This window comes from Miniopterus natalensis, chromosome 2 (assembly GCF_054644295.1).
Source record: "Miniopterus natalensis isolate mMinNat1 chromosome 2, mMinNat1.hap1, whole genome shotgun sequence".
NCBI classification, from domain to species: domain Eukaryota; kingdom Metazoa; phylum Chordata; class Mammalia; order Chiroptera; family Miniopteridae; genus Miniopterus; species Miniopterus natalensis.
In genome coordinates this window covers 181132619-181194033 of record NC_142082.1, presented here as the reverse complement: position 1 = coordinate 181194033, position 61415 = coordinate 181132619, and the positions used below count along the sequence as shown (strand labels likewise).

Below are 61415 nucleotides of genomic sequence, written 5' to 3'. Positions count from 1 at the left end.
CCTTGTAGTCTTGAAATTCTTAGTATTTTGTCTTTCAACTTGTGTTTTGTGAGCTGAAGTCCAATTCAGCAAAGAAGCACGTGTGTGAGCTGAGACGATACACCAGGTGGCAGCAAGCAGGCTCCAGCCAGCAGGAGCGGCGGGCAGTGGGCAGCATGGGTGCTGAGCAGCTGGCCTAGCCACCCGGCGCGCACCCACATGGCTGGGCAGTCCGGGACGCCATGGGGCCAGGATCTGTGCCCAGAATGGCAGCAGCAGAAGATGGCTGCAGTCCACCAAGGCCGCGGTGAGAGAAGAGTCTGTCCTGTAGCATCTATACAAAATAAGCTCTACAGCCTAAGTCTGGGGCAGGAACTGTCACGCAATAAACTGTCAGTAAGTTATTACAAAACCAGAGCATACACGTGGACGTGGCAATAAAGCATATCAGAGTTAGAGTTCTTCAGGGTCTAGCATCTCTGATTTTGAAAACTGCTGCAACATTGCAAAGCAAATAAATAGTCACAGGCTTTGAAATAAAAATTAAAGATCACATTCTACAGAAAAAATTTTATCTTTATGTGAAGTTTTGTTATTAATAAGGAAAACAATTTTTAAATTAAGTTTTCTGCCCTATCTGGTTTTGCTCAGTGGTTAGAGCATCAGCCTGTGGACTGAAGGGTCCCAGGTTCGATTCCTGCCAAAGGCACATACCAATCAATGTGTCTCTCTCACATTGATTTTTTTTTTCCTCTCTCTCCCTTCCACTCTCTCTATAAAGCAATGAAAAAAATATCCTCAGATGAGGATTAAAAAAACAAAAACAAAATTAAGTTTCCTTGTAATAAAAGATATAGCAATCAAATGTATAAAGAGGTTATTAATTTTATATACAATTCATGAAGTCACTTTCAGTTTCTTGTACAACCTCCACAAGTTACAGAAAATGTTAGAGGAAATGTTAAAGTGTCACCATATACATTTACATACAAAATTAAATTCAGACATATGAAATTGATTTGTATGGATAGTTAAATCTTTTTAGAAAAATTATACCACAAGAATCACCAGCTAAAATTTATATTTTGAAATAATTTATCAGAAATTTCTCCTAATGTGACAGCCTATGAAATATTCTTAACAACTCCAATAACAGTTGCATCTGCAGAAAGATCCTTTCCCAGACAAAAAATTATAAAAAATTATTTGTCATCTTGCATTTGTCAGGAATGCCTGTTGTAGCTTTCAGTTACAGGCGTGCTTCTGAGTGGGTTTGGTTCCAGGCCACTGTAATAAAGTGACTGTTGCAATAAAGCGAGTCATAATCTTTTCACTGGTAAGGGTCTTGCCTTTAGTTTATTAAAAAAAACCAACATCTGTGAAGCTCAACAAAGGAAGTGCCACAAAACGAGGTCGCCTGTATGTCCACTGAAATGAAGTTGGCAAAGTATACATTTTGATCACCTAATAAATGAATTTGCAGAAAAATCTAATGATCAATCAGATATCATATTAATAAATTATTTATTTTATATAAAATTAGGACAAAATATAGTCATTTTAAGTTTATGATATTACTCATGCATCACTATTACCCCATTACACTGTATAAGTAATAAAATATTTTGAAAGGAAAAGGCTTTGTATTTTAGCACCTTTAACTACAGTATTTTTTATTTTATTTATTTATTTTTTTACTGCTTTTTTAATATGAGGCGCTGCATTTTCCTTTGGAACTAGGCCCTGCAAATTATGTAGAGCCCTGATTCTGAAAACCAGTATTTCTTTGAAAGGATTTTCATATTTCCCCAAATTTTCCTGACTCTATTAAAACCCTTTTCAGTTTTTAATGACTTCTCTCCAGTCCAATGAATGACAATCATGTTATAACTTTTTAAAACCCACATCACAGTGGGACAGCTGGTCCTCTTGGAGGCTGACACTCTCGTTGTGCTGAGACTCATTCTCTTTTCTTTTTAAAAATATTTTTAAAATTGATTTTAGAGAGAGAGGAAGGGAGAGAGAGAAACATCACATCAATTGACTGGCTGCCTTCTGCCTGCCCCCTACTGGGGATCGAGCCCGAAACCCTGGCCTGCACCCTGACTAGGGGTCAAACCAGTGACCTCTTGGTGCCTGGGACAACTGAGCCGCACAGGCCAGGGCTGAGACCAGTTCTTCTGAATTGCCCCAACCCACCCCCACCCCCACCCCCATCCCAACCCACCCCCACCCCCACCCCCATCCCAACCCACCCCCACCCCCACCCCCATCCCAACCCACCCCCACCCACCCCCACCCCCACCGGTAGCGGATCCTAGTCCTTCCGATGTTGATGTCAAATTTTGAAGTCCGTTTTAGAGGTGATATATGTGACAAGTGCTCTGGTAAGTGTAAAGAGCAGAGGAAGTGATGAGGGAGACAGAAAGTGCACTTGGAGGGCCCCGTGGCTATTGAGTGACCACAATTCCATTCATCTTCTGGAAGATGGGGGGGGGGGGCTGTTGCAGTCGAGGCTCAGGCCCAGCAGCGTGCGGGGCTTGGCTGGGCGTGGGATCCCAGCCCCGCCGCGTCCGGGGTTCTTCCTCAGGTGGCAGCAGCCTCGGGGGTGGGCCTCCTAAAGGGGGGAGGGCTCTGGGCCGTAAGCCGCTGCAGCCCTCAGGCCCCCCTAAAGCAAAGCAGGTAGCACCTGGGTAGACGGGAACTCGCCACGAGCACTTTCCCTCTGAACCCTCAGCTCCTCTGGAGTCTCCGCCTTCCTCCCCAATTGACCAATCCCTCCGCCCCATCGTGGAAGGAAGCAATCCGATTGGCCCAATCACGGGGGCCCTTGGAACTAAGACACTGGGACCTGTGAGCCTATGAAAGAGAGGCCGGTGGATCAGGTGTTCGCCTCTGTCCAATCAGAGGCCTGCTGGCGCTTCCCACGCAGGGCTGAAAGCGGGGCTTGCAGGTGAACTGGGACACGGACACGTCCGGCACCATGACTGACAGGCCCACGCAGGCCAGACTCACCTGCTCCCCCCTCCTATGTGGGAGTGCTCACACCGGCCTCACCCCCTCTACTCAGTCCACCAGGTACTGACGGGCTACTTCCTCAAATACACCTCGGCGGCTGCTCTCCCCGTCGCCATGGCGACCTTCCTTCCCGTCTGAACAATGGGCAGGAACCTCTTGACAGCCACCGGCCCACTGGAGGGGTCTTGTGAAGGCTCGCTCACCCTTCCGCGGGTTCCGCAGCACGTGGTACGCCCCAGGCCTCCCGCAGTGCTCTCTGCCCACCCCTCGGCGTCTCCTCCCGCCAAGCTCCTCCCGGCCAGGGGGCGGTGTTTGTACCTCTCTCCAGGACGCCCGTCAGCCTCGCCGCGGAGCCCTGCTCACCCTGGAGCTCAGGCGCTGGGGCACCTGCCGGGAGGGGCTGCATCCGCACCGAGACTCCGCATCCGCACCGGGACTCCTCATCCGCGCCGGGACTCCGCATCCGCGCCGGGACTCCGCTTCCGCGCCGGGACTCCGCATCCGCGCCGGGACTCCGCTTCCGCGCCGGGACTCCTCATCCGCGCCGGGACTCCGCATCCGCGCCGGGACTCCTCATCCGCGCCGGGACTCCGCATCCGCGCCGGGACTCCTCATCCGCGCCGGGACTCCGCATCCGCGCCGGGACTCCGCTTCCGCGCCGGGACTCCTCATCCGCGCCGGGACTCCGCATCCGCGCCGGGACTCCTCATCCGCGCCGGGACTCCGCATCCGCGCCGGGACTCCGCTTCCGCGCCGGGACTCCTCATCCGCGCCGGGACTCCGCATCCGCGCCGGGACTCCTCATCCGCGCCGGGACTCCGCATCCGCACCGGGACTCCGCATCCGCGCCGGGACTCCGCATCCGCGCCGGGACTCCGCTTCCGCACCGACTCCGCACCTGCGGACGCGCGCTCAGCATTGACGCAACTTGCATGTCCACTTGTATGTGGGTTTACCGTTCGCCTCCCCGGCTAAAAGCGTCTCTGCGAGGGCAAGGCTGCCTGCCTCGTTCAGTGCTGAACTCCTAGGGCCCAGCGCAGTGTCTGGCACTTTAGAGGGTCTGGGGGCCACTAACTTTAAAATCAGCGACCTGCCCAGCCAGGCATGGATCAGCGATTGGGCATCGACCTAGGATCCAGGAGATTGCAGTTCAATTCCAGGTCAGGGCACATGCCCGGGTTGCCGACTCCATCCCCAGTCAGGGGCGCGCAGGAGGCAGCGGATCAATGACTCTCTCAGCATTGATGTTTCTATCTCTCTCTCCCTTCCTCTCTCTGAAATCAATAAAGATGTATTTACAATAAAATGAAATAATAAAATAAAAAGTGTCCTGCAATCATATGCAAACGTAGAAGTACAGGAATGGTCTGGAAGGGACCAGGATACGGTATGGTGATGTGTGTGCACCTGTATGTGGGGAGGTGGGGGTGGGGGGACAGACGCCAGCTTTCACTGTAATGATTTTACTTTTTACTAAACAAAGATGAACGAAGCATGTATGTCCCAGGTCAGGGGAGATGGCCGGTGAGCAAACCCAAGCCACACTCTCTAACAACAAAAACACACCGTCACACGCTGCAGTCCACTAGTGGGTTTTGAGTCTTCACTTTATTACTGTCACCAGAAGTCACCACCTTCACTTGGTTCACCACAAATAGACAGATGTCATAAAGGGGGGGTGCCATGGGGCCACTGGATTCACTCTTGAGAGACTTAACCAGGTGGTGGGGGAGTCCAGAGCGGGGGCCCAGGATGGGGACCACCATTCACTGCACACACGCACACACACATATATTTGTGGAGCCTTATATTATACATCTTATATATAGAAAATATATGTATTTATACTATACACAGGCAGTAACGCTGCGGGAGGGGCCGGACACCCAGACAAGGACTTGGGCACCAGGGACGGGGAGTGTCACATCAAGGCGCAGCGCTGGGAGACGGCTGGACCAGCCCATCCTCCTACCCCCCTTCGTGCTCCTCAGAGAATCAAAAGGGGTCTTGGGCCAAGGTTGGGGGGCCCCCATGGGTAACAAGTGGGGGCTCTTGGTTATAGGGGGGAAGCCTGGGACCCCAAAAGTCTTTGAAGATCAAGACTCACCAGGGAGGGTTGGAGGGGGGAATAAATGCCTGTCTCCTGGGAATTAGTCCCTCAATTGTTATACCCTGGGGGAGACCCAGAGCCACAACCAGACAGGTGGCCTGTGACTGCGAAGGATGTGTCAACTCAGAGGCAGGAGGCCTGGATCCTGAACCTCTTGACTTTGGACAAGTCACTATCTTCCTGGCCCAGAGTCTTCTGCCTCCAGGGTCCTTGCAACTCTCAGCCTGCATGAAACCCAGTTTTCCTGGGCTGCCTCTTGTGCTTGATGGGAGGAGGAAACCCAAGCTATGCAGGGTCAGGATGCTGGGGGGCCCTTCTCCAAGGATAGGCTTAGAAGCAGGGGAGAGGTGGGGTGGGGGAAGGGCAGCAGGGAGGGAAAGGGGGATACCGTTGGCCTAAGAGCACACACTTTCGGCTTGGGCTCCCCAGTGTCCTTAGCAACAGAAAGAATAGGGCTTCCCCACCAACTTCCCAGCAGGGTTCAGGAGCCTTGGGTCTTCTCTACACCCTGCTCTCCGACATCTCTCACCCTTTTTTGCAGCTCTACCGTGGGCTGGCTTCTACCTGGTGGTGGGGTGTCTGGGCTGTCCCCCAGGATGAGTGAGGAATGCTGAACAAGATGGTTCAGCAACCCCCACTCCTGGCAGGGGTCTTGTAAACTTTCTCACTCCAGAGTGGCAGGGAGTCTGCAGAAAACACCCAGGGCCTGGGTGAAGCTTAAATGTGCCCTGCCCTCTAGCCCAGCATCACCAGTGCTGGGTAACCCTCAGGGAGAACAGCTGGGTAGCACCCGGGGTCTCCTAGTGCCTACCTGCAGGGGAGGTTTTTGGTGGCGAGAAGGCAAAGGGAAGGACTTCTCACAGCCTCCTGCGGGCATAGAACTTCTGCGAGAAACACATCCACAGTCACCCACCCCTTTACCTGCTGCAAGACCTCTGGTCTGGTACAGCTGGGCAGGACCATGACCCTATTCTGTGGCCACCCGGGCCACCCAGGGGAGATAACCCTTCCTCAGATGTGGAAAACTGGGCAGCAACAACCAGCTGTTGCTCGCCCGTGTGGGGTCCTCTCCCCCCACTCCTGCCTCTTGGGAAGACTTGAACAGATCTGAGTTTGAATCCATGCCCCACAGCTAACTCACACTCTAAGTCTCAGTTTCTCCTTCTGTTAAGTTCCTTCTCCCTCCCTCACCACTGTGCTGATTCCTCCATCCTCGGGACCCTCCTGGGGAGCCTCAGCCCATCGTGCACCCTGGTCCAGTTGTAGCCTTAGCGCTCACCTGGACTGTCAGCTCCTGATCCCCAGCACAGGTGCCCCATAACTGTGAATAATACCTGCCTCTTCGGGTTGTGTGTGGGAATGGGGTGTTAGTGGTAAGAACACCCAGCACCTTGGCGACCCAGTCCCCTTGCCTGCTCCCTGAGGCACTGGGTCCACACCTCTCTCCACTGTTCAAGGCCTCCCTGTCCCTTAAGGCTCAGCCGAGTGCACCTTGTGCAACACTCTCCTCAATCTTCCTTGTATCTTGGGGACACCTGCTACCCTCTCCTCTACAGCCTGTGGCCTCCTGGAGCCTACCATGCACCAGGGGCCCTCAACAGTTATCTTGGCACAGTCTGTACCTCAGCAGCCAATGCAGGCCATGCAGGATGGCATGCAGCGTCCACAGTCCTTGTCCTCTCTACTCAGCCTCCCACAGGAGACTGCCCCTCGGTGGGCCTTCTGGAAGGCCAGGGAAGGACCCTCCATTCTTTTGGCGATCAGAGCCCCTAGCCCCCTGGCTGACCCCAGAGGAAAGAAAGATGAGACAATGTGCCAGACCAGTTGTTTCCTGGGAGGTCACAAGGGCAAGGAATTGAGACACCTGCTGGGCGGCTGCGGCCAAGAAACCCAGGCAGCAAGCCCAGCTCTGCCACTCACCCACTGTGACCTTGGGCCAGCTGCTCCCCCTCTGGGCCTCCTTACCCCCAACTGTGGGCAGGGTCGTAGTGAGCCTGTCCTAGCGGCAAGGACAGTGATCAGTCCTTTGGGAGGTCACAAAAAAGGTGCTGAGTTCCTAGTGGGACACACAGTGGAATGCAGGGGACCTCCCACCTTGGGAGGGGCCAGTGGGGATGTGGGGAGAGGGCCTAGGGGCACGGCTGTCCAGGCGAGGAACAGTAGGGCAGAAAAGGCCCTTAGCCTGCAGCAGAATCAGGGTGTCTTATGGGCTGAGATTCCCAAGGCCTCCCAGAATAATGGGAGCACCAAGCAGTGGAGCCCCAGGCTGGGGGAAGGGGGAAAGCAGGGAAAGGGGACAGCAGTGCTCTGTAGTCAGGCAGCCTAGGCTTGGCCCCACCTCCATCACTGGCTGCCTGAGTGACCCTGGACTAGTGACCGTGACTTCTCCAGGCCTCAGTTTCCACTACCATAAAATGGAGACAGCTGCAACACTCCTAGCAGGGCTGTTGTGTCACTCCTGGCAGGTGACAGCCCCCCCAGGGTCCTGCAGGTGTTCAATTACCCTGCAGACAAACCTTCCCAGCATCACCCATCTGTCTTTCCCACCATTCTACCTCTGGCACCAACAGGGCCTCCTCCACACCTGTCTTCCCCCTTCCCAAAGACCATTTCTCTTTTACACCCATGCCAAGTGTGGGCTAAACTCACAGTAGGTGCTCAATGAATGCTTGATGACATAATGAATGAATGCAAACACCCGAGGCTCCTGCTGGACACACTTGCACACACAGGTAGACATCCCCCCGGAACGGAACTCCTTACTGCCCTGTCCCACCCGGAGCTGCCCTGGGCCTCAGTGGAACAGCTGGGAGGCTGATGAAGTGCTGGGCAGGGCAGCCTGGGAGGGAGCAGAGGGCCGGGTGTGGAGGGAGGGGGCAGGGGGCAGTTAGGGCTGGGGCAGGCGGGGAAAGGGGGGGAGGAGGAGGTGGTCACGGCGGCTCAGTAGCCCTGCGACTGGTAGCCCTGGGGCTCGGTGTCGAAGGCGTTGGCTGGCTGCTGGTAGGTGCCACCCATGCCGGTAGGATCTGGCCCGGCGCTGGGCTCCACGTAGGGGGCGTAAGGCATGCTGGAGTCCTGGCTGGGGTCCATGTAGTCCTGGGAGAAGAGGGCCGAGTCGGCGCCAATCTGGTACCGCTGGAAGGCCAGCACAGCCTGGCCTGCCTGGGGACGAGGGCCGGTGGGCCAAGGACAGGTGGGAGGGGATGGTTAGGGGAGAGACAGACAAGAGCACCGGGTTAGTGGCGGTTAGTTCACCAGACACAGGCAACAGAGGGTTAAATATCCTCAAAGCACCAAAGACAAACCAAGCTGACTGGTGGGGAGGAAAGGGGTCCTTGCAGCCAGCCCTTGAGAGGCCCAGAACCACATCGTCCAGCCAGAAAGAGCTTCAGAAGTCACCTGCCCCATGTCACCAACCCAGAAGTCACTCTGGGCCACCAAAAATTCTAGTCTCCACACTGGAATGTTAAAGTGGCCCCAAAGGCCCACTTTCTTTTCAAACTGCTCTCAGCAGTGTTGTGTGGAATGGGGAAAAGAAAGTCTCTTGGTGGGACAGAGAACTGTTGTCATCTCCTAAAACTGTTGTTTCTCTTGCAGCTCAAGATGCAGTCATGTAACTAAGTTCTGTCCAATAGATCACCCCAAGTTCTTTGTTCACCCTTTCACCTGATGCTTAGAACACAGATGTGATAGCTGGAGCTCTAGTTGCTATGATGGACCATGAGCTCCAGGAGCCAAACCGTAGGGATGAAAGAGGCCTGAGTCACTAGACTTCTGGAGCCACTATGCCAGCCTTGGACTGTCTTCCCAGACTTGGACTTTGTTTAAACAACGGTTACTTGCGGTTTCTGTCATTTGCTGCTGAATCTAATTCTAACTCAAACAACTTGGTCTAACAAGTTTGGGAAACTGAGTTAAACAGAGTGAGACAAGTTTCAGGACCACAGGACTTGTCAGAGCCTTGACCATTTAATGTATGCTGGGATCCCCAAGGGGGAAACTACAAGACACATTCACCAACCTTATCTGACCACTGAAGCCTTTTTTTTCAGTTGGAAAACTCTTGTCTCCAGCATCCATGTATAGTTGGGAAATGCTTTTTTGGTGAAAGCAACTATATTGTTATTAAGGACAACGACAATGACTGCACCAAGCTAGGGAGTAAGTTAAATGTCACTATACAAATAGTTTACAGGTTTACATTGAAAGCTCTCCAGAGATCTCTCCAATCCAGGTAAACTGTTCGTGATGGAAACATGCTAATGCCCTACATATCTGTTTTTGAGCTGGAAAGACTGAGGCCTAGGGAAGGGAGACCTCAAGGCAGAGTTAGTGCCAGAACCCAGACCTCCCTAGACCAGGGCCCTCCCCACCTCCTTCCCTTTGATTAGCCCCCTGACAAGGCACCAAATCAACCAGGAACTCAAAAGGGCCATCAGGTCTGGTGTTTAATTCCAGAAAGTTCCAGAAGCCCAGTGACTAGGCAGTAACTTCCAATCTGTGTCAACAGAGAAAGTTCTGAGGGGCAGCCCTTCCTGGGAAGTGGCTGTTTAGAGCAAAGTGCCAGGGGCCTGGGGAAGGCGGGCCTAAAGGAGCTGGCTGAGGAAATCAGGTGGGGCCCTCTTGTATCTTCTGCTATGTTGGTATGAGATCCTGGCTGCTGGAGGTTCAGATGCAGGAGCCTGGAGAAGCAGGGAAGGAAAAGGCGCCCCTGGGGTAGCGGCCTGGTCTTCAGCACCCCAAGTCATCAGCAAGCCCACAAGAGCACATGGGGAATGAATGAGTCCCTGAGAGAAACATCTGCAGACCTGGATCTCCCGGAGATCCTGGATCTATCTAGGGTCTACTGTCCAGGCTGGTGTCCTGCAGGAAGACAGAGGTCTGGAGCAGATGACCCCCGAGGACCCTTGCAGGGAGGGGCCTCTGACTACAGGCACCTAGTGTGGACTGTGGGTTCTCCTCTGCCCTCACTGAGTCAAGGCCTCCCTTAGCATCCAGCTCAAGGAGCAAAGGGGGGACATGGGCCCCTGCTGGACTGGGGTGCAGAGGGGAGGCTGGGAGCTCTGCTCAGAGCCCAGGAACCTGGTGGTCCACCTGCCCTGCTTCTTCAGATCAGGTATTCTCTTGAGCCCCTCCTCGAGACTCTCCACGTGCCGTAAGCAGCCTGTATTTGTATGCCTCCAGTGTCAGGAAGCTTGCTCTGTGTGCTCTGCTCTGGGGCCTGCCTGTGCTCCATTACCACCTCAACTCCTGCAGAGAGTGGAGGGGAAGGTGGGTTCCTGCCCAGGCAGTTGAGGGCCCCAAGGAGGGAACCCGTGCTGAACTGGAGGCGAAAGTCCTTTGGAAGAACAAGGACTCGCCACGTGAGACTCACCCCAAAGTCGAGATTGTGGAAGTGTCCCTGACTCCTTGGACAAAATGAGTAAATGAATGATCAAGTAAATGAATGAGCGAATAATGAATGAGGGAGTAAATGAATGAGCAAGTAAATGAATGAGTGAATAATGAATGAGTGAATAAATGAAAGAACAAAAGAGCCTACATTTATTGAGCATCTCTGTGCCAGCCTTTGTCTCATCCATATAATAGCCGAGAGGTTGGTCCATTATCACTCCTCAATCCAGGGAATTAGACTGAGGCTCAGAGAGGTGCAGGGGTTTGCCCAGGGTCACACAGCACGAGAGCAGGGCCAGGCCAGGAGTCCTCTGATGTCCTCGGCCAGGCCTCCCTTGGCAGCGAGCCTCCATTGGGACTATAAAATGAGCCTTCCTTCCCCAGCCGTGGGACAGGATCTCACACGGTGTCCATGGCTCAGCACCCCGAAGCCCACATGTGGAGCCCCCTCCAGCCCTCTAACGGCCCATGGAAGTCCATTTGAGGGAGATTTCATTTGTCTGTCCTCCCTTCCCAGCCTATGGGCTGCTGGGGCCAGGGACCCTGTCTGATTCATCACTAGGCACAAATCAGCTGCTCAATAAATGTTTACTGAATGAATGAACACATGAAGAATGAACAAAAGAGGCAATGACTAAGTGGCAGGTCTTAACTGGCCTCTCAAGCCAGCCCTCTGCTGCCCTGGATGCCCTGGCATCCTGGCCGTTCCAGGCAGTGGGCTGCCCCCACATCCTCGCCATGGGGGAGGACACAGGGCTCCCTGCCCCTGGAAGCCGGGCAGGCCTACGGCTGTGCCGAGGCGGGGAACAGCGTGTTGTATTCCTCCTGGAAGGTAAGGTCCTTGAATCTGCGCACGGCCAGGGCTGCAGTCAGGCTCTGCCAGGAGAGAGCAGGGGTGAGGCCAGCAGGGAAGAGCTAGGAAGCGCAGAGGTGCCAGCAGGGAGGCAGGCTTCAGTGGGCGGGGGGCGGGGGGGCACCTATAGCCCTCCTCTGTGAAAGTCCTAGTGTCCAATTACCTACTCCTTCTCTGTGAGCCCCACCCCATCTCAGGGCTTGCTGCTCCCAAACTCCTCCCTGTAGGACTGGACGGGCCCCACTTCCAGGAGACCTTCACTGGTCTGAGATACCCTGGGGCCACCTGGTTTTTCCCCCCATCCTGAGGACACAGAGATGTGGAGGGACCATGGCTGGCCTGCTGGCCCTGAACCGCAGGTCTCTTCCAAACTCTAGCTCCCAATATTGTATTAGGGCGAGGAGTTCCACAAGAAAATGGATATTCAGGGGCCCTCCAAAAGAGAAAGAAGTCTCCCTGGGGCAGACCCAGGAGGTGGGGGCACAGGGGCGCCCCCTTGCAGAAGGCTAGGCCAAGGGCTGCTCGAAGGCCTGGAAGAGGGGGTTGTGGCAGCAGAGGGAAAGCTCTTGGGAGGAGAGTCGGTGTGACTCCAGGTATCTGCAGGAGGGAGATGAGGAGAGAAGGGATAAACTGGGATGACCTGAAGCCTCAATTCCAGGCGCAGTCTTGCTGTCCCGCTGGTGGGTGCTCAAGACCACTGGGTTCATAGCCCACAAAGAGCTGCTCTCTGGCCAGCCCGGCACAGAGACACGCTCTCCTTGATCCACATGGTATATTTTTTTTTAACGTGAATAAATTGCTAACACATAAAGATCAGATTTCACATAAAAATTCATACTTCTGGCTTCTCTGGAAAATGGAAGACCTGGCCTCTGCAGGTCCGCATTCCTGCTTCAGAACAGGGGGGAGGAGAGGGTGCCCTTTAGGACAGATACGGAGTGCCACCTGGCCTGCCCACACCTGCTCACGTCTTGCCTGCCAGGTGGGCAGCTAAGTTTTTGATACCCGATTTTATAGATGGGAAGACAGAGGCCTGGAAAATTAGAGGCAGCTTCAAGGTGTGGCCCAGGTCTCCTGATTGCTAGGCCTGGGCTCCTGCCCAGCCTAAGACCTCAAAGCCTCATCAGCCCAGGTGGCCTCCGCGTTCTCACCTGTCAGAGTGGAGAGAGAATACCTGCCACCCAGCTACGGTGGTGGGCGCCCTGCACCAAGCAAGGGTCCGCCATCACTACGTGACTGTCCTCTCTGGCAATGGCAACAGTCCGCTTCCTCGGGGGCAGCCCCGCCGTGGGCATGGAGGACAGGAGCAGGGTGGAGTCCCCGGCTGTGCGAAGGCCACAGCCCCGGAGCCAGAGGCGGCTGGGCGGGCGGTGTACTCACCCACGTGAAGATGGAGAAGAAGGAGAAGGCGATGGCGGCCCGGGCCGCGTCCGTCCCCTCGTTAAGTGGGTTGTCCTTGGGCTTGGAGACCTGCCACTGGTTGGCCAGGTAGCAGAAGCCCACAAACCAGAGGAAGGCCCAGAAGGCTGGTGCGTCCACCAGGGCCAGGCAGAATGGTCCACGTGTGGGGAGAGGGGGCAAGTTGGGAGGAAAGGGGACCAGGGAGAGGTTCAAGAGCTCATCTCCCTCACTCCCCAAGCCCCAGAGGGGGGCAGAGAGGGGAGCACAGGGAAGGTGAGGTGAGAGCAGAGAGGTCAGCAGATGTACAGCCAGAGAGAGATCACGGAAAGGAGCCAGCCAAGGCCCAGGGAGAGCCAGGGGTGGTGGGGGAAGTGGAGGGAGGAGGGGAGGGAGAGAGGGAGGGACAGACAGAAAGAAAATCAATCAGCCTGGGCCAGCCTTTCTCTGACCTCAGCCAAACATAGATTTCCCAACTGTCCTTGACTGGCCAGCCGTCCACCCCGAGGCCTGCAGCTTTCTGGAGGAGTGCCCCGACCCCCCCGACCTCCAACTGCAACCTCCCAAAGAACTGGGCAGGGGGAAGTTGAGGGGACTATGACAAGAATCTGGCTCAACCCCAGCGGGTCTAAGCCTCAGCCTCGAATGTGCTTGCAGCCTCACAAAGTCCCTGAGGTCAGCAAGGGGCACTTTGGGAGCCAAGGTCTGGGGAGCTCTGCAGTGGGAGCCCTGCAGTAACAAGACTTGCAGTGCCCAGGGTCTATCCAGAGAGGCCTAGAGCTGCTCAGAGCATACATGTGCCCAGTGGATGGGTATCTAGAGCCCAGACCCTCCCAGAGGCACTGCTGCGGAACCCTGGGGCTCTGTGGAACACAGTTTGAGAACCATTAATTTTGTTCTAGTTCCTTCAAGACTAAGAGACCCTAGACCTTGCTGCCAGGCTCATCCTGAGTGTCCCAAGCCTGGAAATGGGGGGAGGTCCCTGCCACAGACCCTAAACCATGGCCTTAGGCTAGTGAGGCGAAGTCTTACTGAGTCTTAACCTAAGACTCCCTGAGTCAGATTCTTCAAACTCATGGGATGGAGGTCAGGGCATCTCTGCCAAGGCTGTTTCTGAAGGGCAAGGGCATCAGGTTACCTAGGCTCCCAGCTCCAGGGTCTGACCCTCCCCAGGGCCTTCAGTCACCAGGCTGGTTAGTTCTCAGGGGGCCCACCAGGGAGGTGGCCACCAAATGGAGAGGGCTCCCCTGGATGCTGCACTCCCCTCCCCTCCCTGCCACGGAGCTGTGGCTATGCTGGGGTTGCAGGCCAGCACTGGTCCCACCCTTCCCTGTTCCCAGCCATGTGACCCCAAGCCTGTCCCTTCACCTGCCTGCTTCATAGGTGTGTGTGAGGATTAACAGGCCCAGGCCTGGGACAACCCTCTGCAGACGCTGCTGTGAGGAGGGGGTGCCCTCTGGGGCAGGGGGCTCACCCGAGACACCGATGTCGGATAGGACAGCCTTCTTGCGGTCCTTCACGCTGCTGATCTGCGGGAAGTAGACGTCCAGGGCCAGGTAGAGCAGGCAGGTGATAAAGGCGAGCACGCCCACGGTCACGCCGTAGCTGCAGGCGTTGGGGTTGCGGTTGTAGATGCAGAACTCCTCGCCCTCCGCGGGGGTGTTGAGGTAGCCCTCGTTCACGATGGAGCCAAACACCACGATGGAGAACACCTGAAGAGGGCAGGGAGGGGCAGGGGAAGGCATGAGGCCCAGGCAGGCCCCACACAGTACCAGCCCGGTATGGTGGGGTTGCCCACCAACACCTCTCAGCTTGCTGCCTGCCTTTCTGTGAGCCCTCATCACCCCAAATAGCAGGCATTTCAGAGGGAGGCCCAGAGAGAGAGGGCAACTTGCTTGGGGTCACACAGCACAGGGCAGGGTCAACTGCTTCTATCCTCAGGCCCAGGCACTGAGGACCCTCTCTACAGAGGGTCACCCCCTGCCAGCCAGGTCCTGAGAGGTCTTCTTTCACCGACACCAGGGTTCCTCTAGGACTAGACCCAGCCTCCCAGAACCAGTGGTCTCATGCCCTCCTGGGCAGGGAATCTGCTAAGCCTCTACCCCCATCTTGTGTACCCACCCCTTCCAGCCACAGAGCCATGGGCTGTTCTGGGGTCTCAGGCTCCACCCTTCTGTCCTTGGTACCACCCTTCCCTGTTGTCCAGGCCCTGACAAGTAGAAGGAATGATGAATGAAAAAAATAACACCAGGCACAATCCTGCCAATTACTGGGCCACCTGCACCACCCTGAGAGAATTACACGTGGTACCTCATTTAATGCCCCCAAAAGGTCTATTTCAGTTCAGTTGGCAGCCAACTAAGGTGGCCCCATGACCTCCTGGTATTCACACCCTGGACTGTGGGCTGGGCCTAGTGATTTGCTACAGAATATGGCAAAGAGTGATGGGATATCACTTCTGTAAGGAAGTTACAGACTCTGGCTCTTGGCCCCTCTTGCCTGCTCACTCTGATGGAAGCAGCTGCCATGTTTTGAGCTGCCTCACGGAGAGGCCTACCTGGCAAGGAACTGAGCGATGCCTCTGGTCAACAGTCATAAGGGACCTGAACCCCTCAGTCCAACAGCCCACAAAGAAGCAAGTCCTGACAGCATCACGTAAGTGAACTTGAAAATGGATCCACCCTCAGCCATCAGATGAGCCCTCAGCCCTGGCTGACACCGCAATTATAGCCTGTGGCAGACCCTGAGGCAGTGGCACCTAGCTAAGCAGATTCCTGACCACAGAAACCGTGAGATAACAAATGTTTGTTGTTTTAAGCCACTACATTTTAGGGCAATTTGTTATGCAGCAATAGCTAATTGATACAAAATCAGTATCACTGGCATTTTGCAGATGAGGCCGTTAAGACGCAGGTATTGGTAAATGTGCCCAGTGCCACACAGTGATGTTTGGTCAGTGGCAGAGCTGGCTTCAAACCCAGGGACCTAACTCTAAAGTTCATGCTTTTTCCTCCTGCCTCTCACGGGCCCTGAAACTGTGTGAGGATGTGGAGGCCCAGAGCCGCGGACACACATTCAAGAAGGCAGAGCCTCGGCCGGAGGGATTTTTATTGTGCGCTTTCCACTTTCTCTTTGATTTCCAATTGTTGTACAAAAAACTACAACTTCAATATAAGCCAGACATAGTTTCATACTCAGCTGACACATAGTGACTCCGGGGCAGGTGTGTGAAAAAATATGAGCAGCAGTATTTTTTTTTTAATCTTTTTAAGATGTCTACACTTTACATGGGTTTTTATAATGTACTGAATATATTAGTGTGGTTGTAATACATAAAAAACAAATAAGTCTACATTTAAGGGGCGGGTTGATTTGACAATTTTTCCTGAAGGAGTGCAGACCACTGGTTCATGACTCCCTGTATTCAGAGGATTCTGACCCAAATGTCCAATGGATGAATGGAGAAGCAAGTGACAGCACATCCATGCAATAGGGTATTATTCAGCCATAAAGAGGACCACAGTTCTGATACGTGCCACAAACAAATGAACCTTAAAACAAGTGAAGGAAGCCAGACACAAGAAATCAATATTATATGCTCTCTTTTATGTACTATATCCATAACAGAGACAGAAAGCGGACTAGAGGTTACCAGGCTCCGGAGGGGGGGGGGGGTAATTACTTAATACGGTACAGGGTATTTCATGGGGCGAGGAGAAAGTTTCGACACTACAGAGAGGTAGTGGTTATGCAACGCTGTAAATGCACTAAATGCCACTGAACTGTACATTTTATTTTATTATTTTTTTTAATCCTCACCCGAGGGTATTTTTTCCACTGCTTTTCAGAGAGGGTGGAAGGGAGAGAGAGAGAGAAACATCGGTGAGAGAGACACATCGATTGGTTGCCTCTCACATGCGCCCAGACCAGGGTCCGGGATTGAGCCTGCAACTGAGATACATGCCCTTGGCCGGAATCAAACCCGGGACCCTTCAGTCCGAGGGCCGATGCTCTAACCACAGAGCAAAACCAGCTAGGGCTGAGCTGTACACTTTAAAATGGTTTACTGTATGTTATTTGAGTTTTTCTGCAACTAGAAAAAGGGGAAAGGATTGTGGGGCTGTGTCCTGGTTCAGCCACAGCACAGAGGTGGGCTGTGAGCCACACGTCTGCCAGTCCTGATTTGGGAAGGTACACAACCCAGTCCTTAAGCCCCATGCAGTCATCCTGGCTCACAGCTCTGCTCTGTGACATGGAGGGCAATTTGCACTGCCCCTAATTTATAGATTAAAAAACTGCGGTTCAGAAAGAGGTGACACTGTTGTAAGCAGTACAGGCTGAACTTGAACCCAGGTCTCCTGACACTCAGGTCTCCTGTGCTCTTTCCCACCTGACCAAGCTCTCAGCCTCAGGAGGTGGGTCCTGAAGGAATGGTCTTTCCTAAGACCTGAGAGGTCAGCAAGTAAGCACCCGTGTGATTGGATCAGGCAGTATGACTGGATCAGACAGTGTCACTCGATCCGGTAGTGTGACTGAATCCCGCAGCGGACTGGATCTGGCAGTGAGACTGGATCCTGTAGTATGACTGGATCCCACGGTGGACTGGATCCCACAGTGTGACTGGATCCTGCAGGGTACTGAGACTGGATCATGCAGTGTGACTGGACCATGCAGTGTGACTGGATCAGGCAGTGTGACTGGAGTGCCAAGTCTCGTGCTCAGGGACACAGGAGGGGAGAGACAAGAAGTCCTGACTTCAAAGCACTTCCTGACAGACACAATCCCTGAGGGCTGCTGCCCGAGGTGGGAACAAGGGTGGACCCCCTTCTGAGAGAACAACAGAGGAGATTTGAGGAAAAGAAAGAAGGCACAAGCCCTCTGAGGACAGCAGAAGAGGAACCATTAACATGGGGCCCCCCTGGGGGAGAGAAGCAGGAGGAAAGTGCTGGAGATCATGTGTCCCCATGTGTCCCCAAGAGGGTAAGGAGCAGAAGGCGGAGGCTTCACACTAGCTCCCTGCTATCTGCCCTCAGGCCCCGGGGCGCCCGGGGCCCCCAGCCCTCCTCTCCACCCCAGGGTCCTCTGGCAGAGGAGGGAGGTGGTCAGGGAATGGTACCTGAGGCAGTGGTTTCTGAGCTGAGCTGGGAAGGAGCCAGCCCTGCGTGTTTCAGGCAGAGAAACAGAAAGGGTAGAGCCCAAACATGGGAGGAGGAGCATGGTCAGAGTGTGACCAGGGAGCTGGGACTGGAGAGGTACGAAGGGGAGGAGGGACAAGGCCTGGTAGGTCACAGTGGGGACACTGAATTTAAATGCAGTGAGAAGTTACAGGGGAGGGTGACAAGATCTGGCTCTGTGGATTGCAGACACCCCTCTCCCTGCCCCCATGTGGCACAAAGGTCATGTAAGTGGTTCCCCACTGCCTTCTGGATACAATCCAAGCTTCTAGGGGTGGTGGTCAAGGCCTTGCCTCCCTACACTTCCCACCAACCACCTGCTCCCCCACCTTCTCCGGAAGCTGGTTTCCACCCACAGGTCCTGAGCTGGAACTAACTTTTCTGTTTATGTTCCTGGAGGTGGAGTGAGCTGCCAGGTGACGCCTCTGCTGGGCATGTGCTATCTGACCTGACTGCTTTGTACCCACAGGGTCTCCTGCATCCGGGGCCTGGGAGGTCACATCCTGGAGGCCAGAGAACTGGGGCTTGTCACCAGTTGTTCATTCATTTGACAATATTTCCTGAGCACCTAGTATGTGCCAGGCCCTGTACAAGAGGCTGAGGAGGTGGCAAGGTCCCTGTTCTCACCAAGGGAGACAAATGCTAGGCTGACAAATATGTAGGTAAGTCCTGAAAAAGCATAAAGCAGGGCAAGAGGAGACGAACTGGGGGGGGGCCTCTCTGATGAAGTGACCTTTGAGTAGAAGACCAATATTCCAAAGAGAAGCAAGTACAAGTGCAAAGGCCCTGGGGCACGAATAAGCTTGGCTGTAGCAGGCCAGTGTAGCTGGAGCATAGTCAGTGAAGTAGGCAGGGGTTGGCCCCCAGTGCCTTCAGGGGCAGGGGGAATTCAGGAGCCACTTCGGGCTCAAGAGCAGGCAAGTAACTTGCTCTGACAGGTTTAAAAAGGATCACCCTGGCTGAGATGGAGAAAAAAAGACTAGGGCCAAAGGTGAAAGTGCCCAGGCAAGGGATGAGGGGCAGGGCTGGTGAGGGCAGTGAGGTGGTGAGAAGTGGTGGGGTGCTGAATGTATTTGGAAAGTAAAGCCACCAGAACCTGCTGCCAGGTCTGCTACAGAGAGAGAGAGGAGGAGCAGAGTAGGCTGGAGAGAGGTTGACAGTTAGGAACAGAGGTGTACATGTCAGGTCCTCTGCAGGCTGCAGGCCTGGCCAGGAACAGGAGCCTCACCTGGACTGGGCCTGACAAGTCTACAGATGGAGAAACTGAGGCTTGGAGAAGGGAAGAAATGTTGCCAAGGGCACATGGCCAGCCCCTTGCAGTCTCCCAAACTCCCTCCGGGATCTTAAGTCCCGTTTAACTTCTCCACTTAGCTGCCATCTCCCCACCCCGAGTGGGAGGGAGCACCCAGGGGCAGAGCATGCACCTCGGTTTCTGTCCCTCGGCTGCTTACGGCCCAAGGCAAGATAAACGGGGATCCCTCGGGACCCACTCTGTGACTCTCGACTAACTCCACGTGGCCCACGTCCTTATTCCCATTTTACAGCTGTTTCCAGGGACCTGCCTCGCTCACACACCTGGTCAGGGTGGATCCAGTCTCTAACCCGAGTCTAAATCCAAGTGGGCGCCCTGTGGCCTCCAGGGTGACCTGCTCCGGTCAATCTGCAGGGACAGCAAGGAGCACACAGAGCACACAGGGTAACCGGAAATTAAGCCAACGAAATTCTACGCTGTGCGGCAGAGGCGAGGGGAGCTCATCCTAACAAGCGGGTCTGCTGCAGGGACCGAAGGCAGGTCTGCGGAAGCCGGAGGGGATGCAGGGCGGGTACCTGGGGAGGATCTAGAAGGGCAGCTGGTCACCGGCAGGCACAAGAAAACAATCTTCCTTTGTACTACAGAAAAATGCTAAAAAACAAACAATCCAAAACCAAAAACCCACCAAAGTAAACAGGCCAGGGCTCTTTTTTTCTTTCTTTTTTTTTGCCATCTTTATAATCCAATCCTGGGTCTTTTAAAAATGGATTCCAGTTGGCACCTGGAGCAGAGCTGTGTCAATCTCAGAAAAACAGAAATTCTCGAAAGGAATTTCAGAATTTCAGAATTCAGGATCTTGGACTATTAGATTCAGCTACCAACAGAAACAGAGAACTGCCAGACCCCGCCCTGGCCTCCCCCCTCCCGCCCCCACTCAGCCATCCCAGGGGGCAGGGGCTGGCACAGTTTAGTAATTTTGTGCCTGCTGTTCCCACTTCCCCAAATGCCCTTCCCCACCTTTTTCATCTTTCAAACAGGAGCAAACTCCTTCTCACCCTCCAAAACCCTATGGGGGTTGGTGACTCCCTGTCGCCTTCTGGGACACGCTCTTTCCCAGTCACTCTCCCCAACCCTGACCCTGCACACACTCCTACTTGAGGCTCTGTTACCGGTCTGTCTCCCCAATGGCACCCTGAGACAGCCCACACCCTCCCTCCACAGGGGCCTTGCCTCAATGGGAGTGCCTGACGACAGCCATCTCATTTAACCCTAACCCAAACCTCTAAAGATAAAATAAACCTAAACACCCCCCCACAAAACAGGCCTACTTAGTCCATTTCATAGAGAGGAAGGCTGAGGCTCAGAGAGGTCTGGGTGTTGGCCTCCTGCCCAGGCCTGCCCCTCAGCCCCATCCTGAATGGAGGCCAAGTCTCTGAAGGAGTGAATTCCAAGTTCCAAGCTCTAGGATCGGCATGAGATCCAGGAGGGGTCACCTGCTGGCCTGCGCCATGTCACCAGCCCACAGTGTGGGAGGAGCCAGGCCCACTTTACTCCCATGTGCACACAGAGCCACAGGCTGTGTGGGGTCACCACTGGGCATCGGGCTAACCCAGGCTCCGGGGCGAGGTGGGCCCAGCCAGCATGGGGGGTGCAGAGGCCTCTGCTGTTCTCCCAGAACTTCCCAGAGGCCTGGCTTTAAATATCTTCGGGCATATGCTGAGTTTTCCCCCAGAGAAGCTGTAGAGAGATGAAAGCTGGATCCCATAGCCCTGTGGGCCTGCCAGCTCCAAATGGCACCATCTATCTCACCCTGCACAGGGACATCTGTTCCGAAGCCAAATGGCTGGAAGGAGTTCCTGGTCCTTGCCCCATGCTACAGGCAACAGCTAGATGACCTGCTCACTGGCTCTCCACTTTGTAGTCTCAAGAGCTGCCCGCTTCCCAGAGGCAATGTTGCTCGCCTAACCCAGGACAGGCTCTTCTCTGGTGTCCTTATCTCCCCCAAGTCGACTCCAGCGCAGTAACCCCAACTCTCACCAGTCTCTCCCCTAGGCAGGCTCTGAGATCCCTCTATTTGGGCTACTGGTCTCACCTCCAGTCTCTTCCAGCTTCCCAGTGACCTCAAGCCACCCTCACCCTGGCTCCCACCCAGCTGCTAGGACCCCAAACTGGGCTCATCCTCAAGTCCCATCCAATCTGGCAGTAAGACCTATGGCTCCACCCTCCCCCAAATAACTCTCAAAGCACTCCACGCCTCCATGCTGGTCCAGGCCAGCATCACCTCTTGCCAGGCGATGACAGCAGCTTCCTGTTCTCCATGTGTCCACTCCTGCCCCCTGCACTGTCCCCTTTATATCAGTTGGAAAGAGCTCTTTAAACCTAAATCAGATCATGTCACCCAGCCCCTGCTCCATCCCACATATCCACCCCCACATTCCCATGGTGAAATCCCTCCAACTTAGGGCTCAGAATCCTTTCCTACCACTCTCCTCTTCTGGCTGCCTCCCAAGCTCCTTCCTGCCTTTGCACTTGGCTGTTCCCTCAGCCTGGGATATGCAGTTCCCCAGATCTTCCTGCTGGCTCCCACTGGTTCCTTCTCAACATCTAAATCTCAATGCATGACACCTCCTCAGAGGAGCCCTCTAGACCAGACTCCCAGATCTACAATATTCTCCAATAACTCCATTTATTTTCTTGATAATATCATTATATACTTTTTTTTTTTTTTTTTTGCTATTTATTGGTCACTTGTTGGGTGTACATCTCATCCCGAGCCAGAGCCAGAGGGAGGGTCAGGAAAGGCTTGGAGGGAAGCAAACAGCAAGCCTGATAGAAGGATCAAGGCACAGGCAGCGTAGAAATGGGGAGAAAGCAGTCTTCTCTCCTCAGCATCCCCGGCTTGTGCCCCCATTTGCACACCTGTGACCAGGGGAGCTCCCTCCCTCCCGAACAAGGGGGCTGCTGAGTCCAGCTGAACCTGCCTTCCTGCCAGTGTCCCCGCCGAGGTCCTCCAGCCTGCCTCCTGGGCCCCAGGAAGAGGCTGAAGGAGGAAAGGAGCTGCCATGCTTTTGAGGAATGAGTCAGGCTGCCCTTCGTGGAAATGGGGCCTGTCCCCACCCAAGGTCATGTGAGGATAACGACTAAAGCCAAGGCAGGGGCGCGTGACTGGCACTGGGCAGCCACTCAGCTTCCTGAAGAGCCGCACGCAGAGCCGCAGGGCTGAGGCCGGGCGGGTGGGGCACGGGGTCGCTTCTCTCCTCCCCTCCCGAGCACCACGTTCTGGAGCCTTAGACGTGACCTGCTGGGGATTTAGCTGTAATCCTCCCACAAGCTGTCCTGTCCCCTCCGGTTCTCAGTGGTGGGGGTGGGGAACGATCTCTGCTGGGCAGGGGCCTGATGAGCAGCCCCCTATCCCCAAAGTGCTGAGGCTCAGCCGGGGTGATATAAAGGCTCCCCCTTCTCTCCACACTGTCCCTATCTTCACCCTCCTGTGGCTGTGTGACAAGGGGGCCAGTAGCCTCACTAAAAAGGGGGAAACCAAGACTCAGAGAGGGGTGAGAACTCACACTTGGTGGCAGAATTATCCAGATGCTCATCCCATATTCTATATCCCAGGTCTTGCCACCTCTGCCCTTTCGGAGGCGAGGAGCAGTGGGGGTGGTGAGCAATGCCACCCCTGGAAAAGGGACGTAACACCAACTAAACACAGCTGAGCCCTCCCCTGGCAGGACCTCATGTGTGCCCCCATCTTGCAGGTGGGAAACTGAGGCTCTGTGAGGTCTCTCAGCTGGGAAGAAGGGTAGAGTAAGCTACCCAGTGGTGTCTGCTCTTCCTCACCTCAGTGCCTGCCTCTGCCTGCCAGTCCCTACATGCCTAACACTGTTCCCTGTTTCCCTCTCTTTGTGAAAGTTCCAGGTCTTCCAAGAGATAGTCTGGTCCCAGGCTCTGACTTGCATTCTATTTTTGAAAAAAACATGTTTTATTGATTTTAGAGAGAGAGGAAGGGAGAGGGAGAGGGAGATAGAAACATTGATTGGTTGCCTCCAGCATGCACCCCAACTGGGGACTGAACCCGCAACCTGGGCGTGTGCCCTGACTAGGAATCGAACTGCTGACCTTTTGGTGCACAGGAAAATGCTCATCCAACTGAGCCACACCAGCCAGGGCCCTACCTCACGTTCTAGAAGAGAAAAGACACAAGGAGGAAAAGTCCTCTGCTTCTGAGAGTTCTTACAGCCAGTCATGCAGCAAAAGGGAAGGGGAAGGACAAAGCAAGCTTGGAGGAATCCTGGAGGGCTTTAAGGGAGAGGTAATATTTGAGCTGGGCCTTTAAGGCTGGGTGGGAGGCTGGAATAGGGATGGTGGGTTGAAGGAGGCAGGCACAGCAGTGCACTTCACAACACAGTTCACCCGCATGTGGAGTCCTTACGAGATGCCAGGCATGGTCTAGCACTGTGGATGTGACAGTGATGTAACAGACAGGATCCCGGGCAGCCTCCCCTGCACCTCTCAGCCTTTCTGTCTGCCTGGGACTTCTTCCCCCTTCTCCCCCAGCTGTCCCCACCCCTCTCATCTCAACTCCATTGTCACCCCATCCCTGAGCCAGTGAGTGCTCCCTCACTCTAGGTCTTATGCTCACCTCCGTATTTTAAACGGTTTTCCCACCACATCACCCTCACCGAGGAGCAGGCACCCAGCACACGGCGCACACAGAGGAGCAAGTCAAGCAGAAGACGGTGGGGTGTCTGCATCCTGCGGCTGTTGGGCCCAACGGGAGGCCAGCTAACCCTCACTGCCTGCCAGCTGCGGCTGAGAGATCCGTTAATAACCATCAGCCACGGGATTTGGCAACACGAAGGTCACGGATGATGGAGCTGGGAGAGGACGCCTGGCGAGGGGCCTGTGAGAGAAACCGGAGGAGAAACCCCGGGGATGGTGACCGCAGGCAAATCTGCAGGACCCGAGGAGTGGGCCAGGGGATGGAAGTAACGCATCTGTAAGGTGATGAAGGGAAAGAGCCAGAGAGGGGAGGGAAAACTGAGGGTGCAGGAGAGGGAGGGAGAAAGGGCGCTGGGAGTGTCGCTGGACCCGAGTCCCTGAGTAGGTGAGAGGAGGTCTAGTGACAGGGAGGACCACCTTGGTGAGGGCGGCTCGTGCAGCAGGAGGGTCAAGGCTCAGAGGGCCCAGGCCCAAGGACCACTGGTACCAGGGCAGGTGAAGAGAGAGCTGGAAAGACAGAAGGGGTGGGGAGAGGCAGCCACCTGAGTGTGTGCAGCTACAGGAGGGAGGCCAGGCCTAAGGTACACCTGGTGAGTGGCCGAGGCAGGTGAGGACAAGACTGTGTGAGGCAGGCAGGCCAAGAATGTGAGGGGCCAAGGTGTGAGAAGGATCGTGGCAGCGGAAACTATAATGGCCGGGAATGAAGGCGGGGTGGCACTGGGGTACTGGAGTGAGCAGCCACCAAGCCTAGGCATCGCGAGGGAGAAAGTGACCTGAGGCTGGCCAACCACCAGGGGAGTGGCCAATCCTGTACTGGTGTGAGATTCAAAGCTGGGGAAGAATGGTCTGGAAGCAGCCTCAAGAGCCAGGAGCCCTGCTGTACCTCTAGGAGAGGGGGGTATGAGGGAAACAACGGCCCCCACTGAGAGGGCTGCCAAGGAGCAGGGTCCTGGTCACAGTGCAATTTACAATTAGGGATACTCAGAGGGTGCTGAAGACTGGGGGACATAGGTCATGTCCTCTGGCCCTTCATGAGTTACTGGAGGAGCGCTGGGTTGTTGGGGTTCCTGGAGGATGTTCCGAACAGTCTGGGTCTGAGAGCCTAGAGCTGTCCCAGTCCGTTACCCCATCCCCAAAGTCCTCTTCTCTGACACTGTCCTCCCCCGCAAAGGGGAGTTGAGCAAAGGTCCATGCCAGGAGGGAAGACACCTTCAAAAACACAGGGCACCGCTGCCCTACCAGGCCCCATGGCACCGCTAAGGCTCACACACATGGACCTGGGGCCCAGGCCCCCCGCTGCAGGCCCCCCCAAAGCACTGGGGATGGGGGGACAGTGGTTCTTAACATCACTTCTTTAAAAACCAACCCACCCAAAAGTTCCCAACCCACAATCCACTAGGAGCAAGAGTGGGGGCTCTTTGAGTGTGGAAAGGTTGGGAACCATCAGCCCAACCTGGACTACCTTTTTCCAATCTGACAGACAGGGAAACTGAGGCCCAGAGAACATGGTGTCTTGCTCAAGTCCATTGCCAGTCAGGGTCGATGTGGGTGTAAAGTGGCCCTAGGCACTTCCCAGCACCCTGCCCTGCCTCTCTGTCCCCTGGACAGGCAGCTTCTTCTGTGGGTAGGATGTGTGGCTCCCTCGCCAGCGCTGCCCTCTCCCTTTCCTCCCTCCTCCTGGTTTCAACTCCTCGCCGACTTCCCTCACCCAGCCTTTGTTCTTTCTCTCCGGGCTCGTGTCAGCCTGCCAGCCTAACAGCTTTGCACAAGCAGACCTGTGGCTGGGGACTCCCGGAAGCAGGAAGCAGGGGCCGTGTCCCCAAGGTCAGCATGGGCTGTCATTCTGGCAACTCCAGTTATACTCTCTGGGCCTCAGCTTCTCACCTAAAGTGGAGGCCACAAAACCCACTCTGACTGGGATGTCACGTGCCTAGGAGGAGTGAATTGTATGGCAGGCCCTTCACCCAGGCACTGCAATCCCATGTCACAGATGAGGTAATGGGGGGCTCAGAGAGGACTGGGGTTTTCCAAGGTCCCGTTCTGGGGGTCCTGCTCTTGATGTCAAACTCTCCCAGGAACCCTGGGCTCCTGCGCTGCCCTGTACACTGGAAATGTCAAGAAACCTGGCAGAATCCTATCAGCAAACATCTCATGAAGACCCCCTTGCACTGACCCCACCCTACACCTGAGATGGACCAGCCAAGGCTTAGCCACAGGCAGGCGAAGAGGGGAGAAAGGCTCCAGTACTGTCAACAATAAATGCCAAAGGAGCATTGGACATGCCTTCATCGACCTTGCTTTCTGAGTAAGTGACAGGGAAGAGACCGGTGCTGGAACAGGACAGGCTAGATAAGACCACACATCTCCTGCGAGGACACCTGCCTCAGAATCCTCTCCAAGCCACACTTCCACATGGCAGCCACAGGGAGCTTCCAGAACACGCCACTTCTGTGCTTAAAACCACTCTCTGTGGCCCCCAGGGCCCTCGGATGAAGTCCAGCTTGTGTACCTGTCACTCGAGGCCCTTCCTGGGCTATCTACCCCTACCTGCCCCTCTAGCCTTTGACTCATCACTCTCACTCACATACCCGGGGCCCCCAAGAACCCACCCTCATTTCTGAAACCCACTCAGACCTTGTGCACACTGTTCCCCCTCCCCACTTATTTATATCAGCTTAGGAGTCACCTCCTCCTGGAAGCTCTCCATGCCTCCACCCTGCAGAGGCAGCTAGGCCCCACTGGATCTCCTTGTAGCGTCCCAAGCCTCCTGGATGGTGCCTGTTGACTCAATTCTGTTCTCACTGGACTGAGAGCTTCTCGATGGGACACATGGGCCGGCACTGACAGGGACTTGGTATATGTGGAATGAATGAACGAAGGCCAGAGCTGGCCAGAGGCTCTGTCTCCACCTGGACCCTTTTACCCACCCTTCTGACGTATGAGGACAAGGGTGTGCAATCTGATTGGGAGCTGGGACAAGGGGTCTCAGCTTGAAGCTAATGTGTTTGCAAAGCAAGGTCAGCTTTTATACTCAGTGTTGACTTGGGATGGTTAAAGGGGCTGATAAAAAAGAGGGTGTGTTGCCCGGCCGGGTGTGGCTCAGCGGTTGAGCATCGATCTAGGATCCAGGAGATCAGGGTTCGATTCCCGGTCAGGGCACATGTCGGGGTTGCGGGCTAGGAAGCTGGTCAATGACTCTCTCATCATTGATGTTTCTATCTCTCTCTCTCCCCCTCCTTTCCTCTCTCTGAAATCAATAAAGATATGTTTTTTTAAAAATTAAAAAAAAAAAAAAATAGAGGGTGTAAAGCCTCCCACCTTGAGCCACCCTTTGGTGCCACTGTGACCCAGACAGAGAAACCCACGAGGAGTGTACTGAACAAGAACCCTGACAGTCTGAGCCCTGAGCCAGTAGACAAGTTCCCTCCATCCTGAGCCTAGCTTCTGTCTCCTGGTGGGGACGACATACATCCTACTTAGAGAATCCTGGGTATTACAGCCAATGCCCTTAAGAGATCAACCCTGAAAATGGCAAAATTTCATACATTTCATTGTTTTGTTTTGCCAAAACAGAGAATTAACTTAAAAAACCCTCTCATCGCTCGGCTGGCATGGCTCAGCAGTTGAGCATTGACCTAGGATCCAGGACATTGCAGTTCAATTCCCCATCAGGGCACATCCCTGGGTTGTAGGCTCGACCCCCAGTGGGGGGGTGAGCCAATCGATGACTCTCTCATCACTGATGTTTCTCTCTCTCTCGCTCTCTCTCTCTTCCCCTCTCTGAAATCAATAAAGATATATTTTTAAAAAACAAAACAAAAAAACCCCTCTCATCTACCAGCACCAATATTCTTTTCTCCTGGGTCATTTCAACCCTCTAAAAGACTATTAATTCTAAATAGAAGGTGGTCCTTTATATTAAATCAGTTAGTTCCCTGCTGGAACTCCCCTTGTCCTGCTTGGCTCCAACATAAAGAAAAGAGTCATTACAGGCTGCAGTCATGGAGCAGTTGCACTTCTGACCTAGCCTGGCCTCCTCCATCAAAGGGGGACACCAAGGCACAAAAGGTGGGCACAGCTGGTGCCTTCGGGAGCAGGGAGTGGCTACAGATATCCTGGCCCGCTGCCAGCACAAACCCATCTTCCCCCCCACCCTGGGTTAGAGGCAGCAGCTTGGGTTCGCCCTAGACACTGCCCCAACTCGGCCATCTCCTCTTGGCCCAGGGCAGGAGCTGCAAGAGGGCTCTCCACCTTTACCAATGTGGTCAGTTCCTGGGTTCTTGCTGTAATTACCCTGACGGGTAGGTAGGTGTGTGTGGAGTGGGGCGCACAGAGGCAGAGGGTAGCTGAGAAAGCCTCAGGCAAGAGAGACAAGGGTTGTTCTAGGACGTGCTTCTGCCCCAAAAGGGCCTGGGGGCTCAGAGGGCTCAGGTTCCAGGGTGGGTCCAGGTTTGGTGAGGCCCTGAAGCTTATATAGTTTGGGGCCCTTTTTCAGAAAAATATAAAAATTTTTTTTTTTTTAGATTTTACAAAATTACCGCCCCACTACATGTTGCTGGGCCTCTCCGGGGCTGCGGAAGGAGTTTAGGCAGCACAAGAGGAGTCCTGGATAGAGTAACCAAACGGCTGGGTTTGTCTGAGACTGGGGGGCTCTCAGGACATGGCACTTTCAGGGTGAATTGGGCAGCCTAGCCCTAGAGCTCAGGTTTCATCAGTGAGGGTGAAACTTATTGCCAACCTGCCAGACCCACTAACATCCCCATCCCCATTTGCTGAGGTAGCATGAGGGTGAAGGGTGTGCCCCCCAACATGCTAAAATGTCTCAGCATACCACTAATTTTTGAAAAAGACTGGAAGGAGCCCTGGCCGGTGTGGCTCAGTTGGTTGGGCGTTGTCTGGTGCGCCAAAAGGTTGCCGGTTCAATCTCCAACCAGGGCACATGCCCAGGATGCAGGCTGGATCCCCGGTGCGGTGTGTGCAGGAGGCAGCCTACTGATGTTTTGCTCTCACATCGATGTTTCTCTCTCTCCCTCTCCTTTCCTCTCTCTCTAGAAATCAACTTTAACAATGTTTTTAAAAAGAAAGAAAGAAAAAGACTAGGAGGAGACAGCAGCCCTCCCTAAGTGGTGGTATCACACATGATTCCCCAGCCCCAAGTTTTTCTTTATTGTGGTAAAATACATGTAACATAAAATTCACCACCTTAACCATTTTTAAGTGTACAGTTCAGTGATATTAAATATATTTATACTGTTGTACAACCATCACAAATGATTTTTATATTTTCCAGTAACTGGCAGATATTATTCTCCTGATTAGGAAAAAAAAAACTACATTTAAAGGTATCAGGACCAGGAGGCTGTGGGTGCAGGAAGATTTGGGTTTGAATTCTCCACCTGCCACTGGCATACTCAGTAACCATGGGCTTCTCTGAGCCTCTCAGTTTCTTCAAGTGTGACACAGGCTGGTGGGGGAAACTAGCTGGGTAATCATGACAGCGCCCCTGCATACAATGGGTACTCAATCAAAGTTACTTTTCTTCGTCCTGCCTGGAATGTCCACCCCACACCCCAATGTGCACATATGTAAACTCTCCTCATCCTTCCAGGCCCAAATTGACATCATTTTCTCCATGAAGTCTCCCTGATTCCTGTTACCACCTCTGTCTGGGGGTGCATGGCTCACTCTGCAGCGGGACTAAGGGTGGCCTCTGAGTCATGCCACCTTCCCTCCGGGCCCAGCAGACTCAATGAAGCTTTGTTAAATGAAGCCTTCACAGGCAGAAGTAACCCAAGCAGACAAGCTGCCCACACCTCCTCACAAAGCCAGTGGCTCTGTGCTCCCAGCCTCGTGGCCCAGGAACCGGCAAAGGGGAGCAACACGCACAGCCAGCCCACCTGATGAGGCAGGTGGCGCCTAGAGCTCTACCTTTGCCAATGGCCGGTCGGGACTCTGGGGAGCTAGAGGCTGGCACAGATGAATGAATTCAGTGCCACAAACCCTCATAGATGTGCCAAGGGTGCCAGGCCTTGTGCCAGCACTGGGGACCCAAAGACTAACAGAACAGGGCAGGGTAACAGAACAGGGCTTCCCTGCCCTCAAAGAGCTCCCCCACCCTTCCTGTGACACAAGAAGGTTTTAATAGTTTTAGACCAAAAAAAAAAGGTAGCTCCACCAGGAACTAATATGACCCTGAAAACCCAGGAAATGGGAGCTTGAGCACCCAAGGCTTCACAGGTGGCTTTAGGTATAGCCCCCAGTGTCACCGACAATGCCACTGACCAGCGCCTCCAGTCCAGGACCTTCTGGTCTGGGTGAACAGGAACCGGCCCCAGGCCTGTAGAAGCAAGACCCTCTCCTGAGGAGGTCTGGGCAATGGCTAGCCAACCCTCAGGAGCCCCAGGCACCTCCTCCCCAGACCACAGCAGGCCTTCTTTCCCTGGGGTGCTGCGGGAGCTATGGGAACCCCACCCTCAGTCCCATCCTCCTCTCCCCCTTCCCAGGTCTGAATACGGACCCCACTCAGCCCTCTGACCTGGCCTATTCTGTCCCCCACCAGGCTGGAGGGCCAGAAAAGGCCTTTCTTCTGTTTTTCACGGTGGGGCGGGGACCTTTCCCCCGGCCCCCAACCCCCACAGGCATCCAGGTGTATGCTGGGGGGGCGCTGTCAGGGATTCATCAGCTCAAGGAGGCCTCAAGGAGGCTCCTCCCACCTCTCTACAAATCGGGAAACTGAGGCTTGAGAAAGGAGGTGATGCTCCTACCTCGGAATTTAACTTCTGGTTTCCCGAGAACATTTCTTGGGTGGGTTCCAGCCCAAGGTCACGCTGGAAGGAGAGGCCGTTTCCGGGTGGTAGCCAGGTGTCTGGCTCCCAACGCATCGCTCCACACCGTCCGCACTCAGCCATAAAAACCGGGTTCCCTGTCCTCTCCTCCTTGAACGTCCACCGCCAGCGCGGCGTGCACCCCCGCGTGCTGTCCCACGCCCTGATCCACCACCCAAAAAACGCCACTTGAAACCCGGACTCCGTCCCCGCGGTCGCCGGTCCGCCCGGGCGGCCGCGCGCAACCCGAGCCGCGAGCTGCAGGGCCGCGGCCTGGAGGTCACAGCGATGGCTGGGGACGGAGGGGGCGAAGCGCACCAACTGGGGTCACCGGGAAGCAAGGGCCCCACGAACGGCAGCGGACGCCCCCCGCGAGCGTCGAGACCCCCGCCCCCGGGGCCCTGGAAGGAAAGAGGGGCGGGCACCGGTAGCCCGCAGGACCGCTCCCCGCCGGCTGCCGCGGCCCGGCCCGGGCTCCGGTGCGGCGGGGGTCCGCTCGGGCACGCCGCCCTTGCCCGCGGCGCCACCCCACCCCCGGCCTGGCCGGGCCACCCAGCGGTCCTTACCCACGACACGACGCGCAGGATGGTGTGCGGCTGCCGGACCAGCGTGTGGGGGTCGAAGGCGCCCCCGGCTTTGCCCGCTCCATACGCACCCCCTTCCATCGTGCCTGCACCCGCACGGTGCCCCCCGCTCGGCGCGCACCGTCGGGCCGTGCGCGTGCGCGGCGCCCCCGCCCCGTCCCCTGCTCGCGGGCCCGCGCGGCCGGCGCAGCCCCGGGCTCCCGCGAGGGGGCGTTGTGCGCGGAGGGCGTGAGCGGCCGTGGGCGGGCCACGCGCGCCCGCGTGCGCCGGACGCGTCGGCTGCGGCCCCGGCGGAGGGCGCGCCCGTCGCTAACGCCTCGACCTCTTCGCGAAGTTGGGGGCCGGGGGAGGAGGCTGTGCGCAGGGAATGCAGACGGGGCCCCGCCCCCGGGCTGCGGGTCTACCTGGCCGCCCGGCCGCCATCACTGCCCCTCGGACCCTGGGGCGCGGGCCGGAGCCGTGGCCGTTACTTCAAGGCTCGTTTCCCGCCGCGCTGTCCGCTGCAGCACGGCGAGAGGGCAGGGACGGCCCTGTCCCCCTCGGGGGTGCTCGGCGCACAGTAGGTGCGCACGGAGGTTCCGAGAACGAGTGAAGGAGCCGCGGGTGACCAGCCTCCTCTGCGCCGCCCGAGCCCAGCCGCTGCCCGGGGGCCGCGCGGGTCCCTGTGCCGCGCGCCGCCCACCGCGGCCCGGAGGGCACCGAGGGGGAGGCTGAGGGGAAGCAAACTCTGTGAGACGGCCGGTCTCTGCCGTTCCCCTGGCCGTCGCTTCCCTCCGCTAGCCTGCGGGCTCCGTCCGGCCCGTTCACTGCCGTGGCCGAGGGCGCGGCACACAGTAGGTGCTCAGTAAAGAGACCCTAGTCCCCATCTCCCGGCCACCGCATGCGCTAGAGCTGCAGGTTCCATGGAAACGGCTGGAGGGCGCAGCGCGCGGCCCAGGGAAGAACCCCACCCGGGCGCGGCCCGGCGACCGCCCGCCGGCGGGGGGCGCCTCCGCCGCCAGCTGCCTCCACCGGCTCCGGAGCGCGTGGCAGGGGGATATCTGCCGAGGCTTCTGCCGCCGCGGTGACGACAGTGCATCCTGCATTCTGTGGCCACAAGACGCCACAGGAAATGTGTGGTGGGTGTGAGAGCGCCTTCTACACATTTTTTTTTTTTTTAATCCTCAATACGTTTTTTATTGACTTAGAGAGAAACATGGACTGGACGCCTTCCGCAGGCACCCCAGTTGGGTATCAAACCCACAACCCAGGCATGTGCCCTGGCCAGGAATGGAACCCACAACCTTTGGATGCACAGAATGATGTTCCAACCAACCGAGCCAGCTGGCCAGGGCGAGAGTGCCTCTTAGGAACATCACAGAGACCAGTGCCCAGTGTTAACTCTGTGCCAGGCCCTGTGCGAAGGGTTTACATCCACTATCTTATTTAACACTGCAACCTTATGAGGTGACTGTATATGTATATGTATATGTATATGTATATACTGTATACACATATATGTATACATATGTGTATACAATATATACATATATATGTATATATCTTTTAGAAGAAAACAGAAAATTTTTGTGACTTTGGGTTGGGCAAAGAGTTTTTAGATGTAACATCAAGAGCATTACCCACGAGAGAAAACGAGATCCAGTGGACTCCATCAAAATTGAGAACACTCATTGAAAGACATCGTCAAAAGGATGAAAAGGCAAGCCACAATGTGGGAGAAAATATTTGCAAAACATATATCTGATAAAGGATTTGTATCCCAAATATATAAAGAACTCTAAAAAGTTAATAATCGGTAAACAACCCACTTCTTAAAAAAATGGGCAAAATATTTGAACAGGTACACTTCACCAAAGATACACAGATGGCAACTCAGCACCTGAAAAAGCTGCTTGACATCATTGGTCATTAGGGAAATGCAAATTAGAACCAGAATGAGATATTTCCGCCCACCTAATTAAAATGGCTTAAATTTTGTAATTTGACAATATCAAGTGTTAATGAGAATTTAGAACAACTGGAACTCTTTCTTTTTAAAAGATGTTTTTATTGATTTTAGAAAGAAAAGAAGGGAGAGGCAGAAAGAGACATCAATGTGAGAAACACCAATGGACACCCCAACTGGGGATTGAGCCCACAACCTGGGCATGTGCCCTGACCAGGAATGAGCTGGCTTTGAGGTGCAAGGGGCGACACTCAACCAACTGAACCTCACCAGGAGGGCACAACTGGAACTCTTATACAATGCTGGTGAAAATACAACAAAAAGGTGCAGCCACTTAGGAAAACAGTTTAGCAGTTTCTTATAAAGTTAACAAAACATTTACCATGAGTCTGCAGTCTCTCACCTTAGGGATTTACCCTAGGGAAATGAAAAGTTAGGGCCACACAAAACTCTGTACAGCAATATTTATAGCAGTTTTATTTGTAATAGCCAAAACCTGGAAACAACCCAAATGTCCCTCAACTGGGAAATGTATAAACAAACTGTAGCCACATAGAATACTACTCAGGTATAAAAAGGAACAAATCATCAATACACTCAACAACATGGGTGAACCTCGAATGCATTAGAGCCAGTGAAAGAAGCCAGACTCAAGACTCCAGATTTCGTGACTCTCTGTATGTGACATTCATGCAAAAGCAAAACTACAGGGAGAGAAAACAGATCAGTGGTTGCCAGGGGCTGGGAGTGGGGTTGGCGTGACAGGGGAGGGTGTAGAATTTACTACTAAGGAGCATGTGAAATTTAGGGGGATGATGGAATCATATCTTCTTTATGGTGATGATTACACAATTAACTATATATGTTTGTCAAAACGTGCAGAACTGTCCATAAAAAGGGTGATTTTCACTATATATAAATTATACCTAATTTTTTAAATTATAAAATAGAGGGGGAAAACTGCAAGTGTGATGGGCCAAATCAGTAAATAATATTCAGATCAGTGACTAATATTCATTCACTTGTTTAATAAATATTTATTTGCAGTCCACCTTGCACAAGGCTTTGTGCTGGGCATAGAGGCATAAGAACTGAAGAATTTAGAGACTGTCCCTAATCTTCCAGTACTAAGATTTGATCACACTAATGAATTAAATCTCAGAAAGGGAGGTGTTTAGGAACCTGAACTTCAAACTCAGATATTCTTGGGTGAAGGTCCTGGCTTCTCCCCACAGTCACTGCATGACCTTGGGCAAATGGTTTCTCCTCTCTGGACCTGTTTCCTCATTTGAAAAAATAGATATAAATAAGCACAGTAGCTACCTCTGAGGATTATTGTCAGGATTAAATGAGAGAATGCACAAAATGTGCTTAGAATAGTGTCTGATGCAAAGAATGAGCTTAGTAAACATATCAGCCTCCCCATCCTGGTTGGTTTTCGAAGTAGTTATGTACTACAAGGTATGTAGACATTTTCTAAAAATCTGTAAATGGTGAGTGGTATCAAGGTTCCTCCACAAACCTCTACTTTCTAGCTATCACTGCAGGTTATAGAAACCCCCTCCCGTTCTCCCGTCTGTATTTGTGTTCTGCATTGCTGCAAGGCCAACGGTAGAAGTCAGGCTGCTCTTTGCAGGTCAAGCTTTTGCAAACCCAGAGGTAGCTGCCTACATCTGGGGCCTGCCTGTTGGGTAATTTCGAGTTCCCAGCCAGGCCAGGCTGCGTCTTGCCTTTGCTGCTCTGCCGCCCCCTTGAGGTCTCTGGTGTACAAGGCGTTAGGTCTGTTTTCTGTGAGCGTGGAGCTGGCCCCGCAGAGGGGAAATGCATTCATGGTATCTGAGCGCATGAGCCACAGCATAATTACAAACTTAAAAATTTGCCTCAGGTACCTTTTTGGAGAACTGTTTTGCAATGTGTTTCCGATTGACTAAAGAATGTGCCGAGCACTGGCCAGTGTGCTCAGTGGTTAGAGCACTGGCCTGGGAGTTAGATTCCAGGTCAGGGACAAGTACCTGGGTTGCAGGTTTGATCCGGGGCCCAGTCAGGGCCGTGCGGGAGGCAACTAATTGATGTGTCTTTCTCACTGATGTTTCTTTCTCTTTTTCTCTCACCCTCTTCCACTCTCTCTAAAAATCAATGGGAAAAAATATCCTTGGGTGAGAATTAACAACAACAAAAAAAGAATGTGCCAGTTGACCAAGCAATTCCACTCTTTTCTCTAGGAAGAGATGAACTGAACACTGAATTAAGGGAACACTTAGCTCTAAGCCTATGTCATTCATTCAATATATGTGACACCACTGTGTGCCAGGTCATTGAGGATCCAACAATGACGCAGCCATGGTCTCTGCCCTAAAGGATCTTATAGTCCATGGAAAAAATGAACAAGGGTGGTGGGTGAAATATGGTCACAAATTCTTTGACCCTTCCCTCTTGAACATGGGCAGGCTTGTGATTGGTTGATCAATAAAATGACATTGCACCACTTGTCTGTTTCCTCATGATTGTGCATACGTTAAATATTTGGACATTAGTAGTTTACAAGTAATGTCATGCACTTCACCTATTGGGAGGGACACGATGCCAGGTTGTCCCACCTAAGAGTGGTGCTGCTTGCTCGAAGTGGTGAGCACCAGTCTCCTGTTGCTGAAGAACACTTTCCCTTGGTAATTAATGTTATCTGTAGGTGATGATTTGCACAAATATCCTGTTTCTCAACTGCGCTTCACCCAATGGTTTTAATGTCTCTTGGAGATCCTTACCTGACTCAATTGGGTTTTAAAGGGGGGATTTTCTACTTTTATTCTGTATTTATTAGCAGAGCAGTCATCTGATTTTGTTTCTAACAATATAATATTAGACTTTGGTTGGCTGGATTAGAAACACGGCCCATCTAGAATCCTAAAGTAAATGGAAGGGACTGGGACCATCTATTAAGGACACTCTGGTCGAACCCCCTTATTTTCCAGAACGGACTCAGATCCAAATACAGAGAGGGATTTGCTCAGAGGCTTCCAAATTTACCATCTTTTTGGTGCACAGAAAAGACTTTTACAATTACTTGGATTTTAAGTTCAAACGATTTGCCCAAACTCGCCCTAGCTGAGTGTGCCCATCAGAATTACCTGGGGCTCTTCTACAACATGGCTGTGCTCCCCCTTTCTTCCCCCAGCTCTGATTCAGCAGGCCCCGGGGTGGTATCTATATTTTGAAAAAGTCCAGATGATTCTTGTTCTATTTTTTCTCAAAAGTTCACTTTGATTTTTATTTTAAAAAATTGCACAAGTAATTAACAAGTAGATTCTTGCTGTGAAGAATACAGCAGGGTGTACAGAACCATCTGGAAAAGCCGCCTTCACACCCACCCCTTATGCTCACTGGACTCCTCAGAAATATCCAGTTTATTAAGCCACCTTCCTGCCGGCTGTCTATGAATTTACCCACTCTATGTGCGTGGACAGGTGTCTAATCTTTAAATAGATAGGATTATAGCACTGTGTTGTTCCATGACTTGCTGTTTTTACTGAAAGTTTTTTCATGTTGCTGTATATAGATCTGCCTACTGGTTAACAGGCTGTGAACCATTTACTGTGCAGAAGCATCATTGGAGGAAACCAGAATGTCACCCCAAGATATGCCTGTTGGACACAGAATTATTTTGAGGCCACATCAGGGGTCCTAGGTGGATATATATTTTGAGGAACACTATTCAACCAACTACAAGATCTGTATTTGTTTATTTTCTCATGTAGTGAACCGGTTTCTCCAACTCCACCTGCTAAATGGTCCATGCTCTCCCCATTGGTTTGTGATGTCACCTTCTCATGTACCAGGTTCCCATTTGTAGCCAGCATATGTTTGGGCTCTGCATTCTAGCCCATTTGTCTGCCTGTTTTTTCTGCCTCTACATTGTTTTATTACTGTGATTTTGTAATGTCTTAATATTTGGCAGAGCAAGTCCTCACCTCTGCTCCATTTTTTCAAAAATGCCTTACATTTTTAAGGACCTTTTCCATATATATCTTATAATCTGTTTATAAGTCCCCGCCCCCCAGCCAATCCCTTGGGATTTTGGTTGGAATCCTTTACAGATTAATTTGGAGATAATTGACATTTTAAAGACATTAGGTTAGTCCATCCATGAATTGACTATGTCCCTCCATTTATTCACGTCTTCTTTTTATGTCCTTTAATAGAATAAGTGTCCTCCAAGGAGGCCTTGTTAGGGTAATTAGGGAAGAGCACTCTACAACTTAAAATTGGCACATTTTTATATCCCCTCTTTCCCTGGGGCCCTATTATCTCTACTTACAGAAAAGGAAACCGAGGCTGAGAAGGGTGAAAGGACTTCCCTAAGGATACATACTGGTGACTGAGCTGAGACCAGGTCCCCCGGCCCAGCCCCTGGTATGCATATGGCTTGCATATTGCATACCACCCACCCTTGCCCCCTGCTCAGTAAAGGCCTAGGGGACAGATCTGATGCCATTCGATCTCCCACTGACACAGTGAACCAGGGACATACCGGAGGCAGGTTTGCTCGATCATTTATTTTAAGATTTGTACAAAGAGCAACATGGCACAGATATACAGAAGCATGATGAGAACACAGGTCACCTTGACCTGCTGTGCGAAGGCCTGCTTGGGTGAAGACCTGAAGGCCACCTTGCTTGTCCCAGTGCTCCGGAACCTGGTGCTAATGGGCACCTTAGTGGCCCCAAATCTGCAGCCTGCTTTCCCCTTGCTGGTATTCTTGGCCCCAACCACAAGGCATAGGTTGATGGGGGCTGGTGTGAGCCTGCTCAGGGTGGCTGGGTCAGGTCCAGGGAAGCGCCGGCTAAAAGGGACAGTGGTGGCTGGAAGGATGGTGGTAACTGCATCCAGGTCTTTGGAGGCTGCCCAGCATAGACTGGCCCGCCCCAGGGGTTGAAGGCCACTGCACCGCATGGCCTGGGCCACCCATCCCAGGGCCACCCACAGCTTGTCCAGGCAGCAGACCAGCAGGGACACAGCTACCTGCTGCAGCACAGCCTGCAACAACTGCTCTGAGGCCTCGCTGTTCTCATGGTGGAAGCTGACCAGGCTGTAGCCGGCCCGCTGGGCCACAGAGAGCAGGGCTAGGCCGGCCTCCCACTGCAGGAGCCTCAGGATGCTGCCACAGGCTCCTCGGATCAGAGTGGTGAGCAGCTGAAAGCCCCAAGCCTATGTGATGGCCAGTGGCTGCCACAAGGCCTGCTGGACATGTAGCTTCTGGGTCAAGGTGAGGGTGAGCCCACCACCCAGCTGCAGGCTGCTGTACCACATGATGCAGAGGCCCAGCAAACAGGCCAAGAGGCACTGGGAGGCGGTATTTTCCATGGCCTCCTGCAGCCCCAGCAGGGGTGCATAGAATTTCATCAGCCCGGGACCCCACATGAGCAGGGGCAGGAGCAGGAGCAGGAGCAGGAGCTGCCAGGTGCCCTTGGCCAGCCGGCTCCTGTTCTGAGGGGCATCTCTCTGGCCGATGGTGGTAGAGACACAGAGAGTGGGGACCTTCATGACCCAGAGTGTCTGTGCCCAGGCTCTTGCCCCAGGGACATGGGGCTGTGCTCATGCCACAGGCTCATATTAACTGATCCTCCAACCCAAATACCGTCACCTAGGCCAGGTGGTTTTGCAACAATCAATGACAGCACAAAAGATCAGAATGTGAGCTCATGTCAAAGGGGGAGGGGGTCATGAAACACCCTGGTGACTAAAGTGGCCTCACTCAGCAATTCTCTCCCCATTCTGCTCCTCCTCACGTCCTCCTGACCTTCGCCATGGTTAGACCACACCAGGGATTTTACCTGACCGCAGAGAACATCTGCCCTTCAGATATTTGAGCAAAACCTTGGACCCTTTTCTGCTCCTTACTAGAAGTTCCATTTTGAAAACGGTGCTGATGGAGGGCCATTTGTAAACAAAATCAATCCATTTCTTTCCAGACTCTGGATTTTATCTTTGGATTAAAAACCAGCAATCCAGGATTGGGTAACCCAATGCCTTTGTTTTGGCCCCTTGTAAACAGCTTGCACAGATCGGATGGGCGTGGTACCGAGTCCACCTGTCCGCACTGAGCGTGACAGGCCATGTGTGCTAACTGTGGGGTGATGTTCAGGGTGTCATCGGGAGCATTCCACTCCTTTAGGAGAAGCTTGTCTCCCCACAGAGGTTTGTTTCAAGTCTTATTTCAGGCACAGTGAACTCCTGGTCACTGTTTTTTTTATCACGTAGATATTGTAAATCTCTACTCATATCCATCTTTTACATTTGGCCTCACAGAGTCTCAGAACCAACATCGACAGAATTCTGCAATGTGTGTTTGGGTGAGAGCCCTCTCTGGCTTTACCTTCTTTCCCTTTCTTCACTTCTTTACTTTTTTCTTGGTATGCGGCCTTAGACATGTTCTTGGAAGGAGAAAGGATACACTTAACCCCATGAATGAATCCAAACCCACATATATAAATTAATCTCTCCCTTCTAATGAACACTATCTACCCAATATTCCAAAATGGATATCCTGACTCGAGGACTCTTCCTGCTTCCTTTCCCCACCCTCAGCCCCAGTGACTCATACAAATAATCTCCAGATCCGGTCCATCTTAAATATCTCCTAATCCTGCTCCTTTATGTCCACCTTCAGTGCCCCTTTTCAGGTCACCCCCTGTGATGGCGTGCACAGAATGGTGAAAGCCCTTCTTTTATATCCCCCCTCCTAGCTGGCTTCTCCCAATCCAGTTGGCTCCTTAGCGTCGTTAGGCAGAGCAGACTCAGTACACATTCGTTAAATGAATGGATGAGTCCCTTGTTTGGCAGATGGGGAAACTGAGACCCAAGGCGATATCCCAGTGAGCTATATGCACAAGTGGCATGGCGGTGTGGGTCTATTTATGCTGTCCTTTCTCGTGACTGCAGCGAGGGAATTCCTTTGGGGAACAGCTTGTCCAGGACCTTCAGTGACATTGTTTGTTAAATCTTTTTTAACCCTCAGCACAATTTTAAATCGTCTTATTTGGTCTGTGATGTGGCCATCTTGATCCCCTCTGTAGTCCCACAGCCTGGCATGGCACCGGGCACAGAGCAGGTTCTGTAAGAAGTTCTTGTTGAGTGAATGAGTGACTCAGCGCCCAGAGCTCCTTTTCCAGTGAGGGAGCTACTGAGCCCGGAGTCTAATATGAAACACTCAACCTAGATTTCGTCAGACTTGAGTTCTGTCCTTCACGAACTGTGTGATTTTTGTCAAATTATTTCCTCTTGGCCTGAAACTTAGTTTTCTTTGTAAGAGGGGACAATATGGGCCATAATCCCTTTTTCACAATTCTGAAATCAAAAAACATTCCAAGTCATTTGGTGACAAAAACCAAACTGACCTGAATTTTTTAGGCAGCTAGGTCAGCCTTCAGTTGATTGATGGGTGGCTATTTCTATTTATCTCGCTTCATGTGAATATTCATGTTTCTCTGCAGAATTAATGTTTCATCAAAGAGTTTTGGGACGATTACATAACATGCAGTATGTGCACCATACTGCACCATGTTATCTAAAACATGAAAAGTGCTGAATTTGGAAATACACCTGGCCTCAGAGATTTTCAACCAGGGGCTCGCGACCTGTCAGCTCTGCCCCTCAGGAATGGCGTGAGCGTTAAGTGAGAATATTTTTTTAAACAACGGTGTGAGCAACGACCAGGCCAGAGTCAAAGACCATGCCGGATGGAGGTGGAGAGCGACACAAGGGAGAGTCGGTGCTCGCCCTCGGCAGGCAGGAGTAGCCCGCTAGGGCAGGGTTCTGGGTGGCGGCCTCAGAGTTAAAGCTCTATCCTGAGGTGGTGGGAGCGGGGCACGGGAAGTAACAAGACTAAACTGGTTCTTAGAAAGATGCGGAGGGTGAAGCCTGAGACAGGGCGCGAGGCACCCGGGGGCCCAGCAGACGTCAGAGAGGGTCCTTGGCGCAGAGCGTCCGGACCGCAGGGAAGCCCAGGGTCCGCGAGGCTGGCAGCTGGGCCCACGATCCCGGGTCAGGAGTCGTTTCTGCCGCCCCGGAGACGGTCAGAACCACGCTCGGGCCCCTGCAGCTGGACAGTGGGGGGAATGGCGAAGATGGGGTTTAAAGGAGGGGTGCCCCAAATCAGGACGCATTAAAGGCAAGCTGGTGTCGTGGAAGCGGCTCTCGGTTGGGAGCCAGAAAACGAGGGGTTCAGTCTTTTCTCTCCAACTTAGAGCAGGTGAGAGCGGTGCAAGTCGTTGCAACTCAGGGCTCAGGGTGCCTGCAAAATGGCAACGCCGCCGCTCTACAGTGTGGGACGGAAATGGGAACCGTGTGAGATGGTTTTGGACGGAAGCCCACAGCAGGGTTATTCAATTCCAGAGGTGACAGCATTCAAGATGAAAAGAAGCGACGCTGCCACCTTCCCTCAGCGGAACGGCGTGTTTCACCCACCTGGCTGCCGCCCGCCGCGGTAGACTGCGCGCATCCCAGGCCTTCGCGGGCATTTCCGAGGCGCTTCACTAAGTTTGAACCCAGCCGCTCGCCGTAGGAGCTCCAGCCCGGGCCTCTGAAATTCACGTCTGGCTGGGAACGACGCTAGGCGAGGACGCGCGTGCGTGGAAATGGCGATCGGCCTCCCGACCCGACGTCCGCCGCGGGTGTGCGCTCGCACGCCGGAAGGGGCGGAGCCAGGCTGGGCTTTATAAGTGGCTCGCCGAGCACAGCCTGACCTCTATCGGCAGCGTTTGGCGGCAGCATGGTATGTAGGGTTATGGCTCCTTCCTTCTTGGCTGCGTTGGCGGCGTGGCTGAGTCCGCGGCGCATCGCCGCCATCTCGGCTCGCCGAGCGCCGGGGACCTGCCCTGGGAGCACGGGGCACTCAGCAGGATCCGCAGTTGGGCCTATTTTCGGGAAACACCCCAGGCCCGTGGTTGGCTTTGGGCCTACCGGTCGGCTGGCGAGAGAGGCCTTGCCGCGGGAGCTGGGCTGCGGAGCCCGGGCCCGACAGTTCTCAAGCCCTGGATTATTTCTGGGTCTCGGCCTCACCAGTTTAGTGCTAGTCGAGATCGGAGTCCATGAGCACTTAAGCCCGGAGGGCCTAGACGTGGGGGCGCTTGGCCCTATAGTTGTTGCGAAACTGGGAGGTGCCGAGGTCAAAGCAAAGCAGTAGGCAGGAGGGGAGACTTGGGAGGCTGTTGAGTCCTCATTCTGAAATGTCTGGGACGATTGGGACAACTCCTCAGGCCTCTAGAGTTCCCAGAAACCACACGTGATGAACTTACTGACGGGCGGACAGAGACTCTGTGCTGATTGTCAGGTTCTGATTTGGCTCTGTCGAGTTCTAGTGGCCTATGTATCAAGGCAGCCAGAGGAGCCTTTAGTGTCGTTAATTGCTACCCGTCCATTTGTCCCAGAAGTCCCTTTTGTGGGCAAACTCTCTGACTTGACTGTAAAACCACCTGCTAAGCTATTTTAAAATTTGGTGTGCCTTTTTCTGATTTAGAGAAAAGTGGGTGGTTCATTTTGCTGAACTATAAAATGAGAATTTGAGGTGACAGTTCAGCTTAAGGATATGTGACCCTGTGAAAAGCGAACCTAATTCAGCATTTACGGGGGTTGCTGGATCTCTGGTTTGGATTCAGCATTGCTGAAACTCCTCATAGGACCATCTAGATAGCTGGGAATCAAGAAGTGAGTTGCAAGTTGAGGTACTAATGTTGGTCGTTTTCTCCTAGTCTCACAGGAAGTTCTCCGCTCCCAGGCATGGGTCCCTGGGCTTCTTGCCTCGGAAGCGCAGCAGTCGGCACCGAGGGAAGGTGAAGAGCTTCCCCAAGGATGACCCTTCCAAGCCTGTGCACCTGACAGCCTTCCTGGGCTACAAGGCTGGCATGACCCACATCGTGCGGGAGGTCGATAGGCCAGGATCTAGTACGTACACACTGTGTCCTCCAAGCTGGCGGGGGTTTAGGAATTGAGAGTGGGACAGACTAGTTGGGGCCAAACTGTCAGAGAGCAGACTTAAGAGGTCAATAGAATGTTTTGAAAGCAGGGTGGAAATTAATTTTCCCAGGCCACAAATGGCTGGCACTGACTGCAATTTGTATTGAAGTCAAGGAGGGTGATGTGGGTAAATTTGTAAAGAGCCACAGCATATCCTACGCTAACCTAAAAAGCTTGAATACTACTCATGTCCCTGAGTTGTGAGGTTTGAAAGAAAAGTCACCAAGTGAGACAATAGCACTGGTTACTTAATGATGTTAGCTATTAATGTTTGGCAGTTACTGTCTATCTGAGCATAGAGCTATTATAATAACACCCTGTTACCTAGGTAATAAATTTGTCTGCCTCTGGAGATTTTTTTGATAGACAAGAACTGAAAACCAGGCCCTTACTTTGCCTTACGAGAGTCCTATGTTTTTGAGTGTCATTGTATGCAGACAGAAGTATGCAGTTAAGGGCAGTCCTGAGGAGACTGCTGACATGGGCCCTGTTCTGTAATATTTCTTGTTACCTGAAGTAAGTTGCTCTCTTGGCTACTTGAGCAGGTTATGTTTCTACAAAACACTAACCCCTTGCTGGGTGTTCAGGTTAGCCCACATAGTCTGACTGCTGCTTGCTTTGCAGAGGTGAACAAGAAGGAGGTCGTGGAGGCTGTGACCATTGTGGAGACACCGCCCATGGTGGTTGTGGGCATTGTGGGCTACGTGGAAACCCCTCGAGGCCTCCGTACCTTCAAAACCATCTTTGCTGAGCATATCAGTGATGAGTGCAAAAGGCGCTTCTATAAGAACTGGTAAGGGAGGGGGACACCATGCACACCCTAGTTAAGGGGCTGGAGAGAAGGAACACCTGTGCAGGGCTCAACTAGCAGGGAAGGGGCTGCTCTGGTGATGGGGTTAGTTGCCTCTGGAACAGAACAATTCTTGGAGACAGACCTTGTGAGTCGCTGGTGGTTTCCTGAGCTGGGAGCATCTTAAAACCTTTCATGTTCAGCTTAGTGTGTGTTGGCTGAGGACTCAGTTTTCAGTATTTTCTTGGTTGCTGGGAAGTATTGAGAGTCCTGCTAGAAACCAAGAGCCAGTAGTGTAACTCCCCCAGTCCTTCTGCCTGGGTGTGTGGTCTGGGTAATGACTAGGTCGGAGCAAGAATTAGTGTGTGCTTGAATGTTTATGATGTACATTAATCTTGTGGACCTCTGCTCAGCTCCGCTCGGCTTTGCCCGATGAGCTCCATCCAGGCTCCGCTTGCCGGTGGAAAAGGCTCCTTAGAAGCCGGCAATGAGCCCCATCCCCTGTGGTGCCTGTGTGCCTTCCTCTCACCCCTTGGAGGGGTGATGAAGGCCTGCACCTGGCCCCCCCCCCAACTCTGCTCTGCTCCTGAAGGCATAAATCTAAGAAGAAGGCCTTCACCAAGTACTGCAAGAAGTGGCAGGATGACGATGGCAGGAAGCAGCTGGAGAAGGACCTCAACAGCATGAAGAAGTACTGCCAGGTCATCCGTGTCATTGCACACACCCAGGTGAGTGCGTGCCAGTGTGCCCAGGGTGGCAGCTCCACCGGCTGCTTCTTGTCTGGAGGTGACTTCAATCACGTGGCGCTTGGAATAGCAGATGCCGCCTATTGGGAGATTAGTTACCTTCTGAATCAACCCTCAGCTCAAACTGATTTTATGCCAAGCATTGGGCTTTGGGGGGGTTGGCTAGACTGGTTCAGGTTCCTCAGACTTATTTCCTAGTAGAGGAGATGGGCCAGTGAGCAGCCTGGGGTTGTTCGAAGTTAAAAGCAACACAGTGGACACTGCCCTGGGTGAGGCGTCTAGTGCCTCCACCTGTGGGTTGGTCTTTCACTTGCCAGCAGAGGGCACTGTGTCCCTACTGGCTGTTAACTGGGGAAACCATACCCCATTTTAAGGAAAACTGATTGAAGGAATTGGTGATTCATGAATATCACTGTCAAGTACCTGACTGAAACTGGTGGGCAGCCAGTGGCGCATTTCAAACCTGGCTGAAGGAGCCCTTGGCTGGCTTGGAGAGAGTGGGTGCCTCCTTTGTGGTCTGGGCCATTACCCTGGGTGTATGCCCTGACTCCTAAGTGCTGAGTGGTCCTGTGTAGTTAGTGACAGCCACATTAGCACAGATGTATAGTGGTCCAGCTGAAGAAAGCTCTGAAGGATAGCAGCTAAAAGCTGTAGGCTTTGGTTTGTTTCCTGTTCTAACTCAAGCGGTTTACACTGTTGGCTGTAGTGCTATCCTGCTCTCCAAAATGTGAGTGTGTTGTTGATAATTAATGGAGTGATGCAGATGGCCAGGGTTAACTGGGGCAGTGCCCCAAAGGACAGTAGTCAGGAGTATCCAGCTAGTTGGTGCCAGGATCTGGTTAGGTTGGCCTGTCTTGTTGTGGGCCCCGTGTGTCTTAAGAGTTGGCTCATCAGAGTTGACAGGGATTTGAATTGTACCCAGTGGGGAGTCATGGCACAGGGGTCTCTCTCTATGGGAGGAGAGCTTGAAGCAGAGAGCTAAGCTACACTTGCTTCCTTCTAGATGCGCCTGCTTCCTCTACGCCAGAAGAAGGCCCACCTTATGGAGATCCAGGTGAATGGAGGCACAGTCGCCGAAAAGCTGGACTGGGCCCGTGAGAGGCTAGAGCAGCAGGTCCCTGTGAACCAGGTGTTTGGACAGGATGAGATGATTGATGTCATTGGAGTGACCAAAGGCAAAGGCTACAAAGGTGAGCTTTGCAGTGGCCCAGATTGCTGTGGTTAAACTCAGGAGGAGGGGTCTCCGGCCCAGCTGTTTAATGATGAGGCTCTGGAATAAGCGCTGGGCACAGCGCCCGAGTGAGACTGCGGAAATATTCCTTGCTGCCTTCCTTCTGAAAACAGCCCTGTGGGTGGGGGGCTGGGGGTGACCTCTAGTTAGCTGATTCTGCAGGGCCTAAACTCAAGGTTCATATCTAGACAAGTATTTAACTTTGGATGATAGGCCATTAGAGAGTAACATGCACCTCTGTCCTTGAAACTTACCCAGTCACTGAGTGTTTGTGCATGAACCAATGAACTCAAGTGGGCTTTCCCAGGAGGAAAGGCCCAATGGCATGAGTGTGAGACACCCCAATAACACCATGTGTCCATTCCAGGGGTCACCAGCCGCTGGCACACCAAGAAGCTGCCCCGCAAGACCCACCGAGGGCTGCGCAAGGTTGCTTGTATCGGGGCGTGGCATCCTGCCCGCGTGGCCTTCTCTGTGGCCCGGGCTGGGCAGAAAGGCTACCATCACCGCACTGAGATCAACAAGAAGGTGAGGTGCCTTGGCAGTGTCACGGAGGGTTCAACCCTGGGAGGGAAAGGTGATCCCATTACTGGGAATGAGGGTTCTAGTCCCTGTCATACCACTCCCATTTGTTGTGGAGCTTCTGGGCATCACATGGATTTAGGTGCCTGTGTGATGGGCACAGTTCTGGCTCTTGGGTGACATGATTTATAAGGTGCCATCCTCAGAGGTGGTTCTGGTGCAGCTGACCCTTGGTGTGACCGATGACAGCCTTGCCCTTCCCATGAAGTGTTGGGGAAGCCTCCATGCACTCAGTTGGATAGCAGTGTCTTTAGAGCCAGCCAGCTTTTCTTTATCTTCAGAGCCTAGGGCAGCCTATCGGGACCAAGGTCAGAGCTTCTTTCCCAGAGTCTTTTGCAGGCTAGCCCCGCTGCTCAATGGGGGTTACTGGTCCCTAATGGCAGTCCTGCCATCCTGTCTTGCCTGGGGGAAGAGGGCATGTGAGTCTCCTGCCTGTTTCTTCCCAGTGTTTACACGTGTTCCCTCGTTCAGATCTACAAGGTCGGCCAGGGCTACCTCATCAAGGACGGCAAACTGATCAAGAACAATGCCTCCACTGACTACGACCTGTCGGACAAGAGCATCAACCCTCTGGTGAGTGAGCAAGCCGTCTTCTCAGCCTCGGAAGCTCTCGCTCTGGCACATTCAGCCTCATTATTGGCGAATTTGCCCCAGACCTCGCCTGTGGGGCTGGTGTCCTCGTGCTTTTGGGGCCTAGCTGGTTTATGAGGCCGTGTTTGCAATCAGTTAACTAGTCTTCACGGCAGCCAATTGTTTCCTGTAAATGGCTTCACATCAGTCCTCTGGTTGGGATAGCTGATGAGAAGTGGGGTCTTGGGCCTGGCTGGGGACCACCTGAACCTGAAGGTACCCCGTGCTTGCTATGTGCTGACTTGGTGGCCTTGTTTTTCCCAGGGTGGCTTTGTCCACTATGGTGAAGTGACGAATGACTTTGTCATGCTGAAAGGCTGTGTGGTGGGAACCAAGAAGCGAGTGCTCACCCTCCGCAAGGTGAGACTGGGGCCAAGGGGACCAGCGTCAGGGACCTGTGGGGGGTGGGAGAGACGTTTACTAGCATGAGGAACACAGGCCACAGACAGGCCCGTTTTGTTAGGGAGGGGAGGTCAAAGGAAAGGGGGGGTTGCTGCTCCTTTGAAGTTCCGGGAGGAGGAAATTCCAGTCTGGCCCGGCTGTTTGCTCGTTTCACGTGTGAGGCCGGTTCCTGGATACAAGCAGCCAGACATTTCAGGCCTGTGAAGTAAGACAGTGCAAGACAGCTGCTCTTCGTAATTAACTGCTCCTCCTGGCCCACAGTCCTTGCTGGTGCAGACCAAACGGCGGGCCCTGGAGAAGATCGACCTTAAGTTCATCGACACCACCTCCAAGTTCGGCCACGGCCGCTTCCAGACAGTGGAGGAGAAGAAGGCGTTCATGGTGAGTGCCCACCGTACCAGCTGCCCTTGGGCTGGGTCCGGCGGCTCCCAGCGGCCGCCACCTGGCAGCCTGCCTACTGCCCATCTGGGGCTGGGATACTTGGCCCAGAATCTCTGGTCTCACGAGGCTGTAGCTTATTCTTACACCTGCCTTCCTTCACCTCCTAACCTTGTCGCCTGCACCTTTTCCCACAGGGACCACTTAAGAAAGACCGAATTGCAAAGGAAGAAGGAGCCTGATGCCAGGAACAGATTGTGCAGCTGGTGGGGTCTCAATAAAGTTATTTTCCAGTGATAATCTGCCTCTGATTTCATTTGACCTTTCCCGGTCTTGGCTGCTTCCACATGGATGGCCCTTGTGCTCCCACAAGCTGCCTGCCCTTGGCCTTGTAGCTCCATGTGGTCTCCTTCGCCTTACCACCTGTCTGGCCCGGTACCTGGAGCAGACTAGCTATAGGTAGGAGTAGGCTAACGCCGAGGCTGGGTCTGCCTCTGAACTTCTGAAGCCAGCCTGGGGCAGTAAGCTTTGTGCAAAGTGTTTGTCACTGGGGTGAGGCAGCTGGGGCTCAGCTGTAGAAGTGTTTGTACAGCTTGGGTGGCAGCTGGGAGACGGGAAGAGGTAATGATGGGGACTGGCTGTTTCTGGTGCTTTTGGTTGCTGATGGGCACAGCAGGGCAGACCCCTGGGTCTATTGAGGGTACAAATGAGTACTTTATTCATCCGTGCAGGAGTGGGATCCAGTTAAGGCTTGTTTAGGTTCTTTTGTGACTTGCAGCCAAGTTCTGGCACTGGGAGAGGACAGGCGGGAGTGGGAGAGGGGCTGTCATGTGGAAGGCCTGCACTGCACCTGGAACTGAGGAAACACGAGTGTTTACTCTGAGGAAGGCCCTGGTTTTAACTTGCTCAGCCAGTGTTACTCTACGGGCCAGAATGTGGCAGTGGTTAGTTTCCTTGTCCAGGCTCACCTGGCTCAGTCAAGTCGGACCCATCCTGGCCTGGGTCTGGCCCAGCCCCACCCCTGCAGGAGGTACCTGCCCTGTGCCATGCTGCCCAGCATGTTCACTTGCTATTGACCAGGTTTCACACCAGAACGCTGCTGAGGGTTGGCTTTTCTAAGCGCAAGACAGCCAGGCCTATGATCTCTGACCCCTCCCACCTACACTTTGGGATGGACTAGACCTCAGCCCCAGCTGGCATTTCAAGGCTGCTCCCACATCTGGCTGGCATATTTTGCCTCAGCATACCCACGTAGCTGAGGGCAGACACCATGGCTAGAGCAACTGACAGCTCTGTCCAGCAGTCTAGTAGCTGGTGGGACTTCCACCAAGTACCTGGGCTCTGGTTCCCTCAGCCTTTCATCTGAAAAGGGGTAGTGATGGGGGGGTGGGGGGGACTGGTGAATTGAGAGCTCGAGGATAGGGTGCTAATGGAGGTGGTCCAAGTTGTCCTGGTTCCCCTTGAGCATGGCACCTCCATGAACGAAGGATCTAGGGTTAGGGTCCAGAGGAGGTTGACTGCAGGTCCTGAGGCAGAGGCTGGGTGAGGCTTGGAGTGCACTGAGCAGGAATCTGTAGTCTGGGGCTCCCATGTGTCTGCTGGCTCAAGATTTTCTCGTACTAAATGGCCATTCCCGGGCTAATGCTGAAAACTGCCCCCTACTGACCTTGTAGTGCTTCCCATCTCAGGATTCAGGGCCCAGAGGGGCTGGAGCTGCACTGCAGGATGGAGCCACCAGGGGGTGAGAGTGGGTGGCACCCGGCTGAGGCAGCCCCTCATCCCTGCAGGATGACCTCCCTACTGGCTTAGAAGGGGGTCGAGTCCCCTCCCCTCAGGGTGTCCTCTGATGCTTTACTCCTGGGAGTCAAGCCCACAGCCAGATGGGTTGGGACCTGCCCAAGGCAGAGCCAGGCATGGAGCCTGCGCTCTGCTTCTGCGGGAGCCTATGTCCAGTCAGGTCCTGGGGAGGATGCCGGGACGGCCCCACCTAGTCCCCTTGCTCATCCCAGTGGGCCTCCCTCCCACTCATTAGGCCAGTCCTAGAGCCCAGCTGCCCACCCAACCCAGGTATGAAGGGTGTTGCTGGTCTGACATCCTGGCCAGGGCTCAGATACACTTCCAGGTAACAGGCTGTCACCACACTCATGTCCCCACACGTGACACATGCATAGAAAGTCATTTTCAGAGGCAGACTTGTTTGACCTGGGGGCTGAGCCCTTGGCTGCTGACCAACCCCTCATCCCCATCTTCATTTCTGCCCTGCCCCTGGCCAGTGAGCGACTTTGGGCACATCCCAGAACAGTTCCAAGCCTCAGTCACATCTGGTGGTGACTCGCTACCTCAGTGGTAGTTGTGGCACCAAATGAAGACCCAGTGGATGCACAGAATGGCTGGAGTTATGTGGGTAAGATGAACAATGAGGGCTTCCTGAGGGCAGTGGGAAAGTTCAACTGTGTGTGTGTGTGTGTGTGTCTGTGTGTGTGTGTGTCTGTGTGTGTGTGTCTGTGTGTGTCTGTGTGTGATCAGCTTCACCCAAGAGATCCCGAGTGCTGCTGTAGACACAGCAGTCCTCCAGGTGCTGGGAGCAGTGGCACACTCAGGCTCTTCTCTCAAGGAGCTTAGATTCTAGTTGGGGGTAGCAGACAGTAAACACTGGCAAACAGTTTTAGAAGTGACGAATGTGTGAAGAAATAAAACAGGCCACTGGGGTAGAGTGATGGGGCAGGGAGGCCTCTCTGAGAGTGTAAAGGACTCAGCCTGATGGAGTTCTATGGGGAAGACAACCTGAGCAGCGGAAACAGCAGGTACAAAGGCCCTGAGGTGGGAATGAGGCTTCTGGGCTCAGAGTCTTGGGAGGCAGCTTCTTAGGGGAAGGTCTGTGGGAGCTCAGGGAAGGCAGGACTGGATCCCCTTTGCCTCCCTAGCCAGGGCCTGGTATATAGTAGGTGCTCAATAAATGTTACTCTGTCTCTGGGACTCACTCATGCTTGTGCGTGTGTTTGGGTGTCCCAGACCAGGTCCCCAGGCATTTCTGTGGGCCTGTCGTCTGTGCCTGTGCGTGTCACTGAGGGTACATCTCTGAGTGTCTGTTGGCATGTGTTTCCTGTCACCAGAACCCTCAGACGGCCTCGCTGGAATCTTGCGGTGACAGAACAAAGAGTCTCATTCCATTCCTCCTGGAAAAAAAATTACCTGCTGGGAATTTCTGAGCAAGTGGGAACAAGGAGGTGGCAGGAGCCATCATCGCCTTAAAAGGCACGACAGCCAGTGACTTCGCTGAGCTCATCTGGGGATGGCCTTGGGCGATGGGGGGTTGGGCAGCTGGCTGCCACCTTGTGGGCTCATCCCAGAGTGCTTTCTCCTGGATCCTTGCTGACAACCTTGGCAGTGGGGGCTGCCGCTGGGCCCTCTGTTCTACCTGCACTCCCTACACCCCCAGGTACCCAGCCCCCTCCCACTGACTCTCAGCACGCAGCTACTTGTCTGAATCTTTGGTGGGTCCTCTGCCCTCCATGCAATGTCTCGCTGCTCAGGCTGGCACTCAAGGTCTCCAGCATCATGCCTCCTGCCACTGCCATCGGGTCCAGACTCCTGGGCTGATCCCAGGAGCCCAAATAGCTTTCCCTGCCCTGTCAGCAGCGGGCCCAGAAGCAGGGCTGGACGGCTGACAGGCCAGCGGCCTGACCCAAACCTCACTGGAGGCAGGAGAGGAATGTTAACTCATGAACTGTTAAAAAGTCAGAATCATTACCGTGATCTCCACATCCATCAGCCCCCTGGGCCCACCAGCACCATGCTGCCCAGAGCCCCACTTCGTCAGTCCCTGGCCCGCAGTAACCAGCCCTCATAGTGGCTTTGAATGCCTCCAGGGGCCAGTGCCTGAGCCCGCAGGTAGAGATAGCTGGACACCCTTATCAGGCAATGTCCTAAGTACTTCATGTATAGAAACTTGAACTTCTTTTCCTTCAGGCAGCTTCTGTTATTACCCCATTTCACAGATAAGAAACTGAGGCTCAGAAAGGATGAGCAACTCGCCCAGGGGCACACAGTGTAAACTGGTAGGGCTGGAATTTGAGACTTGCACCCCTTCACCCTGACGCTTCTTATGCTACTAGGGGTCTGGAAAGCGTATTTAGCCCAAGAGGAGTGGGGTGCTCATCTGCTGAGTGCCTACCCGAGCCAAGCTTTGCTAGCCCCTCCAGAGTCCTTTGATCTAATCCTTACAACCACTGTCCCCATCTCACGCTGGGCGGATGCGGGCCCAGGGGTCAGAAGCCTCTGAAGTCGCACAGCCAGAGCAGGCTCCGCCCGCATCTTCGGTGCTACAGCTCAGAGTGGTCATAACAGCCCTGTGAGCTGGGAGCTGGGAGTTGCTGCTCTGCTTCCACTTCTGTTTCACAATGGGGAAACCGAGGCACGGGACAACAGCCCCCCAGGCGAGACTCTCAGGGGCGGTGAAGCAAGAATTCAAATCCCAGCTCCAGAGACCCAGTGTTAACCACTGGGCCGCACTGCCATCAACCGTGAGATGAGGGCCAGGGGGCGGGGGGGGGGAACCACTTCCCAGCAGCCATTGCAGCCCCAGCCCCTCACAGGCTCACATGGACCCCCACTTGCTTGAGAGATGGGGCAGTAGGGGATGTCATCCTTAGGGCTGCTAGCAGACAGGTGGGGGTGGCAAGTGGGACACGGCCAGCCCCACCCTCCTGGGGCCCTGGCCCCACAGCTGGCCTCCAGGTCACTGGCTTCATGTGACTTTGCAGAAGTGGCGCCACCATGCCCAGGCCCGCTTGGCCAGGCAGAGAAAAGTGCTGTGAGAGAAGACGCTAAAGATAGCCGCCGCCGACTTCCCCATCCTCGCTGGCCCCACCTCGGCCCTGGCTCCTCTAGCAGGCCCCCGCCCCACGTCCGGCCACTCCTTGAGCCTGGTCACCCAGCCTGGGGTGCAGCACAGGGACCCAGGTAGTTGTCATGGTGTGAAGGCCCACCACCCCGGGGCACCCGCCAGGCAGGGAGGTGCCTTGTCCTGCTCATGCAGTCCCTTCCAGGGAAGGAGTGCTATCATCACCTCCACTTTATGGGGGGAGCCTGAACAGAGGGGACACCAGCCCAGTAGCACACGAGTGTCTGTGGCCATAGCTTGACACTGACACAAGCTCGCTATTTTTCACCATGACCAGGGCCCTGACCATGCCGGTGTGGCAACACCGAGGCCCCTTAAGACATCAGAATGTCACCCATTCATCTGCAAGTCCAACTCCACCGGGTGGAAGCGTTTGTATCAGGGAAATCGGTCGCACTGCATCCGGGCCTTTCTTCCAGAGAGTTGGTTGTTCAACACTTACTGACATACCACCAGCCTCCCCCTTCTGATCTCCTGATGGGCACTCCCAGTGGCTGAACCCAACTGGTAGCCTGCAGAGGAGCTGGGCTGGTGCAGACCCTAGAGGTCAGCATCCGGGGGCACAGGGCAGGGGTGGAAGGGTGGACCTCAGTCCGGAGGGGCAAGCACAGTGAGCCAGCACCATGCCCAACCCCTGGAGTCACAGATGCAAAACATTTATTAAGCACTTACTATGCATCAGGCACCTTGGTGTGGCCTTCGAGGCTTCTCACAATTTCGCCCCAGTCCACCTACTGGCTCATCACAGGCTGCTGTGCCTCTACCATGTGGGGCCACAAGGTCTCATGGTTGTGCCATGGAGGCTCCGTGTGGTGGGGGAAGAGCCAGCAGGGGCTAGGTCCTGGCTCAGGCTCCTCCCAGGGCCAACAGCACTCACAGGACTGGAGGGAAGATTTAATGGGATCCTGCATAGGATGTGCCCAGCCCAACTTCTGGCACAGGGTCCATATTCTCCATCAGTAAACACCGAGTGGATGGCAGCCATATGAGAAGGCAATATTACTTCCATTTCACAGATGGCAAAACCAGGGCCCAGAGAGGCTCACACAGCTGACTGGTGGCTCTGCTGGTCTGGCACCCATGGCCCACTAAGCCAGAAGCATCGATCAGCAGCCAATCAGTCCCCGGCGATTGGTTTGACTTTCAGGGTGAGCTTGATTTACATGAGGCTTTGAATTTGAGAGTTTACAGCTTTGCTTTTATCTTTTTTATTATATATTTATTTAATTAATTAATTTGTAATCCTCACCTGAGGATATTTTCTCCATTGATTTTTAGAGAGGGTGCAAGGGAGGGAGAGGGGGAGAGAGAGAGAAACATTGATGTGAGAGAGACACATCAATTGGTTGCCTCCTGCATGCACCCGGTTGGGGTTGAACCTGCAACCCAGGTACGTGCCCTTGACTGGGAATTGAACCTGTGACCTTTTGGTGCACAAACGGATGCTCTATCCACTGAGTGACACCGACCAGGGCTGCTTTTATCTTTAAAAGCCTGATCAGCCTGGCCCAGCAGCTCAGTTGGTTAGATCGTTGTCCAGATACACCAAGGTTGCAGGTTCAATCTCTGGTCAGGACACATACAAGAATCAACCAGTGAAGGCATAAATAAGTGGAACGACAAATCGACCTCCCTCCCTTTCTCTCTCTCTCCCTTCCTTTCTCTCTCTAAAATCAATAAATAAGTTAAAATAAATAAATATCTCAACAATCACTCTCTTACAGTGACATAAAAAAAAATGTCTTAAACACACAAAACGCCTGATCAACAGCCTGGTCAACGGCACAGACCTGGACACAATGTAAAGGTCCAGTGACCCGAGAGTCGCTAAAGGAAAGCCAGGCCAGGTTTCCTCAGCCTGGGGGTTCCTTTCAGCAGGCGGACGAAGGAGCACCAGCTGTGCAGGAACCCGCTGGCCAGAGCATTTTCCAGAGGAACCCTGAGGCCGGCGGTGCCTTCGCACTTCCTCTGTATTGTGAACCCCGATGGTAAGTCTCACCTGCACTGGCTGGGTGTTGTATGGACAGTGACCGGGCTGGGCATGGGGATGGCTTGGCCCCTGTCCCAGCTGCCCTGAGAGCTCAGTGCTCCGGCCTTAGTTTTCTCTTTTGAAACATGGGGGCTCAGGAAGGGCCAGGTTGGACAATTTCTCAGGGCCCTTTCTGCTCTGAGGCTGGGACTCTGAAGGTCAAAGGCCAGTGCAGAGTGAGGAGAGACGGAGACAGAGACACTCAGTGCGCTGCAGCAATCAGGGAAGGCTTCCTGAAAGAGGGAGGCTTGAGCTGAGCTGTGAAGGCTGAGCAATGCCCTGACTGGGGCTAACCTGAATAGGAATGGATGGTTCTGGACGGGAGGGAAAGCACGATTCAAGGGGTGAGTTTGATATACTGTAGAGAGATTTCAGGCACAGCGGGAAGCAAGTGGGGAGGGGGTTGAGGGTGGGTTGTGGGAAGTCTTCCCTGAGATTCTCCCTTGCACCTCATCACGAGGGGCCCCACTTCCTTAGACCAGAATGGGGTGTGTGGAGGTGGGGAAGTTGACCTCGTGGCCCCGAGTACAGCCTGTGCCAGGCACCACACCTGCCCTGCACTGGCTCACATACTCCACATCGGGGAAGGCAGGCACTAGGAGAACCCATTTCACAGAAAGGGAGTCTGGCTTGACTCCCAGGCTCCTCTGGGCCTTTACCTAGATGAGAGGCAGGGAGAAAGCCTTTCGCAGAAGCAGGAGGCCAATGCCTCAGAGCTTCTGCACAGACTGTTCCCCCTGCCTGGAATGCCTTTCCTTCTTTTCTCCGGTGGGTAACCCCAGCTCACCCTCTGGGCTTGGCTCCAATGTCACCTCCTCCTGGAAGCCTCTGCTGATCCCTACCTGCGTCAGGGTCCTCTGCTGTTTGCTCTTTCTGTCCTCTCTGCTTCTTACTTACCACCCACACCATGACTGTCACCACATCATCATTTCTGCTGCTTTTGGCTCCGTGCCTATTTTCCCAGCCAGGGGCTGTGTCTGTTCTGCTATTTTTGTGCCTTCTGCACCCAGCACAGTGGTGAGCACACAGTAGGTGTTCACCAACTATCTGTTGAAAGACCAGTTGACTGAAGGCGTGAATAAACACATTTAAGAATGAATGAAGTGGTTTTCCTGAAGTTCACCTACATGGTCAGGGCAGCATGGCCTCGGTGGAGCCCAGGGGTTCTGCCTCCAGGCAGTGCCCCCCACAGCCGTGTCTGGTTTCCCTGCTTGCGTTCTGGATGCTTCCGTCTATTCTCCATCCAGCAGCCAGAGCGATCCTGTGAAAGCTCAAGTCAACTTGCACTTCTCCATAGTGTTTCAGTTTCACAAGATGAAAAGACTTATAGGAATGTATATATATTTAACACCACTGAAATGTATATTTAAAAATAGTTACGATAGTAAATTCTGTGCTATGTGTATTTTTACCACAATAATAATAAAAATGCATCCATCCTCTGCTCGAAACCCTGAAGAGTCCCCCACTGGAGGCAGAGGAAAAGGCCAGGTCAGCATGATGGGCCAGCCTCCCTCACTCCGCACTCATCCACGGCCGCACTGCCCCCCTTTCCTAGCGTTCCCCTAACAGGGCAGGCTGGCTCCTGCCTCAGGGCCTTTGCACTGGCTCTCCCTCTTTCTGGAATGTTCCTCCTCTAGCAATTTGCAGACATGCCTCTCTCTGGGTGAGGCCTCCCTAAGTGCCCTATTTACAGTTGCCCCCACTCCCCACCCTGATGCCCCGGCCCTGCTCACCGCGTCTCTTTCTCAGCACGCTTCGCCTGCTACCATCTGAACTCACTCCTCGTGTTTATGTCTCTTTCCCGCTCCCTTTTTTCCTGTCGTGGTCTTCAGGCTTCCAGAGAATCAGGGTGGGAAGGGATGTGGTATGGAGCACGTGAGAGAGGGGGAGAGCTCCAAGGCGGCAGCCACTTCCCCAAAGCATTTTTAGGAAAAGTTGAAGTGAAAAGGCTTCGGCAGCTGAGTGCTTCCTGCAGCCGGTCCCAGAGGCCGGGGCGTGTGTCTGTCTCTGTCCCTCTGTGTGTACTGTACATAGGGGGAGGTTTCTGAGCCTCAGGCCCTGGGGTTGAGCCATGCGCTCTCTGGCTCCTGGGTGCTCCCAGACTCCCCAGTGCTGCAGGTCTTCTGTCCTCTCCCTCCCTGGACAGTGTCACCTGCTGGCTCTGGAAGGAGACTTTCAGAGTTCCAACCCCAGCTTTGCCACTGACCAACTGTGTGACCTTGAGGAAGCAGTTTAACCACAATGTACCTCAGTCTCATAATCTGAAAATGGGGGCGATTAAACAAGAACCCATTTCCTATCATTGTTGCCAAGATTGGATGAGTGAAGGGTGTGAGGGGCTGCAACCAGCAGGGGGTCCTGTTAAATATTCATGACTGGTATGGGTCTAAGGTCCAGCTCCTGAGAGGCCCAGCTCAGCCTCAGGGAACGGGCACCTAGGCAAAGGCCAACTGCCATGGAGGGAGGCTGCACAGGAAAGCCCAGCATGCCCAGAGCAGGCACCTGCCCAGGCAGGTGGTCTCAGGTGAGGCCTTAGGGATGAGGTTCTCTGACCAAGGAAGGAGGGAGCAGGGGGGACTGCAGGGAGTGGGCAATGAGGGAGAGAGATGGCCTTGGGGGGCTGCAAGGGACTCCATGAGACCCAGGTTGAGGCTGGAGCACAGACACAGGACCCTCCTTACCTGAGTGCCAGGCTGTGCTGGACTTTGTCTGGGGCAGTTGGGAGCCATGGGAGGTGTTTGAACAGGGGCCTGGGGGATTCAGCCCAGGGCTTCTGGTTCCAGGCTGATGGGGAGACGTCACGATAGCACAGGCTGAGAAGATGAGACATTTTTGCACAAAATACTTAGAGAACAAGGCCCGAGTAGTTAAAGCACACTGCATGGTACAGTGGTCAGGTCTTAAGGGATAAAGGAGAGTATGATTTATGAAAGCTTCCTGGAGGAGGAGGCCCCGGAAGAGAACCTTAGTGGAGGCAAAGAGAGACGGCCACAGTGTGCTGGCCAACTGGGCAAACCGCTGCCCTCTCTGGTCTCTGCCCTGCTAAGGCTGACCCAGGCTCCTCCCTGTGACTCTCAGCTGTGACATTCCGCGGGCAGGGATGGGGACCGCTGGAATCTGCCAGGGGCAGCTTCAGGTTCTTGGTTTAGACAGAACCTCTGCCTGCCTCGGTTTCCCCTCTGCGCTGGACGGGGTGAGGCAGGGAGGATAATAATGCTTGATTGTTTAAGATCTCACACACCTCAGGGGCCAGATGCCAAGGATTGTTTCCATTCATGGGAGGGTGGGCCCTTCCTGCCAGGAGAAAATTCCAAGCTCCTGCAGCTGGGGGGGGGGGGGCTGCCACCCCCTGTGACCACATATCCGCCGCCCAAACCTGTGGCATCAACAGCTTTTATTTTTCTTCTCCTCTCTTGGCAAATGTAGCAGCCCAGGGCCCCGAAAAGAGGCCCCCATCTCCTTCTGTTTGCTCAGAAGCGCCACCTCTCTTCCCCCCGCCCTTCCCATGTTTGCTGTTCCAAGGCAGGGGCCAGGTGGACAGCCCGGCCAGGGCCTGGCTTCTTCTGCTCCTGGATTCTATAGCCTGGGTGGTGGGGAGCACACGGGGTTCATTTTGGATTGTTGTTTGGGAATTTGCTGCTTTTAGGAGCCCTTACTCCCAGAATTCTCTAAATCTGTTTCTGTGGTTTTGATCTTTGGTTGCAAGATGCTGCATTTCTGAAATTATTTGGTTCCAAGAGTTCTTGGGGCTGGGATGAAATGTCCCAATATTTGATGGTCCTGGAGTTTTCTGGTTGTAAGAGCCCACAGTTCTAAAATATTCTCCTTCGAAGACACTGTGATGCTAGAGGTTTGGACCCAGGTGCCTGTGTTTCTGATACCATACCGTGGGCAGCTGGTGCCACAGGGGCTGGGGGCAGGAGGAGGAGCTGGGGAGGGGACCGTGGCGGGGTGGTGCAGTGGCGGCCAGGTGTGCTGGTGTGTGTGTTGGCGGCAGCTCCAGTGCTGACAGCTGGGCAGGGGCCACTGCCTGAGCTCATGGCACCTGGCCCTGACCCAGGACAAGGAGGGGATGGGGGGCGGAGGGGAGGACCCAGAAGAGGCCAGGCTGACATCCATCCACAAGTTCTGCCACCTCCTTCTCTCCCTGGGACCCCTCTCCTGTTGCCCACCGAACTCACAAGTAGCTGAGAGTTCTGGGCTCACCCAGGGCAAACCCCCCATTGAACAAGTGGGGCCTCCAGGTACAGCCAGAGAGGGAGGGGCTCTCCTGGTCCCACCAAGGACAGGGGCAACTCAAGACCCACCCCCTTCTGCTCCCTGCTGCCAACTCAGGGCTCTCTCCAGGGGGTCTCATGTTAACTACGCCCTCAGACACCCCGTTTCTGTTTGGATGTTTGGTCTCTGGTCACAGACTGTCTCCCCCAACTCCTCTCAACCCCATAACACCCCTGTTCTCCAAGACCTTTGACCAGGGAAGAGGCAGGAGCTCAGAGTTTGACACCAGGGGGCCTCAGTCTTCCCATCCGGGCTCTGGGAGGGGGTGAGCTATCAGCCTGCGGGCTCCGACCATGGCCACTCTGTCCGCTTCTTCCATCCCCTGGCCCTTCCCCAGGCTCCCCTGTGCCCTCCTGGCTGCGAGGAGGGGCTCCCTGCCCCTCCCTGGCCCTGCTTGGCATGCTCCCAGCAGGCTCGTGGGAGCTGGAATTTGGAGCGGTCCCTGGCGTGTGTGTGCTGCCTCCCGCCTGCCGGGGCACCTCCCCTGACTCAGGGCCAGAAATTCCTCCCGCTTGCTCCCAACAAGCTCCCGGGGAAGGAGGAGCTGTGGGAAGGGGCAGGGAACATGCTGGATGTCAGGACTGTGTTAGGGGTAGGATGGAGCGACAGTCTGGGGACATCAAAGGTAGGATAGGCTGGTGGAGGCAGAGGAAGGGTAGAGCGTGGGTTCTGCCCACATCCCCCAACCCTTGGTTTCAATCCCATTATGTGCTCAGATGAAGACAGTCTTAGAGTTCCTCGATGTCCTTCTATGGATTCAATTCACTGATTCAAGTATTTAGTGAGCACCTACTATATTCTGGGCATCGAACTAGGTGCTGGGAATACAGCCATGAGCGGAACAGAGAGGAACCCTGTCCACATGGGGCTTACATTCTGTGTGAGTGAGGCAGGATAGTAAGACGAAAGGAGATTTCCTTGGCAAGTGGAATGGGGAAACTGAGACAGATGGCTGAGCAAACTGGCCTGGCAATTTACAGCCAGATACAGAAGGTCACCTCCCTACAGACAACATCAGGCCTCAGATGTAGTTCAGCTCCAGGACCAGCTGCAATGAGTAATCACCCCCTGCCCTGGCGCTCACCAATCAGTAGAGATCACAACCATGAAAGGACATACCTGGAAAGCCGATGAATATTCTGCTGAAACCTTCCTTCCCTGGGGCACCTTTCCCTTCCCCCCTCTCCTTCCCCCACAGGCATGTATCTCCTAAACTCTAAGGGTCCCCACAGACTTGCAACCAGGGGAGCAATGGGCAGCAGCAGCTTGTCCCGGGCTAACCCACTGAACCTGTCTCCAAGGCCCCCTTTTCTCTGATTTCCAAGTGAGCCCCACCTAGGCCTCTCCTGTTGCTGCTTCTATGCTAGGCCCTTCCTTGTTTCACTGTCCCCAGCTTTAATAAACGTACCCTCAAAATCACCTGGACTCGTGTTGTAAAAAGGTCAAGAACCCACACACTACTGGCTGGCCCTAGGGAGACCCGCTCAGGGCTAGGTCCCCTTTCTGGTAACATGAGGACACATGATAAACACAGATGTGACCTGGGAGATCAGCACAGAGAGAGATTTATGCAAAGATACAAAAAAATGGGTGCTAGGGGTGGCTTCTGCAAAGCAGAGAGGGCCCCTTGGAGGAGATGCCTGGGGAGGAGACATAAGTGATGAGAAGAAGGCGACCTGTGCTGGTGGGGCAAGTCATGCAGGTCAAGGGGCGTGGGAAAGGCTGGGCCAGGATCCTCAGATCAGTGAGGACAGAGAAACTGGAGAGGCAGGGTGCGAGGCGGGTCAGAGGGGCACAGGGAGAGACATCTCTGTCCCCTTCTGTTTGATGTCATTGGTCCTTTAGATTGAGAAAGGTTTTTCTGGCTGTTGGGTGGAAGATGGACTGTAGGGGGATGTGGCGGGGTAGAAGCAGGGAGAGAATGAGGGGCAACTACAATAGTCCAGGCAAGAAAGGATGGCGACCGGGACCAGATGATGGCCATGGAGCAGGTACAAGTGATCAGCTTCTGGTACAATTTCAGAGGGAAAGCTTTGCTGATGAATTAGATGTGGGCAGAGGTGAGCCAGTTAACAATTGATTCTTTGGGTGGCGGGGGGGTGGTGGGGAAATCCCTGATTTGTAGCATTTGCCAATTTTCTTGGTGTAAATATGCCCACCATGATCAGTTTCAAGCTACTGATGT

General features: G+C 53.9%; 2 protein-coding genes and 3 non-coding genes across 7 annotated transcripts; 4 read left to right on the top strand and 1 right to left on the bottom strand.

The window, feature by feature from the left end:
- Positions 1–8030: 8030 nt before the first annotated feature.
- Positions 8031–31386, bottom strand: SYNGR1 (synaptogyrin 1). 3 transcript variants are annotated; one of them, XM_087814929.1, is made up of 4 exons: positions 31288–31386; positions 14227–14464; positions 12735–12880; positions 8031–8269 (listed from the first exon to the last, which is right to left on the bottom strand). In XM_087814929.1, exons 1-4 carry the CDS (start codon positions 31384–31386, stop codon positions 8048–8050), a joined length of 705 nt encoding a protein of 234 aa, XP_087671055.1. In that variant the 3' UTR covers positions 8031–8047. The 3 variants fall into 3 exon arrangements, with proteins under 3 accessions (XP_087671055.1, XP_087671056.1, XP_087671057.1); XM_087814930.1 differs by lacking the exon at positions 8031–8269 and adding an exon at positions 8318–9789; XM_087814931.1 differs by lacking the exon at positions 8031–8269 and adding an exon at positions 11087–11377.
- Positions 31387–41977: 10591 nt separating this feature from the next.
- Positions 41978–48317, top strand: RPL3 (ribosomal protein L3). Its single transcript, XM_016205292.2, has 10 exons — positions 41978–42017; positions 42994–43186; positions 43883–44051; positions 44641–44776; positions 45798–45984; positions 46393–46553; positions 47079–47180; positions 47502–47597; positions 47901–48020; positions 48215–48317. The coding sequence occupies exons 1-10, from the start codon at positions 42015–42017 to the stop codon at positions 48257–48259; spliced, it is 1212 nt and encodes a 403-aa protein (XP_016060778.1). The 5' UTR covers positions 41978–42014; the 3' UTR covers positions 48260–48317.
- Positions 42523–42586, top strand: LOC148093938 (small nucleolar RNA SNORD43). Its single transcript, XR_015714128.1, has one exon. It is a non-coding gene; the product is annotated as a small nucleolar RNA SNORD43 (small nucleolar RNA).
- Positions 44586–44640, top strand: LOC148093937 (small nucleolar RNA U82P). Its single transcript, XR_015714144.1, has one exon. It is a non-coding gene; the product is annotated as a small nucleolar RNA U82P (small nucleolar RNA).
- Positions 46046–46139, top strand: LOC148093936 (small nucleolar RNA U83B). The gene has a single exon (XR_015714148.1). It is a non-coding gene; the product is annotated as a small nucleolar RNA U83B (small nucleolar RNA).
- Positions 48318–61415: the final 13098 nt, after the last annotated feature.

Excerpts from the sequence above, each read along its gene's own strand:
- SYNGR1 (XM_087814929.1), bottom strand. The coding sequence starts at position 31,386 with ATGGAAGGGGGTGCGTATGGAGCGGGCAAAGCCGGGGGCGCCTTCGAC. Across the intron at positions 14,465-31,287 it reads TCCTGCGCGTCGTGTCGTGG|GTGTTCTCCATCGTGGTGTT; the intron begins GTAAGGACCGCT and ends TGCCCTCTTCAG. Across the intron at positions 8,270-12,734 it reads TCTTCTCCATCTTCACGTGG|GCAGGCCAGGCTGTGCTGGC; the intron begins GTGAGTACACCG and ends CCTCGTCCCCAG.
- RPL3 (XM_016205292.2), top strand. Across the intron at positions 43,187-43,882 it reads GGTCGATAGGCCAGGATCTA|AGGTGAACAAGAAGGAGGTC; the intron begins GTACGTACACAC and ends CTTGCTTTGCAG. Across the intron at positions 44,052-44,640 it reads AGGCGCTTCTATAAGAACTG|GCATAAATCTAAGAAGAAGG; the intron begins GTAAGGGAGGGG and ends CTGCTCCTGAAG.